The sequence below is a fragment of the Panicum hallii genome, chromosome 4 (assembly GCF_002211085.1).
Source record: "Panicum hallii strain FIL2 chromosome 4, PHallii_v3.1, whole genome shotgun sequence".
NCBI lineage: Eukaryota > Viridiplantae > Streptophyta > Magnoliopsida > Poales > Poaceae > Panicum > Panicum hallii.
In genome coordinates this window covers 8099835-8170171 of record NC_038045.1, presented here as the reverse complement: position 1 = coordinate 8170171, position 70337 = coordinate 8099835, and the positions used below count along the sequence as shown (strand labels likewise).

At 45.5% G+C, this 70337-nt stretch overlaps 4 protein-coding genes across 7 annotated transcripts; 1 reads left to right on the top strand and 3 right to left on the bottom strand.

The window, feature by feature from the left end:
• Positions 1–21443: 21443 nt before the first annotated feature.
• On the bottom strand, positions 21444–24455 carry LOC112890771 (homeobox protein ATH1-like). Its single transcript, XM_025957628.1, has 5 exons — positions 24229–24455; positions 22791–23703; positions 22206–22576; positions 21926–21986; positions 21444–21751 (listed from the first exon to the last, which is right to left on the bottom strand). The coding sequence occupies exons 2-5, from the start codon at positions 23646–23648 to the stop codon at positions 21641–21643; spliced, it is 1401 nt and encodes a 466-aa protein (XP_025813413.1). The 5' UTR covers positions 23649–23703; positions 24229–24455; the 3' UTR covers positions 21444–21640.
• An 8317-nt stretch (positions 24456–32772) lies between these two features.
• On the top strand, positions 32773–37634 carry LOC112889452 (T-complex protein 1 subunit epsilon-like). Its single transcript, XM_025956104.1, has 9 exons — positions 32773–33069; positions 33529–33847; positions 34417–34765; positions 35048–35180; positions 35262–35314; positions 35836–35938; positions 36365–36531; positions 36609–36722; positions 37043–37634. Exons 1-9 carry the CDS (start codon positions 32871–32873, stop codon positions 37211–37213), a joined length of 1608 nt encoding a protein of 535 aa, XP_025811889.1. The 5' UTR covers positions 32773–32870; the 3' UTR covers positions 37214–37634.
• Positions 37635–37716: 82 nt separating this feature from the next.
• Positions 37717–42666, bottom strand: LOC112889453 (pre-mRNA-splicing factor SLU7-like). Of its 4 annotated transcripts, XM_025956108.1 has the most exons (12): positions 42534–42666; positions 41784–41947; positions 41584–41696; positions 40939–41349; positions 40403–40538; positions 39983–40282; positions 39643–39859; positions 39014–39117; positions 38830–38898; positions 38597–38681; positions 38304–38341; positions 37717–37976 (listed from the first exon to the last, which is right to left on the bottom strand). In XM_025956108.1, exons 1-10 carry the CDS (start codon positions 42547–42549, stop codon positions 38604–38606), a joined length of 1608 nt encoding a protein of 535 aa, XP_025811893.1. In that variant the 5' UTR covers positions 42550–42666; the 3' UTR covers positions 37717–37976; positions 38304–38341; positions 38597–38603. The 4 variants fall into 4 exon arrangements, 3 of the variants coding, with proteins under 3 accessions (XP_025811893.1, XP_025811892.1, XP_025811890.1); XR_003228104.1 differs by having other exon boundaries at positions 37717–38341; positions 38481–38681; XM_025956107.1 differs by having other exon boundaries at positions 37717–38341.
• Positions 42667–43454: 788 nt separating this feature from the next.
• Positions 43455–54617, bottom strand: LOC112888634 (cell division cycle and apoptosis regulator protein 1). The gene is made up of 23 exons (XM_025954901.1): positions 54413–54617; positions 54127–54278; positions 53879–54010; positions 52410–52706; positions 52297–52317; positions 52151–52212; positions 51129–51884; positions 50981–51026; positions 50438–50530; positions 50284–50339; positions 50053–50161; positions 49478–49692; positions 49329–49392; positions 48062–48235; positions 47931–47961; positions 46890–47845; positions 46697–46771; positions 46426–46500; positions 45156–45617; positions 44499–44732; positions 44151–44192; positions 43996–44058; positions 43455–43802 (listed from the first exon to the last, which is right to left on the bottom strand). The coding sequence occupies exons 2-23, from the start codon at positions 54199–54201 to the stop codon at positions 43713–43715; spliced, it is 4128 nt and encodes a 1375-aa protein (XP_025810686.1). The 5' UTR covers positions 54202–54278; positions 54413–54617; the 3' UTR covers positions 43455–43712.
• Positions 54618–70337: the final 15720 nt, after the last annotated feature.

Below are 70337 nucleotides of genomic sequence, written 5' to 3'. Positions count from 1 at the left end.
AGCAGCTACTCTGTACAAAGAATAGCGGAAAATAGTTAGCAGCTGACTTGCTAACAAATTATTATTGAATTGGGTGGCCCAGCTGCTCTGTGGGGTCACTGTATCTGTATGGCTCTTCATGGGCCTCGCACATTTTTCCAGAAAGGAGAAAAGGCATCCATTTCCAAAGGCAACACAAGAATGCCATGGCATGGAATGCCTCTGGTGGTTCTCGGTCACTAACTGAACTGTCAATGAGTTCAGGTTCTATACAACATGCTATTATGCCAGATTGTTGCTTGGGTTATTAGATGAGAACCACACCTTCTTATCCGTCGTCTACCTTTTGCAGCTACGTACCCAATAGGCAAGACAAACTTTTTCCATGTGAAGATGATTTTAAAAGTTGATTTTTCATAAAATGCGCTCGTCAAAACATTAACATTATATTATTTTGCACACACGATGTGTGTTATATGAAGTTTTTGTTTATAAACGTCGACTTGGAAGAAGATTGGCACACCCCACATCTATCCCCTGGTGTAAGAAAGTTTGTTGGCACTGCGGCTGCATGCATGCAGTGTCCGTGGACAATGGAACGTTCCCCTTCCAGTCTTCCACACGTACAAAAGTCAACCGCCAACTGCCTGGCTGTGCCACAACAGAAGTCAAAGAAGCACACTAACAAAGGATGCAAGATATGGTCTGACACAAAATGGAGATTTTAGGTGTGGTTTAGATAGATGCATGGGAGTATTGCTTGATTTCACAGTCCTCCAGCTGTCTTGCAGAGAAGTAAAGCATATTTGGTCGACCTTTGGGTAGAGTGTTTTGATGGATTTTGGGTGGTGGAGTTAGAGCCGGAAGACAATTCTCAACGTTGGAGAATGGATTTTGGGCGGGAAGGAGGAGTGGACTCAAAGATGAAACAAATTAGGGTTTATTTTGTAATCGCCGACACGTCATCATCGGAAGCTCGTGCGGCACATTTGGCACCTAGCTAGGATGGACTTCTTTGAGCAGTTTGGGAATCTAAATATGTATTTTGAGAGTTTAGAGACTTGGTTAATATGGCGGTACAAGTTTAGGGATCCATGGTGCATTTTACTCTAAAATTTATTAAAGAAATTTTACTCTTAACAGCCGGTGTCTGAACTATTTTGAAAAGGAGATGTCGGCATGAACTTGAGAGCACGTACCATGCTTGAAAAGGAGATGCAGTCATATAGGGCCCTTGGACCTTGGCCTGCCCGTCTACGCGTTTCCATTTGTATTCGAGTTCAAGGTTGTTCTCTAGAGAGGCATGAGCATAGATATATGACCCATGAAAGGCGTGGTTGGTTACCGGTAGCAACAGATTGTGGATGGACAATGAGGCAATATGGTGTTGCCGGCCACGGTGATGGAGGATTTCCGGTGGGTCGGTGGAGGAAGTAGAGGTATCTCAAAGATGATTTGGTGGTAGGTGGTAAAGATTGACTGGAAACATAGGAGCAAGACGGTGCAGGAGTAAACATGCAACTTCAAATGTGATGCGGGTCTCACCAAAAAGAGAGAACCTCACCAGAAGATGAAGGAGAATAAGGAAGGAATTGAGTCATGCAAGATTAGTAAGGTTAAGGTTGGCTAAGAGGGTGTGTGATGTCATAGGTAATGATTCTCCTACAGTCGAGAACGTGTGCGTACCATAGTGGTGGGGAAACAATTGTGCAACATGCAGGTTAGGAGTTCAACTCCCCGTTCTCAAAAAAAAAAGCCACTCGTTCTGGTACTTTCGGAGAAATACGTGGTCCACTGTCGGTTGCAGCGTGATATCTTCTATCTTTCCGCCTATGCCTCGGGACGTCTTACCCCGAAGAGTCTAGTTTTTCTATTCTCCTCCAATCCAAGGTACTGGAATTGAAAATGCCTTCATAAGATCAGCAAGCAGCAGCATCGCTTAATTGATACACTTTTGGCTGCTTCTCCGGATCCCTGCTAGAAGAAAGTTAGGAAACAAAATGATACCGCGCACACATTGTTGGCACATACTACTAATTCAGACAATAGAACATTAACTTTCTTGTGGCAACATTTCGATCCCCTTTTATTTTCAGATAAAAGAAACATCGTCGATACCAGCTCCACATGAAGCTGAAAGAGTTTGACAGCACTTGACGACGAACGCTGCCAAGCTTATTCCACACGTTCCACACCTGCTGCTCTCGCATCGCATCACATGCATGATTTCTCAAGGGGACGAAGGTTCAGGCTTGGGATCGGCGGAGGGAACCCCAGGCTTCGGCTCCGCGAGGGGCTCCTCCGGCTCAGCGGCCAGGCCACTCCCACTGGTGCTGGCCTCGCAGTCATCGTCTAGCTCCCGTTGGAACCTCCAGATTGTGTCGGAAAGCTCTGCTGCCCTTGCTAGCAGGACTGAAGCATTGTCCTCCCCGTCAGGGGCAGCCTGCACGTACGTACAACAACAGAGATGGAGAGTGAAATGCTGCTTCAGTGATAGATGCTTAATTGCAGGATAGTATGTAGCAGGTGTTTTTCTGAATGTTCAGTTAGCAGAAAAGTATATTTATATCTTTGGGTTGTATCCTGTGAGGAAGTAATTGAATGAGGCCTAACAACAAAACAGTAGCAGCAATGGGGAAAGCACACGATTCACCTGTGTCTCTTCCGCCTGTTCGTTGGATTCTTGGTGCTGCTGCAACCACTCATTCATCTTCTGCATCAGGGACCGGAACTGCTTGGACAAAAACAAACATAAACATAAGCACGCAACATGCACTCTCATATGTATTTTTGGCTTAGTGTTGCTTTTAGTACTACCTCTGTTCTTAAATATATAATGTTTATGACAAGTTAGTTAGTTCAAGAACGAACTGATTTCGTTATCCTAAACACCATATACTCGAGGACATTGGGACTACTGTATATTCGGAATTAAGAAAAAACAGAAAAGGAAAAGGTCCCGTGGATGTGGCAAGGTCCATGCCTCCCTGGTTTGGAATTGGACCAGAACATACCCATCACTAGCCATTGCATCATAAAAATAGAAAGAAAAATTGTAAAAAGCACCATGTATGTCATTTGGATTTTGAGACCTCCACCCTCGTAAGATGCTCTGTTCCAAATGCTCATCCCTATTCGGTTTTGTTATAAAAACACCCCTACATAAGCACTAAGCTAATTCCGCCATTTTTTTTGTTGCAATATAGAGTCGTTGATGTACTCTTTAGCAAAGTTAGATACTCCTAGTTAGTACAAACTCAACATTTTTTGAACTTACATCAAAAGAATCGCCTATAGAATGCTTAGACATGTTCATACCTCTTTTTTGCTATATGCAAAATTTATTCATACCAATATGATGAAAAAGCACAATTCAAACATTGAAACAAATTTGACTCAGATAGCACAGCTTATAGTGGCTCCATGTTGGCAAAAATGAGTGGAATTGGCCGAGAACATGCCTATTGGGGTGGTTTTTGAAAAAAGAATCGATTGGGAGATGGGCATTTGAAAAACAATCTTAGGTTGGAGTTTCAAAATCTAAGTAGTATATGTGCTGCTTATTGTATTTTTTTGTAAAAACAATTATCCCAATGAATAGCATGCCTTGGTTGCTATAAAGCTTAGTTATACATACATTCATCAATGAAATACGATATGTGGTCGCTACCTTTTGACTTCATGGTTAAACTAGGATGGCCGCTGTGAAACAAAAAATTACTACAAGGGTCAAATAAAATTAGATCTATGCATATATAATGCAGGATCTGAGCATGATGGGTGGATGGATGGACAATCCCCTCCCAGACTCCTCCCCTTTTAATCCATTTCTGTTAGATGGAGGCCAACAGTGGATTTTACTGTTTTGGGCTATAGAACCAACTACAACGATGAGGTTACCATCTTAACACAACTCAATTTTTCTCAGATCCGGAGCCAGCCACATCATAGCGGAGCAGTCCCAAACACCCCCTTAGTGAAAGAAAACCCAATTCGGAAGGCATGAGCATGTTACATATGGATGTGTTGGATTTCCATCCAAGAAACTGCACCAATATGAGCTTAACATGAGTCAGTTCTTCTCCGATCTGGCCGTAGTTATAACATAGAGAATTTAGCCAAAGGGAATCCAATTTAAAAGGCATGAACATGGTACAGATGCCCATCAAAGAAATCACACCAGCAAACATGATATAAGAAAAACAGAAAATAGCCACCAAAGATGCTTGGTTTAAATGTAAACAAATATACCAAAATTCAATGCAAAGAGAACTCGGACGTAAACACTTGAGCAGTATGGAAGAGAGAGATATGGGAAAAACCTGTTCAGTTATTATATCAAAGTCATGGAGGGCCTTGAGCCACCGCCTCTCTTCCTCGTTGAGTATCGGGTCCACCTTGTTCTTTCCTTTCTCCATTTCACTTGGTAGAAAAACAAATAAGCAACTTGGTGCTTATGAGATCAAAGAAGAACCAAACATGCTCTATATAAACAAGTGATTGGGACAACCTTTTTATGTAGTAACCACAAAGTCACACGAGACACGACCAACACCTGACTTTCAGACAAACGGACGTGAGCTGTGATCCTTATCTCTTTCTCCGGTTTGTTGGTTTCAGTTACAGCAGCGAATCCCGCTAAAGTATGTTAGAGAATAGATGACATCATTGTAGCTATAAGCAGCAATCATTGTATTTATTGTCTTTTGGACGTGAGTATACACGCATACCAGTTTTCTTAAAAACTAGAGATTATGCTAATATGGACAAAAACAATTACACTAGGAGATAACATTTACATTGAAGATCCTACAAGAACAACTAGTTGCTATAAAATTCTTGAGGTAATGAGTATGCTAATAAACTTCATGATCTTCCTTCACAAAGGTTCGATATCTTGCAACCACAACATAATCGATGATCGAGGGTATATGATGTAGACTTTTAGTGATCTTCATTGTTAGTGACATTGTTCATACCTTAGTGACATTGTTCATAAAACCAGCTCAGCAAGAAACCCCTCTTCAAGATATGTACAAATAAAGTGCAATAAAATTGTGTAGAGATAGAAAGTAGAGAGTATAAACTTTAGATCTCTAATGAACATGGTAATCTCTCTGATCTGACCCAAACTAAAGAGGGATCTTGATATGTAATTGATACTCTAATACTCTTTTCAATTGCACTATTGTTACATCCTATTTGATGTGTCCTTATCTCCATATGTTGCATTTTCATGTTGTTGATGCACACATTTTATCTACATATGTTACATGTTCATGTGTTCTAACTATATTCTCAGAGCAAGGTTAGATGCAAAAATAGTGATTCATCTACTATTGTATGAATATTGGTATAGTATGTGTCGGTGTTTAACCGGCTACCCACCAAGGGATATGCCCAAGGTGGTAAGTTTTGGGTGAGGAGACGCTGAGATCAGGAACTCGATGGTGCAAGGAACACAAAGCTTAGACAGGTTCGGGCCGCTAGGTGCGTAATACCCTACGTCCTGTATGGTGGTTTCTATTGCCTTAGATGTAGAATGATCTAGAGATCGTGTTTTGAGAGGGGTCCCTGTCCTCCCTTATATATCCGAGAGGCCAGGGTTACAAGGATACTAACCAACACCAGCGAAGGAATCGTACCAGAACATATCTCGAGTAGATTCCCTCTGTATCGGTTAGCTCTATCTCCTATTTAAACGGGATAAATAAGAGATAAATGAGATAAATAAGAGATAAGACGGACTTAATCACTTAAACCTCTTTAAACTACGTTATGTACACAGTCCCGTGGCCCCGGGTCTGACAAGCCCCCGAGCTCTTCGTAGCTGAGTACTGCAGGCTTATCGAGTACTTTCGAAATAGTTTTCGACTTCTTTCAAAGCTTCATCTTGAAGTCCTTCTTCGAGTACTTACTTGGCTGCATCGAAGTTATGAGGTGCTCATGCCCCGAATTTTGTTTCTGATATGGTGTGCGATTGAAAAATCGCACTCCATATGGAGTAGTCCCCGAGCCTTACGTTGAATCGGAGAATCAGGCTGAGGGTCGCATTAGTCTGAAATCCTCCTTACCTTTCAAATAAATTTGAAAAATAAGTAGTCGATGCCACGTACCCCGCAGCCCCCGAGCCTTGAATCCAAATCCTTCAAAATTGGAGACAAGGATCCAAAAACCGTGGCATGCAGGCTAGAAATGTTGACATGGTAAATTATCAATGTGATGGTACAAATGATGGAAGTTAGATCACGAATTCGAAAAACCCCTTTTCTCAGTCCAATTGACCCTGAAAAAATGATTAATCGAATATTTAATCCAAACAGTCCACTAAATGACCCCTCATCTTTGGAATATTCCCAAAAATGACTCTTGACCTTCGCAACAGTAGAACTTTACCCCAACCGCTGGTTATTTAACCCCACGGTAACTGCCAAGTAAAGACTGTGCTTCCAATTTGCAATTTGCCAAGAGCCTTAAAAAATCCCCAAATTGAGCCGTGCGCCCGCCGCCATCCTCCCGGCGAAATCCTCCCACCCAGATCTCCCCGCCCCTCTCCCTGCAGCCCCCGAGCATCTCGTGGCGAGCGGATCCGGAGATGGCGCCCAAGAGATCAGAACTCGAAGGGAAAAAGAAGGAGGCGCAGCCGTCGACCGGGGAATGGACATACAGTAAGTGCTCCCTCAATGATCTTAATAGGCTAGTTTCCGAGGGGTTGCTGCAAGACAAGAATCTTGTCAACTGGCACCCCTCTTTCCGTGAACCTTTCCCCATGGAAAATATTGACGAAATCATCATATTTCACCATTTTGCCGAACGGGGATTGGACCTCCCCTCTTGTTCTTTCTTCCGCGGCCTTCTGTATTACTACGGGCTTGAGCTCCATCACCTCAACCCGAATTCCATCTGCCATATTTTGATTTTTATCCATTTCTGCGAAGCTTTCCTCGGAATCGAACCCCACTGGGATCTTTTCCGCTTCCTCTTCCACGTCAAACCACAGCCCACCTTGAAAAACCTTTCCGTTGCAGGGGGCGCTGGCATCCAACTGCGTCAGCAGGCCGGCGACAAATATCTATCATACAAATTCTCCTCCAACCTTTCCGGGTGGAAAAATCACTGGTTCTATATCGAGAACCATGCCCCCAACTCCCAGCAAAATCAAACAAGCCACCTGTAGTGAGGCCGGAGTGGAATCTTGAACTTTCCAGGGGAGACATGGATCAAGTCGAGGAACTATTGGACATCATAGAGGCATATAAGATGACGGGAGTAACCGGTGCATCCGTCATGTTCTCATTTTTCAAACGTCGAGTCCAACCCATCCAACTGCACCACAAGCTCGGATTCGAGTACGCGGGGACTGAAGATCCTTCTCGCATGTGCGCAGAGGAACTACCAGACAAAGCCGCACTCCTCCGAGTCCAGCGGATGCTATTAGACATGGACGCCGTGCCTTACATCCCAGGATTGTTTTGCGCATGAAATCCGCCCAAACCGGTAAGTATTCGACTACTTTTTGTTGAAGACAAACTCTGTTCTGCTGCTGCTAATTGAAAACCTTCTGCAGGGACACACAGAACTATACCGCAGCTACCCGCCGCAACCTGACATCCCCCGGCCGGACCACCTCCTCCCCAGCGCCGCTGTCGAAGCAAAGAGGGCTCGCATAGCCCAGGCTCTGCATAGCAGCGACTCCACGGAGGACGAGGGCCCCCAGGTGGAGAAGGAAGCTGAAGGAGAGGTGAGACGGAACAGCTCCCCTGGACCAGCCATGGAGTTGACCGGAGCTCTGCCCTTGGTGCCGCAGGGTCGTCGGGTAGTGCGCAAGCGAAAGGCGCAGGAAATCGAATCTTCCGGGTACTAAATTGCTGCTTTGTTGTATAGCTGTATGTTGATATTGTGACGTGATGACAGTATCCACTTGTAGTCCTTCCACCTCTTCCTCCAGGGCCGAGCCTGAAGAGGAGGGAGCGGCTCCTTCGGCCACCGCAGCCGTCATCGTCGCCGTGGCGGGGACCGCGCCACTGGCTGGTGAAACCCCGCCGCCAGCAACGGAAACGCCACGACAGGCCTTGCTGGTGAAAAGGGCCATCAAAAAGAAGTCTACACTGTAAGTTTGCATCTGGTTGCACAATAAACATTCTACTTTTTCGACTTGTATGATGACTGACTCGACTTCATTAGGGCTGCAAGCGCCGCGGACCTCCGGCTGAAGTCGGCCACGACTATCCCAGCCCCCGGGTCATCGACCCGAGAAGAGTCTACAAGTGCGGGGCCAGTCACGGCAGCTCCAGCCCCCGAGCCGTCAGCCCCCGAAGGGTCGACACCCGCGGAGCCAGCCCCCGAGACGGACGCGACGCTGCCCGACTTGCCACCTCCGAGCTCCAACAAGTCGAAACCGGAGCTGGTGGCGGGAAACAAGTCGAGGCCCCTGATGCCGCTCCTACAGATGGCACAGGTAAGCATCTGACCGCCCACGGCTAACTGCCGAGACCCAGGCGCAATATTCTGAAAAACATTTGCACTTGCAGGTGCCCAGCAGACACCACCTGAAGAAGCTACCGGGACATCAAAGGGTCCCAGAGAAATGCTGAAGGCCGGGCCCGGATACAAGAACATCATCAACACCGACCTGGTGGATGACCCGAAGTTGACAGCCGAGAACATAAGGGGCTTCAGGAAAGCTTACAAGGAACTGTATGACTTTACCATGGTAAGTCCTGAGTACTCGTCTGCTTGTATGCGTTGTCGAATAGTTTTGACTCGATCTCCTCTTTTATGCAGGATGTGATCACTGACTCCCAGAAGAAATCAGAAAAACTATGGGAAATTGTGAGTGATCACCAAGAACTCGCTGCTCTGGAAAAGCGCGTCGACGACGAGAAGATAAAGAACTTGTATCTCGAGAAAGCCAACTCCGAGCTCCAACAGCAACTCGAGGAATAGAAGAAGGCGCTCGAGGCATAAAAGAACGCGCACCAGGAGCAGCTCAAAGAGCAAAAGAAAGCGCACCAAGGTAAGCCATTGCTCCCCTCGAGTACTTGCACTTATCAATTCATCCTGGATTCTGAAAAACTTTTCACCAGAGAACTTAGGAGAATCTTAATGTGTAAAGAAGAGCTACTTATTGATATGAAGAACCTGCTCTATCGCCGTACAGATGACATCGAGAGGCTGCAGAAGGTGCTCAGCGATACTGAACAACAGTTCGCCGACTGCCTTCAACAAGTCAAGACGCTAGGCAAAAAGGACGAGCAGCGACAGAAAGAGCTGGAGGACCTCAGGAGGGCTGCCCAGGAGCTGGTGGACATGGTGGGTCCACCAGAAGAAGTCGAAGCAAGCCAGCAACCCTTGCTGGAGCGGCTTCGCGAAGCCCCGAAGAAGATGCTCAAATTCCTATTAGAAGCTCCCGTCGCGTGTGTCAGCAACGCCCTGGCAATTGTGAAGTCTTTTTTGCCGGACGCGCGACTAGAGATATTTGCTCAGGGCATGGCTGCGGATTGCACCGAGGATCAATTCGACAAATACCTCCAGGAAGCCCAACCTGTATCAGAACAAGTAGTATGAAGTGTACTGCAGGATTAGAGTGTAAAGAACAAGTATTTACTTCCTTGTATATATAATTTCTTTGATGTCTCCACTTATGTGCCTCGGCTAAATTGGCATCCAGGCTTAAAGGCTAAGTAGTAGACACTACCCCAGGTGCAGCGACCCTGAAGGTAGCCATAGCTCCAAGTAGGAACTCATCTAACAAGTTAGCCACAACCCGATCGAGTGGGTCTAAACTGTTAGGAAAGAACGTGAGCATCATCGCGAGATTGCCGTGCTTAAGGTAGAAAAACAAAACTACCCCGAGTGCATCGACTCTGGATGTAGTCGAGGTCGCTCCTCATATGAGCGCGCTCCACAAATTAGGTAGGAACCGGATAAGTGGACCAAATTCGTTGGGAGCAAACGCGGGCATCACCGCGGGTCTGCCGTGTGTAAGGCAAAAAATGAAATTACCCTGAGTGCAACAACTCAGGATGTAGTCGAGGTAGCTCTTCATGCGAGCCCATCCAACAAAACTGGGTACAAACCAGTTGAACGTATCGATTTTGTTGGGATAAATGCAGTAGTGAGCGACCATTCAAGGCCGTGGCGGAAGCCGATTTGTAGAAGGTAGGAACTGAGCTGAGGCTTCCGTCAAAACATGAAGTCGATAAGGTATAAACGTGGCCGTAGCCTCCGTAAAATTCATGATAAGAAGTCGATTTATATAAACGTTGCACGTGGCTGTAGCCTCCGTATGTTCGCGAAGAGATTTACAACCCGAATCTTGTGGCATAGGGCCTCCAAATTGATTCGAGGAAAAAGATCGCCTAGGCGCTTGGAGATTCAGCTATCCCCGAATATCTTCTCATGAGTAGAACTTGCGCAGGTTCTGGATGTTCCACGAGTTCGGGACATCTTGACTCTCAGGATATTGTAGTTGAAACGACCCTGATCTTGTAACCTGCTTGACGACGAACGGACCCTCCCACCTTGGATTGAGCTTGTGTAGGCTGGACTCATCTTGGATGCGACGTAGGACCAAGTCGCCTATGTTGAACGACCGCTCCTTCACATTGCGATCGTGGTACCACCGAATCCCCTGCAGGTATCGAGCAGTTTGAACAAGAGCGGTGCAGCGAGCCTCCTCAACAGAATCGAGCTCTAATTGCCTCGCCTCGTCTGCCTCGCCTTCCTTATACATTTCAACCCTTGGGGATTTCCACATGATGTCGGCTGGCAAGATAGCTTCAGATCCGTACATGAGAAAAAACGGAGTTTGCCCTGTGGCTTTGGACGACTGAGTCCGAAGCCCCCAAACGACATGTGGCAGCTCGTGTATCCATTTGCCTCCCTTCTTGCTATTTTTATCGTAGAGTCTCTTCTTGAGGCCATCAATTATCATACCGTTCGCCCTTTCGACTTGTCCATTGGCCCTTGGGTGTGCAACGGAGATATATTTAACCTCGATGCATGCATTTTCATAGAACTCCCAGAACTGGTTGGCCGTAAAATTTGATCCCAAGTCTGTGATGATGGTATTCGGGAAGCCGAAGCGATGCAAGATATCAGAGATGAAATCAACAACCCGATCTGGTGTAAGCTTGGCTATCGGCTTATACTCGATACACTTGGTAAACTTGTCGATAGCCAACAACACATGGGTGAAACCGCCTAGCGCCGTTGTGAAGGGCCCAATCATATCAAGGCTCCAACAAGCAAAGGGCCAGGATGGCAGTATGGTGGTGAGGCTGTGGGCTGGAACATGAGACTGCTTGCTGAAGAATTGACAGTTTTGGCACCAGCGCATGAGATCCTCCGCATCGAATATTGCAGTGGGCCACCAAAAACCGGCCCTGTATGCTTTTCCCACCAGCGTTCTTGAAGCTACGTGGTTGCCGCAGACACCCTCGTGGATCTCCCGCAGTATGTCATAGCCATCTTTCTTTGTGACGCACTTCATGAGAACACCTGAACGGGCACCACGCCGGTAGAGCTTGTTGTCGACTAAGACAAAACCTTTGCTTATGCGCATGACGCGTGGCGCCTCTACGCTCCTAGCGTCAATTCCCGCTGGTAGCTTTTGATCTCGGATGAAGTCGATAAAAGTCTCTCGCCAGTCCTCCCCCAGCACCATAACCTCTCGATCGGGTTGTTGGGGACCCGCATCGATGGTTACCTGCGGAGAAAACTTAATGGATGGCTGATTGAGCTCCTGGACAAAGACTCCCGATGGAACCTGAGCACGAGTTGACCCCAGCTTGGACAAAGTATCTGCACCAATATTGTGCTCCCGTAGCACATGATGAACCTCCAAGCCAGAAAATTTGTTTTCCAACTTGCGCACTTCCTGCACATAGGCGTCCATCGTCTCCTTGTTGCAGTCCCACTCTTTATTGACTTGTTGAACAACAAGAAGAGAATCACCATAGACAAGTAGTCATTTGATCCCTAGTGATATCGCCAAACGAAGCCCGTGAAGCAATGCTTCATACTCAGCTTCATTGTTGGATACCTCCCACAGGATCTGAAGGACATACTTCAATTGTTCACCTCATGGAGAAATAAACAGAACTCCGGCGCCGCCGCCATCGAGCTTGAGGGACCCATCAAAGTATATGGTCCAGTGCTCTGGCTTGTCTACTAGAGTTGAGACTTGATTCTCCCTCCATTCAGCCATGAAATCGACTAGAGCTTGAGACTTGTTTAAAGTGCGTGGCTTGAAGTCGATTGACAAAGCCCCCAGTTCCACTGCCCACTTTGATATACGTCCCGTGGCATCTTGATTATGAAGAATATCCGCTAGCGGAAAATCCGTAATCACAGTGATCTTGTACTCGTCGAAATAATGGCGCAGCTTTCTTGATGTGATTAGAATTGCATATAAAAGCTTTTGAACGGCGGGGTATCGTACCTTGGATTCGGAGAGTACCTCGCTGACGAAGTAGACAGGCCTCTGCACTCCAAATGCATGGCCTTCCTCGCCTCACCCGACTACAATGGCACTGCTGACAACATGAGTTGTTGCCGCGATGTAAAGTAGTAGATCTTCCCCCGGCAATGGTGCTGTAAGGATCGGAGGAGACTGAAGGTGATGTTTCAGATCTTGCAGAGCCCGCTCGGCCTCCTCCGTCCATTGGAATTTATCTTGGAGTTTCAGGAGCTTGAAGAAGGGTAGTCCTCTCTCCCCGAGTCGGGAGATGAACCTGTTCAGGGCTGCCATACAATCTGTTAGCTTCTGCACATCCTTGATTGTGGCCGAAGCCCCCATATCAGTAATGGCCGAAATCTTTATAGGGTTGGCTTCAATGCCTCGATTGCTGACGATGAACCCAAGCAATTTCCCTGAAGGTACTCCAAAAACGCACTTGGTTGGGTTGAGCTTTCACCGAAATCTGCGCAGACTGCTGAACGTTTCTTCCAAATCTGCGATCAAGTCATTGGAATCCCTGGTCTTGATGACCACGTCATCCACATAGGCCTCAACGTTCCGATGCAGCTGATCCGCGAAGCACATCTGGATCGCACGCTAATATGTTGCTCCTACTTTTTTCAACCCGAAGGACATGGTTTTGTAGACATATGTCCCGTACAGGGTGATGAACGCTGTCTTGATTTGGTCCTCCTCCTTGAGCGCAATCTGATGATATCCTAAATAACAATCAAGGAAACAAAGAAGGACACAACCAGCCGTCGAGTCGACAACTTGGTCAATGTACGGGAGCCCAAAGTGATCTTTGGGACAGTGCTTGTTGAGATCAGTGTAGTCAACACATATTCTCCATTCGTTATTCTTTTTTCTTACAAGAACGGGATTAGCTACCCACTCTGGATGGATTACTTCTTTAATAAATCCAGCCGCGAGAAGTTTAGCTATTTCCCGCTTAATCGCCTCACGCTTGTCGTGGGCAAACCTTCGTAGGCGTTGCTTTTTAGGCACCGCCTTTGGGTGTATATTCAGATATGCTCGATCAACTCCCTGGGCACCCCTGGCATATCCGCAGGTTTCCACGCGAATATGTCTCGGTTAGCTCGAAGGAAGCTGACGAGCGCGATTTCCTATTTTTCACCTAAGCCCGCGCCAATAACGGTGGTCTTAGATGGATCACCCTCCTGGAGCTAGATCATCTTGAGGGCCACGTCATCCATCGACTGGATGCTCGACTTGCTGGCCTTTCTCGAAGGAATCTCCAGCCCGGACTGAGAGAGCTGCTTCGCGGCCGCGAGTACTTCTCCCGAAGCATCTGGCACACGAGTAGTCGAAGCGTACTGGATCGCGTCCTGATTGCAGTCATACGACTTCTTCAAGTCGCCCCGGAGAGTGAGTACTCCACTGAGTCCTGGCATCTTGAGAAGCAGATAAATATAATGTGGCACTGCCATAAACTTGGCGAGTGCCGGACGACCCAATATTGCATGGTAAGAAGATTCGAAGTTAGCCACTTCGAATTTGATGAATTCAGTGCGGTAGTTCTCCCTCGTGCCAAAGGTGACTGGGAGAACTATCGTACCAAGTGGGTGCGCCGCGTTACCTGGGATGATGCCGTAGAAGGGGGACTTGCTCGGAACCAGCATGTCCTTGAAGTCCAGGCCCATCTTCCTCAGAGTGCTGGCGAAGATGAGGTTAAGACCGCTCCCACCATCGATGAGCACCTTGGTGAGCCTGACCTCTGCCACCACAGGAGCCAGAACCAGGGGGAACTTGCCGGGCTCCGAAAAGCTCGTCCACTGGTCGTCACGGGAGAACGAGATGGGGACCTCCGACCAACGGTGTGGTTGTGGTACCGCCGGCTCGACGGACATGATCTCCCGAAGAAGCAGCTTCTGGTCCCGCCTGGAGCCAAAATCCCCATCACCTCCGAAGATGACGTTGATGGTCTTCGAAGCGTCCTGGAACTTCGGGTTGCGCCCTTGGTCCTCTTGGTCATCATCCTCGGGTTCTTTGTCCGTAGGCTTCTTATTCTTCTCACCACCACCGGAGTTGCTGAACGTCCTCCGGAGATGGTAGCAGTCGATGGCCGCATGGTTGGCACCTAGATGCCATGGGCACTTCTTCTGCAGAAGCTTCTCAAACTCTTCCTGCGTCATCGACTTCTTGCCCCGCGAGGGATGATCCACAGCCGCGATGAGATCATCTGGCTTGCGTTTTCGGGGTGGAACCGAATACTCCTGCTAGCCTTTGTTGTTGCGGTTGTCGTTTGGGCGCCTCATATTGCTATCTTGGCATCGCGGGAACCGCTCCCACATCTTCTCCTCCTGCTCGGATCAATCGTGCATCATATCATGAAGGCCCGCAACAGTCTTCGGCCTGTTCCGCCCAAAATCCCTGTAGATGCCTGGGTCGGTGATGCCATTGTAGAAGCAGTCGATGATGTCGTCCTCCGAGATGTTCGCGATGGTGGTGCGGACGATGAAGAAGCGACGTGTGTAGGACCGCAGGAGCTCGTTATGTTCCTGTTTACACTGAGCAAGATCGTGACGAGTACCTGCGCGAGCAATCGCTCCCTGGAAGTTGTCGATGAAGACCCTCTTGAGCCATTCCCAGGAGTCGATGGAGTTATTGCTTAGGCTCTCCAGCCACGTGAGCGGCGCAGGGTCCAAAGCCATCGGGAAGTAGACGACCTTGGTGATGTTCGAGCCTCCTGCGACCTCAATGGCCATGGAGTAGCAACGTAGCCACTGCTGAGGAGCCTACTTGCCATCGTACTTGGTGATACCGATCGGCTTGAAGCCCTCAGGGTACTTGTAGCTGCTGAAACATGCAGAGAAAGCTGGGAATCGGTCGCTACAGTCAGTACCTTCGGTTTTGACTTCTTCGCGGACCTTGCGCTTGGAGGAGATCACGGACCGCGTGTTGCGGCCTTTATTGATGTGCTGGCGCAGGTCTTCTGGAGGAGGCCGATGGTTGACCTGTCGCGGGTTACCCCCTGGAGGTGGCTGCTGCCTCCCGCCACGGGCCTGGCTCCCGCGAGCGTTGTCATTGTTGAGGCTGAGCTGTGGTTGAGGACGTCCGCCAGCCGTTCGGCTGTGACCCTGGCTGCGGCTCTCACCTACGCGCTCATCCCTGATGGTGGACGCCGGGTTATGCTGATCCAGCTGGATCCAGGCCCTCTGCCGTAAAGAAGTGCTTGTCGCACATTCGGGTCATTACTGCACTCGAGGATGGCCGTAACCCTGGCGATGTTGGCCACCGGAGTCCTGAAGCCTCGTTCGCTTACGGCGGCGAACTCAAGGTCAAGCTCATGATGCATAGATCGCCTGCGCTCGTTGACCCTTCGCCGCCGGATTGTGCGGGCCCTGTTCCTGGCCCTCCGCGCCTCACGATCGGCGTCGTTCTCATCGCTGGCGTTGGTTGTGACCTCGTCGTCGGAGACCACTTCAAATTCAACGATGGGAAGATCCCCATCGTCCTCGCCTTCTTTCGCCATTAGCACCTGGCGGGAGGCGAGCTCATCGGAGCTCGTGTCGACTAGTTCTGTCGACTCCTCCGCCACGGTAGCCAACGGCCTACCCTCCTGGAAAGGCAGAGGCTCGAGATGGGCCACAAGTCGAGCCTCGGCCTCGAGTAGATCGGAGAGATTCATCCCTCTCCAATGTACGAAGCGCCCCTCGGGTGTGGAGGTGATCATCATATCACTGGCGCCAAAACTACCCGAGGCCCCCCGACATGCTGTGGCTTCGGGTCCTCCAAGTTGGAGTAGGGAATCCAGGTCCTCCTCTAATGCAGAGAAAGACTCGGAGAAGTTGGCCCCCTGAAGATCAGTGGCCAAGTTGCGTGAACCGAGTTGAGATTAGTTACGCGAATCCTTAGATTGGAACGAATCCAACACAAGGGAAGTTGCCACAACGCTGGATGAAGTCGAGCCTGGAGCAGACTCCACCTCGATCTTTGTTGCGGAAGCATGGGTCGACAAGTCGTCGAGCCCGTCAACGAACTTGTCGAGGTCGCTGTGGGGACCCGCAGCGGAAGTCTTTGGCTTCATGTAGACAAGGAATCGATGGAAGTTGCCTGCACCGTCTGCGATGCAGACCCACGAGCCAAAAACAAATGTCGTGCCCTGAGAGTGAACTGACCTAGAGAATTGGAAAGTTGCCATCAAGCTCGCCGGTGGATCTTCGACGCGCTCCCCTACCTGGCGCGCCAGCTGTCAGTGTTTAACCGGCTGCCCACCGAGGGATATGCCCAAGGTAGTAAGTTTTGGGTGAGGAGACGCCGAGATCAGGAACTCGAAGGTGCAAGGAATACAAAGTTTAGATAGGTTCGGGCCGCTAGGTGCGTAATACCCTACGTCCTATATGGTTGTTTGTATTGCCTTAAGTGTAGAATGATACAGAGATCGTGTTTTGAGAGGGGTCTCTGTCCTCCCTTATATATCCGAGAGACCAGGGTTTTAAGATACTAACCAACACCAGCGAAGGAATCGTACCAGAACATATCTCGAGTAGATTCCCTCTGCATCGGTTAGCTCTATCTCCTACTTAAACGGGATAAATAAGAGATAAGACGGACTTATCTCTTAAACCTCTTTAAACTACGTTACGTACACAGTCCCGTGGCCCCGGGTCTGACAGTATGTGTTAAATTGAGGTTGATTACCTTATCCCCATGATAAAAGAGAGAATAAAGGTCAATCGACTAGGTAACTACTATAATAGTGTTATAATAGTGTTAGTTCCACTTAAGCACACCAATTATGAATCGCAAGCGTTCAGATCAATTGTAGCTTTTTTCCTCAAAGTATTCCTCCAAGATTTTATCAATCCATGAAACAAGTGGCTTGTGATTCAGCTATACACTAATTCTACTAACTTGAACCAATCAACTATAGAGGATTGAATGAAAACAAAACCTTAAGCTATAGGTCAAAGTCTATCGATTTCAAATATATATGGATGGAACGGTTCATCCAATGATCTAGGATAACTTGCATGAGCTTTCACCACGCAAACAGAACTGATCTTAAAGGTACCAAAACATTGTGCATAGCTCGACTCCTCCCCCCCCCCCCCCCCCCCGCATATTATCACTACACGAGGGTAATCAACCGCCTCAAAACATGCACACAGTGATGATATAGGAAAAACAACACTCAAAGATCATTGCAATCCTATAGATAACGCTGGCCAACCATATTGAAGCATTCATCAACATAAGTCTATGTTAATATGATCTTAAATACGGATGCAACAATTACGTATCAAGATCCCCGTTTAATCTTAGGAACTTTATCCCCATGATCTTACTCATCTTGAGGCACAAGAGGAGTATGAAGACTTTGGAGAATCAACATGCCGAAGATGAAGACGATTGGACGGAAAAACACTGCAAGCCGATTGGCAGCGCCTTGCAGTCTCCTTCGACATGCAGCTTTGTGATCCGATGCCTTATCTGTTCCTGACATTGTGGCGACGGTGGAATGGTTAAATCTAGATATATTCGTGAAACACTAACTACTTCTTCATGTGGTCTCGTAACGGTATTTATATAGCTCTTTAGATCAGTGCAAAGGTGAATGTATGACGTGGAAACCCTTGTAATTACGTGGACTTCGTCGTGCAGGAAGGGGAACTCATTTGGAGGCTAAAAAGGGCTGGGCCAGTGTTCACTAGGCCTAAGCCTTTTTGGCTCCTCTACTTCTCAACTTTCTCGTGCAAGCATTCCTCGATGCCCTTGGTCTAGTTGTCTTTCAAGCTCATATAAATATCCTCTAATTATATCGTATTTCCTGCAAATATGCAACATCAGTCACAATACAACACATACGCGAATATGAGGTTATATTAGCTACTGCATGTGGCGCGACAGCCTTGTCATGCCGCGCCACGCGGTCAGGCGTGACCCTAGTCACGCCGTGCAAATAAAAGTTGAGACGTGTTATTTTAAAATATTATAAAAAAGGTTTAAAAAATCTGCAACGGGGGTGGTGGACGGTACCCCGTGGTGGACAGTACCCCCTAGGCTCTTCTTACGACAATTCTATTTGTCACGCGAGCGGATATGCGACGCGCTATCGTAGAAGCACTAGGCGGCTCCTCCACTGAGGTGCATGCTTTATTATCTTTTAACTTTAAAATGCCCAGTTACATTAAGGGGCCCATATTAGATGCAGAAGGAAAAATATGGGTTATATATATGCGAAAAATATTACAGTTTGCAGCCTGGTTATTAAAATAAATTTTTATTTTACCGTGACGTTTCTTATATAACTAGATATGTAAATCTAGATCACTGAGTGAATCATGTGGAGCACGACACGCTAAAGACTGGGAGTTCTTATTTGCTCCAGTGCAGGTCCTGCATTCGAGGTTCGGGGCATGCCAGTCAATTTGATTTGCACATGACAAGGGAGAAAAAATTAATCAGTAAATAACAAGAAACTTATTGGCTGGATTTGCGAATAGTTCCATGAAATTGGCATTGGCCATCACGTCTGATACGCGAGCGAGGTCATCAGCCACGAAGCCGAATCATGAACTGCAGCTAGAATTTAAAGCAGATCTATCTGCAAAGAGACACATCTAGCTCATCGAAATCAATTTATCGTCGTTATTAATCGGATCGGACCTAACCGAGACAGCGCTAACGGTCGAGGAGATAGATCATGCGAGACTTGTAGATGAATCTAATCACGCCCAAGTTTACTTTGAACTCATGCGTGCGATCGGCCGAGCAGGCGATTAGATGTCTCATGTTACAGCAAATCGAATCAAACTGATAAGATTTAACTTAATTACATTACCCAAAAGATCGGACCTAACCGAGACAGTTTGAGATAACAGAACTAAGCTAAATGAATCTGCCGATAAAGTTATTTGAAATAGGGCAGAAGATATGCAAGATTACGGTAAATAATGATGAACATACATGCAATCGGCTACTGAGATGCTTTGAGAGTACTTATGAAACAAGAGCCGATAGATTTATGAACAACGTAGGATAACCTGTGAAATCTATTAACTATGTAGCCTTACAAATAGATAACAGAGATCGATAACTGGTGAACTCGATTGAAACAAACAAGAGATTGAAACAATAGCAGCCTTGCTTGAAATAGAAGAGATCAGATAACTGGTGCCACGTAGGACGAAGGATGAAATTGAGCTGGATGGAGAAGTTTGAGAACTAAAATGGTCATTTTAAAAGTTTAGAGACGAAGTTAAGTTTTAGCTAAAAATTTGAGGATGAAATTAACTATTCCATATATTTATCTGCCTCTCTTTGGATTTTCTCTTCGGTTCCGCCACCGGGAGGGAGAGAAGACGACTGGCACGAGGAAAAGCTAGGGTCGAGGCATAAGAAGCTAGGGTCGTCACCTTCCCTCTTACTTACACAGACCTGGCCATGACGACCTATGGTGTACAACGTTGGTGGATGGTGTGTACGTGAGACTGAGAGAGAGAATAAAATGGTTGCAAAGGATCGTGCGATCGTAACGTAGTTACTAGTTGCAGATGGATTCAAACCAGTTTATTTTTTGCCGCTCTTTTGGAGCCCGGAATTAAAGGGAAGGAAGGAGTAGACATGTAATTGTTTTCACAGATCATATCAAGCCGTGCATATGATTAGATGATTCCGCATAAATTGCAGACATGTAACAGTTTTGACAAATTATATGAAAAGCACACGAGTATGTCATGAAGATCAGATCAAGTCTACTTAGTTGATGTCTCTCTTTCTTGCTCATCCTAGTTTAGTTGAGGAGATACAGCCATAGGTTACAATGCAGCTCGGTTGATACGTGTAGGAGCAAACTAGGAAACGAAACCTGAAACTGAACGGAGCAACATGAGAAATGCTCCGGCAAGAATGCTCTGAACAGGGGCGGAGGAAGGGGGGACGATTGATATGTGCAGGAACATAGGTAACATAAAACTCTAACAGCAGTAGCAACTGCAGACAGGGATGTTTAGAGGGACAGAACAAAGGGCTCGGCGCCACTGAAGTAGATCAAAGAACTAGGGCACATGATGTCGTTAGCTGAGCCTAGCTTGCGAGAGAATATCAAATTGAGCGTCTCAGCATGATTGCCTTTTGTATGACGACACCGAAACGCGCAATGCAGCAAAAGATTCTGTGCTCCGGGTGTAGCTAGGGTTGGTAATGGATCATGGTGCTAGTCCTCTCTTCAAAATCCAATTTAGCCCTTAAATAATTTAGCTCAAAATTAAATAAGATTAGCCCGATCCATTTAGAGTCTGACCCTTAGATTATCTAGGTTAAAATTAAAGGCCCTTTACCACCCCTGGGTGTAGCCACCGTTGGTTGCTAGTTACCATGAGAATCATCCAAACCAACTGCTCAAACCAACTGCTCATTGGCTGAAACAAACAGCCCATCGAGATAGGGCCTAGCCTCGTAGGAAACCATCTACCAGTTCATTTTGTACACCCAGGTCTCCAGCTTGGATGCACAAGCCAAAGCAGGCGCCAAACTTTTCATGTGCAGCCGATGAAATCCGTGAACAACAACTTGGGCTGCATGACTGCAACATGGAGCAGTGGAATGCACAAAGATCCAATCAGCAACAGCGGCATGCTTGTACTTGCGGGCACTTTCAAAGCCTGCCCAAGCCTTTCACTGTTACCGGCAATCATGTGGTGGTGGAGTAACTGTAATGCCGTTCCATCACCAGAACATCGATCGACTGAAATATGACCGCAGGCATAACAGCGAATGGTTGCTTGACTTTTCATGTTGCAAATGTTGCAAATGACTGAATCCTGAATACCAATCATTTGAACTTTCAAACCTATTTGCAAATGACTCGATGCGTTCAAGAAAGTCTAGTTCTCCCATCTGACCAGTGATGATAAGTGCAAACTAAACCGGCGATCTGGCAATCTGGCATTACCTGCATGAGATTCAGACTTCACTTTCTGGCATTCAGAACCGATCCAACAACTGCAATTTGCAGGTAGAAAAAGAACTCGAGGATAGGATGTGGCAAAAAGTGTCTACAATACAACCTGCATACTGGCAATTTTATACATACGCCAGGAAGGTTGTAAGGTTATGCAAATACAGATAACAGGGTGGCATCAATGGTCGTACAAAAGCTCCCAGAGCATTGCTGAGAGTTTACAGAAACTCCATCGTGGACGTGGACACCCAGCTCAGCTGCTCTGATGTTCAGGCAGCCACGCCCTCGCCTCCTCCGGAGGCCTTCTTGAGATCCTCGTACATCTCCTCTATCATCGGCTTCCACAATCTCACACGGGCGTTGATGAACCAGTTTGAGACCTGACAGCGCCAAATGCAGAAAACCCAGTACAATCAGATGACACCCATCTTCTTGTTTTTTTTTTGAAAGAAGACATCCATCTTCTTGTTAAAGTTGCTGAGATCAGTTAATGATCTGAATCCTGAAACTGTACACAATCAGATGGTATGCATGCTGAAAGCAAGAAACTGCACCTGGCTCCTGCTCAGGCCGCTCCTCGCCGCCAGCATCTCCTTCTCGTTGTCCTTGGGGTACCTGAATGAGACACTGGATTGCATCAAGCCCAGGTGGGTTACTTGCAATTTTGAGTCGTGCCAAGTGTTCGAGTTGAAGATGAAGAGAGGCTAGAGATGCCGCTGTATTCTAGCGGCAAGAGCAATTTTTGGCATTGCCTGACGCGATGTCAGAAGCAGAGCGGGAGGCTCCTGCTTGTTTCAGAGCGGAAACGTTGGCATTCTCTGACGCTGAACTTACGGGCGGAGGAAGTTCTCGAACATCCAGGCCTTGAGCACGGCGACGGACTTCTCCGGCAGGCCGCGCTGCGGCCGCCACGACTGCTGGTCGCCGCGCCTGAGCTGCCGCAGCGCCCAGTGCTTCTGGATGAAGGCCGACTCCCAGCTCCGCTCCCTGTCGGCCAGCGTCAGCGACGACGGCGGCGGCGGCGGCTCACGTCTTCGCGAGGCCGCCGCGATCTCGCCCGTGATCCGCGCCCGGAGCCTCCGGTGCGTCGCGGACACCGCGCGGTGCGCGAACGGCGCCAGGAGGGCGCCGCCGCCGACCATGCCGCCGTACTTGGACGCCGCGCTCTGGATCTCGTCCACGCACTGGTTGCACCGTTGGTCCAGCTGCGCCAAAGTTGTTGGCACCATTAAAATGTTACTAACAGCTTTGTCATGTCTCAAGCATCGTTTGGTTTGCATGGATTTTAAAACAAAGTTTGGCATGAAACAATTTAGTTTTCCCATGGGGAATCGAGAGAAATTCCAACGTTGCAAATGGTTCTTGATGCAAACAAAGGTCAAAAGCATTTAAAAAAGAGAGTTTGGAGTTTGAACTCACCAGCTGTAACAGCTTCTGGAGATCGTTCTTCACCTTCTGGTGCGCGTGCTCTTCCGAACCGAGAAACGCGGACGCGTTGGATGACGTCGTCTTGGAAGAGCTCGATATTGGCAGCGGGCAGCTCGTCTCGCCGCCGCCGCCGGCCGAGCCGGGGAACCCTGCCACGTCTTGCAGCAGGCAGACGACAAACTCATCCAGCGTCTGCTGCGTAACGTGCGCGTACCCCGACCACCGCGGCAGGACATGAGAGAAGTGCAGGGGCCCAGGACGCGCCATGTCTCCGCCGCCGCAAGGAGTCTGGAACACACTGCCGGCGGCGCTGCTGCTCGCGTGGGTCAAGCCGGAGCAGCTCACCTCAGAGGACTGGTCCGGCAGGCTGACGTTCACGCCACCGGCTGGCAACGACTCGGGGCGTAGCCTGAGCGACAGCTCGCTCGCCGCCGCGGCGAACGGGTCCCGGAAGCCATCGCCGGAGAACCACGTGGGGCCGTAGTACGGCTCGTGGATCCAGCTGCCCTCCGTCTCCTCGGCAAGCTTGGCCACCTTGGGCGCGTGAGCAACGGTGACATCCGAGGGCGACGGGCCGTAGCCGCCGTAGGCGACGCCGCGCATCTCCTCCGGCGACACGCTCTGCGTGGCAGCGGCGCGGATCAGCTGCAGCTGGCCGGCGAGCATCGAACCGCCGTCCATCAAGAAGCTCGCGGCGACATCCGCCGGTTCGCCGAACCCGAAGCTGCCATCATGGAAGACCTGTGTGTCGGCGCCGACCACGCTGCCGGCGCCGCCGCTGACGAAGCAGCCGCTCATCATGGCGTCGACTCCAAGTCCGAGCTGCTGATAAGACGCGTTGCCGGTCATCTTCCAGGCTCAGGATTCAGGAAGGTGTCAAACGTTGTACCGAATTAAAAAGGACCTGAAAGCAGCAGTGCGAGTGGAATAAATGAATAAACGGTGGCGACATGAACACTGCTCAGAACAAGGTTAGCAGATTTGCTCCAACCACAAAAAAGAATGCAAAGGTAACCTGGCAATCTGTCATGGACATTGCAACAGAGATGCACATGAGAGACTAAACTAGGCCATAGGAGGACTTCTCCCAGAAAATAAACTATACCATAGGAGTGAGAAAAAAGTTATCCTATTAGGTAGGCTTGTGTCTTGAAGTACTCGTTTAAAGAACACAGTAAAACAGGATGTTGGTCAACACTAAGGAATGTGAGCCTCGATTTTCAAATGGGAAAAAGCTAGAGGTATTAGATACAGTGGTGATTCTCACAAGAAACTTAATGCCAGTATGCCACGAACGAAGAAAACTGAAGAACATCCAGAATCCAGAATCCAGATACATCAGTAGTGTTGTTGCCATGTCGGGCTAAGCATAGAAGGCTTCTTGGAAGCAAAGCAAGTTTGGAGAGGCTCAAAGAGTGAGGACCCAAACCTTATCAAATCAAGGGGAGGAACACTGACAGCCTACTGAAACGCCAACCACCACTGCGTTGCCCCTCTCTCCTTGTAGTGGTAGCCTCTCATCCCAGGAAGCAGCAACCTGAAAGATCAAAGGCCGGCACAGGTATATAGACAGAGAGAGCAAGAACACAAAAGGACCAAGCTTCTGAAGCACACTCTCACAAGATACGCTGAACACTCTCAAGCTGGCCTGGCTACTAAAACGGAAAGGGGAGCGTTTCCTAATAAAACGGCTGCAAGGAGAATGCCAGAACAAGGATAGCGCGCGCGCGCGCGGGCGTGGGTAGGCGTGGTCTGTGGTGGGCGACCCTGACCCTGAACCTGAAGTGATTCTTAACAGCTCCAGCCCCAAGCCGGGAGGCAGCAGGGAAACAAGCCGGCCAGGGAGAGGTTTTATCAGGCAGGTGGCCGGGCCGGCGCCATGATCAAAGCACTGGGAGAAAGAGAGAGGACGAAATCATGCACATCTCAGCAGCAACAAGCCAATGCTAGCCCACTTGGAAAGGAAGCCGGCCGCTGGCCCCCGATCCCTGACCATGCATGATCAGAGGCAGATTTGGGGGCTCGACCTCGCCACAAGCCTCCAAGCCAGCATGGGTCCTACGGCTTACTAGTAGCGAATGCCATGGCGCGCCCGGGAAACTGAAAGTGGGCGATGCCCATACGCGGCTACAATCCCCGCCTCTCGCGCAGCTAGCGGCTGCAAAGCAAAAGAAGACAGGGATCTATCCTTTGGACCATGTAGCATGGTATGGCATGGCATGGCCAATGTTGCTTGGGAGAAGGAAGGGTGTGAAAGGGTATATTAGAATAGAATGGGAGATGCTGGCTGCTTTATGGGACTTATCACCTCATGATTGCCTTCCCTTGTAGGACAAAACATGAGCCACTCACAATAGATTATTGTTAATCTCTCCAACCCAAAGCATGCAGCACGATGCACACTGCGTTTTTTATATATATATATATATAAATATACATACATATATGTATATCATATCATGCATGACCTCATGCTTATTAGGTCTCGCTAACAAACAGCACCAATCATGGTTGCGTTCCGATCCCAAATCCCAGGCCACTGTCAGGATGTGGACGGACGTGTAGATCTACAGTTGTGGCAAGCAAACAAGGGCTCTTTCGGGACAAGCTAAGGGAGGCCACTTGCTGTTGCCTACCGGGGCTACTGGGATGCAAGCTGCATAAGACCAGCTCGCTTTTCACTTGCCTCAGCGAACACAAGCGGGGCATGCACGCAAGGGCAGGGAGAGGCCAAGGCAAGTGCGTCCAAGGCAACTTTAATAAGGGCCTGGTTTTGATCGGCAGCATGCACATGCATGCACACATATGCCATATCAATCAGCAGCATGCAGTTTTCCTTTTTTTAAAAAAAATACAGCATGCACTTTTGATCTAGCACAGAAAAAAATGGTAGAAGTTGTTTCAGAAAAAGGGTGAAGTGCATCTTAGCTATCTATCTATTCTCACATTCTCATGTGGGTCTATAAACTCTCAAAGTGATCATCCAATTTTCTCTAACTTTTCAGGGTGGTTCATTCTAAGTGTGAATCTAGGTCTATAATTGGACCTCAAGTGAACTTTGGATTGAACCATGCACTAGAAACCTAAATGATTATCTTGAGAGTTCATAAACTCAAACTCAGTTAAGAATGCATTCTCCTCAAATGAAAACGAGCACAGCATATACGAGAGGGGAGAGGGGGAGTGTGTATGTGCATGCAGGTGCAGGCTTTTGAAGGACACCTCCTCCCCGTCCCTGTCTCCCACTCTTTATGTCAGCGGTGTGCATGCACTTATCTGCTTGGTTTTGCACACATCCCGCATCCACCTGCGGCCCTCTGTACGTGAAGATGATCGGGGCAGCCAAAAGATCTGGAATCTGTTTGCAGGCTGGCTGCTGCCGGTGGCAGGCTCATCTCTCTCTCTCTCTCTCTCCCCCTCTCTGCGCTCAACTCAGGCCTCAGGTCTCCGGGCAGCAGGAAGCTGGACATGCACCTTCAGACAAACGAGTAGTGCTCCTACTACGGCTGTCCGGCCCTCCAGCTCCACTGCCAAAGCCGGCAGCCACCTGAAGGAAATAGGTGGCAGGTGGTGGAATTTATGAGCGCTCCTGCACTAGCCTCCTGTAGTCCTGTAGTAGTAAACTGGTTCCAACGTCCAACAATCCAGCCAGTAAAGGCAAGGATGCCAACATGTCATTTGAGCGTCCCAAACCATATGCTAGATTGCTAGGTTCTAGATGCATGATGATGCGGTAGGATCTAAGATCATTGCAGCAGGATCTAAGATCTTTTTTTCTGGGTACGTAGCATCTTCAGGATTTATGATCCTGCGATGATTGTGCCGTTTGTGAACAGAATTCAACACTCAGTTCGTGGTGCATATATATGCCCCGATTGTTTCCAGCGAATTCATAATGCTGCTTTAATGTAACTTCTTTTTTGCTACTGTGCGTTATACAATTGTGTCGCCTACCTTGCCTCGTATTATTTTCAACATGTGCAACAATACCCAGTCATAGTGTAAAGACTCCCGCAAATATAGTAAAGACAAGACAGATCTGATAGGGCTTACAGTATTATCAAACAAGACAATGATTAAGAAAAACATAAACAAACTTGACACATTGAAAACCCTGCTCTGCACCTCCTAATGGCTACACTCACCCAATAGCTGTCATACTGATAACTACAATCACTACCGAAGAGCGCCTCCCGGTAATTTACATAATGTAACTTCAATATATACTTCACAGTGTATGTTCCAGTAACAATGGTGGGTGTAAAATAATGTTTCAATCAAATACAAATGGCAGCTTTCATATAATATAAATACGTACATGTCTGGGAGCAAACAGCTAGTTAGAAAAGAAATTAAGCCTACATGTATACTAATTTCCTCATCTGAACTTTTGGAATGAAGTGCATAAAATAAAAGGCAGGAGAAATGGGTAATGGGTTCCTTGCTCTGGAACAGTGGCAATGTTTTTTTTTTTGGAAAAGAAGAACAGTGGAAATGTTGCAGCATTGGGGAGGTGTGGACAGATTTAGGTCAGCAAAATCTAGTGGGTAGATATCTGACAACTATTAATGGGTCCAGGAAGCAACAAAGAGTACCCAGGTTTTTACACAGTGGTTTCCTTAAGTTCAACTCATACATGCACTACTCCAACCCCACCTACATGTTATGAGCTATAAATGTAAATGGTTATTGCATATGGTTTTTAGATAGTTTGTTTCGTTCACTGCATTGTGAAGCTCATACTTCTGTAGGCACTTGTCTCGCATTTTCTAGGTTTGCGATAGTCATGGTTTGCTAATTTGCTTCACTAAAATAAGTGTGGCATGCCACAATTGCCTAAGTTACCATGTGGCTATGGATGGACCAAATAGCACTGTAATGAAGACCAAACAGTTTGTGCAACTAATGATTACTTTCATGTTATTAATTTTATTTTTATTGTCAATTTTAAGACATTTTCACGATCTAATGGCATTTTCATGATAACTTCCACAAACTATTAACATTTATAGGGCAACTTTGCAAAATGTAGTCGCACAAACTCAACGTGCACATTTACCTAGCTTTATTTTAATTATACGAAGCTGCTCTTTGCAACTAGCGCTACATACAAATAAAAGGAAATCAATTAAATTCCAGGTAGCTTTAATTTGTCAGCAAATGGAATTCATAATCCGAACATAAGTAGTCATTTGGCCCAGTGTTATACACGCACCAGGTGCTTAATCTTTTAGTTCGAGGAATTAGTAAAGTGTCAACATCTGATGCATCAAATCTACAGCTCCGGTCGTCCAAGTTTGATTTCTTTTTCTTTTTCTTTTTTTTTTTTGAATAGAGGTCCAAGTTTGATTTCAGTGGCAAGGTTCCTGTAATGCACATTTGACTTTGGATGGGTATGGTGTCTGTGTATGGGTGTATTTTTCTAAACTGCTTTTCTTAATGAAAGATATGCCCTCTTCTACGTGTTTGAGGAGAAAAAAAACATATCTATATATATGCCTTACGTGAAATAGCATCAAAAAAGATTCTTAGCGGTTTGAAATTTCTAGCAACTTAACCAGGTATAGAACCTGAGATTTATCTGCCTAGACTCAGGATGGCAACGGGGCTACTGGGGGCGGCGCCTCAATACTAGCGGGGATGGGGGAGTTTTTCCCGCGGAAAGGCTGGAGCCGGCCCCGAAATGGAGTGAACCCTCGAATATAGAATTTGCCCCGCGGGGACCCATGGGACCTGAAAACCAAAAAAAAAAGCGAAGGAACCAGGCCAATACGGTCCAATCCAATCCTAATCATTCATTCACTCCTTGTCTCCTCTCATCCTTTTCCTCTCCTCCTTAGCTCCTCCGCAGCCCATTGCACCCCAGCTGCCGCCGCCGCCGCATCTGCTGGGTGCTCGCTCGGGCACTCGCCCCCCCCCCCCTTGCATCTACGGGTGCTCGCTCGCCGCCGCCACTGCTACATCTGCTGGGTGCCCACTTGGGCACTTGCCGCGTGCCGCCGCCACATCTGCCGGGTGCCCGCTCGGGCGCTCGCCGCCGCCGCCGCCGCTGGCCGCCGCTACTTCGGGAGCAGGGGACACTCCGAGCGACCGAGCCTCCAACCGACATCGAGTACCCGTTGCCACTGTTCCAACTCCGCCAGCGCTGCTCCAGAGCTCGATCGTCCGACACCATACCTCATCCTTAGGTTCTCTTCCTGCTCCTCGCCCGGCCGTCCTCGCCATTCTCCTCCGCCTCTTAGTCCTCCGCATAGTCCATCGGGGATAGAAGATCCGCGAGGAATGGGGTCGGAGGGAATTTTTGCCCCGTTAAGGATTTCGGGGCGGGGGCGGGAAATAAGATTCGGGGATCAGATCGGGGACGGGGATAGCTCCCTCGGGCCCGCCCCGCCCCGTTGCCACCCTGAGCCCGGACGGCGACCAATCCTACTTGCAATATCAGTTGCAGATACCCAAATACTAGTAGCAGCAGCAGTGGACTTCTTTACCCAAAAAAAGCAGTGGACTTTAGGGAATGATGAGGCTCCTGTAAGATTGATTAGGCATGGAGGCTATAATCATTGGCATGTCACTGTGCCAAGATGGGTGAAAGGAGGAACTTTGAAGCCGATGATATGAGCTCCAAAATCAAGGAACTCCGTTCTCCCTTTTCTCCTTGGGAAGAGAGCAGCAGTGGAGACTAGAGAGAGACATGGGTCCTGCCCTCTCTGCTGCTGCAGGTCTGCAGCAGCAGCAGCCGGTAGTGTTCGTTCGGGCCCGCCCTCCCCATTCCGCTTCTTCTCTCTCTAGCATCACTCCGTCCTCAAACAGACAGGCTCACCGGCAGCATGCCGCCGGCCAAACTGATGGTAAAAGTTGCATTTTATCTATGGTGTTATCTGAAATTGCTACAGTTTGATATGGACTTTGATCTAACAAGTTCCAAACTGTAACATGTGTGTAAATATTTGTTTGCGAGGCGAATATGGCTGGAAGAACTCGAGAGAAGTTGCATGTTGTAAATGGGGGAAGGAACACTATTCAGAAACAGTTGTTGTTAGATGACTATTCAGGAATAGTACTGGTGGCTGGTGTGTGCATGGACATGGATGGCATTGGGATGCAGCACATGGAGGTAATCCACTGCAAGAAGGCGAATTACCTGTTTGCCAGCAGCCTACGGGTCCTAGGCTGCTCCCTCGCTTCCGTGCAGAGATTTGAAGGACTTGGGGCTCCGTGCCGCATTATTGCTTCATGTTCATCAGCCACTGTAAATTCTCGCTGTAAATTTGGTGCCTGGACAGTAATTCTACTGCCGATCAGTCACTATGTTTTGAGAATGACGTCTTCATAATTCAACTTTGACCGAGGCCACGCTGGCACATTTGATTACGGTGGTTCCGGAGGGCTAAATTCTATCACATTAAAGAGAATTTTATCATAGAAGTATTAAATAAAGTCTAATTGTAAAACTAATTGCAGAATTTCTAGACTAATTCGCAAGACAAATTTAGTGAGCTATATTAATCCATAATTAGCGGATGGTTATTATAACATCACTGTAGCAAATCATAAATTAATTAGGCTTATTAAATTCATCTCACACTCATCCGTGCAAAATATTTTATAAACAAATTTTATTTAATATTTCTAAATGGTAAGATTCTCTTTGATTTGACAGGGCTAAACTTTAGCTCTCGGGAACCAAACCGGATATAAGTGTACTTGTTATGAGAACTATATTGAACCCTTGAGCTAGCATAGTTCGAAAATTTTGTCAAAACATATAAGAGTTGAAAACAGCCTAGCTTATCTGTGAACTAACAAATAGAGATAATAACCCATGTCATTGAAGTGAAGTTTCCTTCGAAATTAGCACGACAAGATTATGTTCCAGTAAGACTTAGAAAAGGAATAACTAAGTTAATGTATGCTTGAGTCGCTAACCCGTGATTTCTGCACATACAATGTTTTACTGAACCTCACATCAAGAAATGTTCCGGTTTGGGTATTGTGTAACATTTAGATTGTAGATCCTCTCACAAAAAAAGATAGACTATATAACCCAAAATCATGTGCTAGAAAACTACAACCAACAACCAAGATAGATGGATTATCCAAAGCCATTGCTGTCTTGCTGAACATATTATTCATGGACCATGGTTCCATGTAGTTTAACCTAAATTGAAGTTCGAAGTGGCTAGTCAGTTGTGTCTAAATCACAGGGGAACCTAAGGTTTGGATTCAGTTTCATGCTTTGAAATCTCTAAGAGGAGAGCCTGACGAGGACATCTCTCCTTTACATATAATGTAAGAACCGATCAATAGAGTACGTGTGTGATATTTGGATCTTCAGGTACGTTCTAATCTTGTCAATTGTTTTTCAGAACTTACACTTAGTTCCATGCATGTTTTATTGATTAGAAACAATGGAGAGTACCAGCAAGGACTTTGGAGAAGGCCAAGGAGTCAAGGAGGAGGAGTTAGGACGTCCACACCAAGGAGGAGTACATGTCCAACTCGACTTCGACTCCACCTCGGATTTCAGAACCTGACTCCACCAAAATTGGCGCCCTGGCCATATATGGAGTCGGATTTGGACGAGTCGGATTTGGACGTTCTATATATGGTTGGAACCAGAATTTCATAGAGCTTCCAATGTCACCGGTTCCACCTCAAAATTCCTTCTGAGTCGACGAGAATCGTCGAAACAAGTGGGCGTCCATAATCTGTCAGGGTGCTGTGTCACCGTCTATTGGGCCGTTGGACCGTGTACCGTGTTGGAACCCATTAGGGTTGCGTCCAGGGGACTTGCACGCCCCTAACTCTTTTTTATTCAGTAGCCGTCGCCACATTAGGGTTTGGGTGCTTAAATTCAATCTGTCATCGAACAGTGTCGCCGTTCATCGGTTTGCGAGACCCATCTTGTAATCAAGTTTGTTTGATTGCATCTCCTGTTCTTGCTTGTATTCTTGATTGCGCTTGCAGGGATAAGCCTTCATGGCGGGATCATCCGTGTGACATGGGTGATAACCAACGGAGCAGTGGTGCAGTGATTGCGAGATTATGTTCGTTCGGAGTCTTAGTTCATCAACGTCGAGTTCTCCACCAATCAAATTTACCGTACCTCTCGGAATATCGGGACTCATCCTGCTATCAGAGCCACCCTAAACAATAAGCTAATAATGGTCAATGGATGGATCCCGACAAAATGCAGTGCCACGCAAGTGTCAAGACAGATTTTGACGGTACAAAATGGTGGGGATTACTCACTGTGGCCGTGACACAAATCCTTGCTTGTCCTTTTTCTGCTAGTGTCCGGTCGGCATTTATGGCCATGGTCACTGGTCATGAGTCAATTTCAACAATGAATCAGTCGCCTCTTTCTCTATAACAAAAAAAAAAAACAATATGCCATGGGCCGGAATCGAGCGGATCGGAGAAGAACGCAGGGGGTGCAAGTCTGAAAGAGCGGTGCTTACGAGGTCGCTGTAGCCTGTAGACTGCTTGCTTCCTCTCCATCGGCGGCGGCGACGATAGGATCAACCAATTCCGGGCAAATTTTCAACCTCGACGCCTCGGCAGCAGCTCCGGCTCGCAGCAGCCCAAATGCGAATAAAAACAGGAGGGCAAGCAAATCCTAACATGGAGGGGGAAAAGGGGGGGTCCAGGCGATCGCCGCCCCAGTTGATAGTACGCCACGCCGGAGGGTTTGACGGTTGCCTCCCGTCCGACGGCCGCCGCCGCCACCGGCCGGAGCGGCGGAAGACCGGATGCGGCCGCGGGGAGCGGCGGGAGGGTTTAACGGTTGCTGCTGACTTGGTGCCGCCTCGGGGATGGCCGCGGGTGGGCCGGTGCTGTTGGGCTGGGTGTAAATAGGCAGTGGGCTCGAGATGGCAAATGGGCCTGCCCTACCACTAGCAAGAAAGAGGGTTTTGGAGGACCCAAGGAAGAAGAAACGGAACCCTCGCCCCGCGCTGTCCAGAAACGCCGCCACACTCCGCGGCTCCCTCCCCCGTCCCCGCCCCCGCACTCCACCCCCCGCCGCCGCCGCCGTCCGATCCGAGCGCGCCCTCCGCGCGAGCGGCGGCCATGGCGCTCGCCTTCGACGAGTTCGGGCGCCCCTTCATCATCCTCAGGGAGCAGGAGAAGAAGACGCGCCTGCGCGGGCTCGACGCGCAGAAGGCCAACATCGCCGCGGGCAAGGCCGTCGCGCGGATCCTCCGCACCTCGCTCGGGCCAAAGGGCATGGACAAGATGCTCCAGTCCCCCGACGGCGACGTCACCATCAGTACGCATCTGCTCCGCTTCTTCGTTGTGAATGTGTGCTGGTCGTGGTGTGGGTTGGCTACCGGGATCTGGGAGCCCTTGCATCGTGTGCGTAGGTGAAGCGGTAGTGTTTCGAGGACTAGGGTTTTTTGAATGGCGGGGCCAGGTCTTGAGATCTAAATTTTTGCGCGACAGTTGCGCCTTTTGAGCTCCTGATTCTTTCAGTCGTGCGGCGAAGGAAATTGTTGATCTAGGAATTGGTAGTGAACTGTGCTCCTTTTGCTGCTGCAATGCTAAAGTGAGGTGCCCCTATTACCTTTTTTTTAGAATCGCATGGATCGTTTGGACGTGGTGTGTTTATTTGAAGGTCTAGTTTCATGCTCTGGAAGTTCGAGTTGCAGTTATACAATTAAGCCATCTTGCTGTTCATTGGTTCTTCTGTTACTCTGTTCACTGAAATTGCTGCCTTGTAAATTGCCAGCAAATGATGGCGCGACGATCCTGGAACAGATGGATGTTGACAACCAGATCGCGAAGCTGATGGTGGAGTTGTCCCGCAGTCAAGACTATGAAATCGGGGATGGTACCACTGGGGTAGTTGTCATGGCAGGGGCTCTCCTAGAGCAGGCTGAGAAACTTCTGGAACGTGGCATTCACCCAATAAGGGTCGCTGAAGGTTATGAGATGGCGTCAAGGATAGCTTTTGATCACCTTGAGCGCATCTCCCAAAAGTTTGAGTTCAGTGCAGACAATATAGAGCCCCTGGTTCAGACCTGCATGACGACACTGTCATCAAAGATGTAAGTCAGAAACTCAGAATGAATATGGGACATTCTGTTCAATCAGTCAACCTTATGAGACAAAACTTGTCTTAATTATGGCCATATTGGTATTGCTTAGTAGGCTCATCCAGTAATTTGTGCATCTGAATAGGTTCTCAGGGGAACCTGAATTTTAACTTGTTTCTGCTTGAAATAAAAAACTTTCGGCATCCAAAGATGTGACATAAAACCTTTTTTCTGGTGTCCTCTTTTATCTGTGTTGACCTACCAGAAATAGGATAATAGAACATTGGTTCCCACATCCTAGAATTCATTGATTCATATGCATAGTAACACATTCTGTAGGATATGTATTTTGCTCCCAATCCCTCAATTTTTATGGTCTATAATGAAAAAAAAAGGAACGCTTCTTTCTCCTTTTGTTTTACAACATTATCAATTCTGTAGTTCTGCTCCTCGTATGAAATTTCTCTAGATTGTTCATCTACCAGAAAATATACTGCTTTAGTCTTTAGAGCAATGTCCCTGTCTCTAGATTCAAAAACAGAACATAAGATCTGATGGTATCCATTCCTCTTATTCTACAGTGTTAACCGCTGCAAGCGGGCATTGGCAGAGATTGCTGTCAAAGCAGTCCTTGCAGTTGCTGATTTGGAGAGGAAAGATGTTAACTTGGATTTAATTAAAGTAGAAGGCAAGGTTGGTGGAAAGCTGGAGGACACGGAGCTCATATATGGAATTGTTGTCGACAAAGATATGAGTCACCCACAAATGCCAAAGAGAATTGAGGATGCTAAGATAGCCATCCTGACTTGCCCATTTGAGCCCCCGAAGCCTAAGACAAAGCATAAGGTTGACATTGACACTGTAGAGAAATTCCAGACCCTGCGCGAGCAAGAGCAGAAGTACTTTGATGAAATGGTTCAAAAGTGCAAGGTAAACATTAGACTATTTTGTAGTATGGATTATCCTTGGTTTTAATATCTGAATGTTAATATTTTGTGCATGCATATTTTTCATATCCTTCAATTATATAATTTATTTTGTTCCTTTGCTTAGTTTTCATTTCTTTCCCATGGTTTTGTTGTAAGTGTTATAATAAATTTTGAAATATTTCCTCTTGCAATTATCAATGTAGTTATTATGCATGTCTGAAGTATTTGTTTCATTTGGTGTGTTTGCTTTGCTCAGAAACTATTCACATATTATTTTCTGTAGGATGCTGGTGCGACCCTGGTTATTTGTCAATGGGGTTTTGACGATGAAGCCAATCATCTTTTGATGCATAGAAATCTGCCAGCTGTCAGATGGGTTGGTGGTGTTGAATTGGAATTGATTGCCATTGCTACAGGTCCACGTGCTCCTATATCTCACTCTTATGTGACTATGATGACTTGTGCCAACAGTACTAACATTTGAAAACTGACTGCAGGAGGCCGGATTGTTCCAAGATTCGAAGAGCTGAGTCCTGAAAAGCTCGGGAAGGTATCAATCATCTGCACATATTTTTATTTCAGTAATAAGGAATATCCATGGGTTAGGGATTCGGTGTTCAATTACACAATTTTAGTGCCCTTTGCACATGAACCTGGAAGTGGGTAAATCATATGTGGAGACAGGGACTGCATTGATATTTTCCTTCATAAAAGCAACTGTTTTACTGTTTCTGGCAGGAGGTATAATTAGCAATTTCATTAATTTGATGGTAAAGATATATTGTTTTATTGCTGAAATTTTAGGATATGTGCTGCCTTTAAGTGTTTTATGCAAGTTGTGAAGGGCATTTGATTTATCACTGGCCAATAAGTCGAATATTTATTAATCTTAATGTGGTCAACTATTATGGCACTCTTGGTAGCTTAGCTGTTTAGTTTAGCCTTGCTGTTATGAGTACACCATTTGAATGACCGGTTCACTTCTACAGTACGAAAAAACTCTGCAGCCATCTTTATTGTATTTCGAGTAGTTATATGTTAAATATTTTTTTCAATACTCTGCTTCAATAGGCTGGATTAGTCAGAGAGAAGTCATTTGGAACAACCAAGGACCGGATGCTTTACATTGAGCAGTGTGCCAATTCCAGAGCTGTTACTATTTTCATTCGTGGTGGTATGTTTTGATGTTCTTACCTCCTTTCATTCTTTTTCATATACCATTACATGTGTCTACCTCCTTCATAAGACATCAATATTTCATATGATTTGGGCACTCCACAGTTTGTACTGAATTAAGGGGGCATGATTATATCTTTTTCTCAGAGTGGATGCTATATAGTTATATCACTATTCTGATTGAACTGTCCTACCAAGGATTGTCTCAAATAACTGTTGTCTGTTGGTGCTAATCCTACATCAGGAATCCAGATTGTTTAAATTTGTGCTGTGAAACATATTATAGGCAATTCATTTGTTAGAGGACAACAAACCTTTCCAGTTCTTACTGAGATCATACACTCAACTCATTTCAGTAGTCACCTATGCTTGATGATATTTTCTATTTTTAGTTTCTGTGACAAAACTAACTGCTGCTGTACAGGAAACAAAATGATGGTTGAGGAGACCAAGCGCAGTCTTCATGATGCTCTTTGTGTGGCAAGGAATCTTATCCGCAATAACTCAATTGTGTATGGTGGAGGGTCAGCAGAGATATCTTGCTCAATTGCTGTTGAAACTGCTGCGGATCGACACCCTGGAGTTGAGCAGGTGTTTGTCGACTTTGGAGCTTGTAGTTGCAAAAATTATGCAATGATGTACCTTCTGACTGTTTCTCTGTTGTGCAGTATGCTATCAGGTCATTTGCTGATGCATTAGATGCTGTTCCACTAGCCTTAGCAGAAAATAGTGGTTTGCTGCCTATTGATACATTAACTGCGGTGAAAGCTCAACAAGTTAAGGTATTGGAGTTCCCTATCCCTTGGTCCTCCCATTCCGCTCCCCTAAAAGTCTATTGCTTAATTTTTAATAGCATCCGTGCTTCTTATCCTTGTTAGACAGATCATGCCCAGTTCATAGTTTGTGTAGTGCTAGTGATTAACGTTGGCTTCTTGTTCATCATTAAGGGGATGCACTTGTACAGTTGGATTGCCTAATGTTGTTGTTTTCAGCACTTGTGCAATCACAAGCTATGCTCTTTTTAGTGTTTATGGTATTCTCGCTGTGCATAGATATATTATTTGAAAATCGTAGTGATACGCTTGACTGAACACCTTTGCAGGAGAGCAACCCCCACTGCGGCATAGACTGCAATGACGTTGGCACAAACGACATGAAGGAGCAGAATGTCTTTGAGACTCTGATTGGCAAGCAGCAGCAGATCTTGCTTGCCACGCAGGTGGTGAAGATGATCCTCAAGATTGATGACGTGATCTCGCCGGCCGAGTACTGATGAAGGAAGCCTGAGAAGAAAGGACACCTGCGCTTGATGACAATCTATCAGTAGGCATCATTGCTGATGCTCTGACCTCCATTGTGCTTATTTTTGAAAGGTCTTGTTGGATACGAGAGGGCCATAAGTTGTGGGATGTCAAGACTAGGACATGCTTCATGTTGAGAATGTTGCCAGTATCTGGTCTGCCCCAGATGGGTTGTGAGGCGAGTCATTTTGTGCAGGGTGCAGGCGGATCCGAACTGCAAGTGCCACCGTCATAAGAACCATTCAACAAGCTGTACGGGTCATTTTCAATTTATGCTGATTTTCATCGAGCTTATCAATCTGTAAGAATTTATTGAGGTTATCAGAAACTGATGGTATGTTTTGGTAAATTTACCGGTTGTTGCAATTCCATCAATATTGTTATGTGACGATATTACAAGCGCCTCTTCACAGTACTGTGAAAATGCATACACAGGTTCTCCAGATGATGTGAATTCAGACAATGCATACACAGGTTCTTGCCATATTATCACTATTGTCTAGACAACAATCTGGGTTAATACACGCCATCAGCTGAAAGGAAGGGCACAATCAAGGGCTCCAGGTCCTTTCCTCCCAGCATGTATTTGTATGTTCAACATTACCAAGTATACATCGAGATTTCATTGGTTTGGGATACAGAGGCACACATGATTATTTTCTCAGTGATGGCGGCCACGGCCTGTCTCAAGATACGCGACGCCGAGCTTCTCAGTTTTTTCTTAAGCAGCGAGAGCTGATAAACACAATAGCAGAGGTTCCAAATTAGACTTCTACGTGCAGGAAACTTGGTTGCACAATCTGTGTCATGCCGCTGGTGCAGCCAAATGAGCAGGCACATCTTGTGCGCGTTGTTTTATATCTACATATGCTATACCTTTTTGAAATGCCCTGTCGTATAACCTCCTGACATTGCTAGCTTGGGGTTTTTCTCAACAAGCTTTATGATGTCATTAACTTATATGCTCATGAATCATAATTTCATCCAATTTAAGTGAGAAGGCAAATGTTGACGCAAAAAAAAAAATTACAATGACGTTGCAGGTCCAGGTAGGCTGCGTACCCCCAACAAATATCCAAGCGCTAGTCTTGCTGTCCCATCTGAAATGCAGAGAGAAACTATTATAATTCAAAACTGAAGAATGGGGTCAATTAGAGTAAATACCTAGTCTTTTCATGCTCAAAAGTATCATTAACATCATGTGCAAATTCCATAATGCAGCTCCATGCATAACAGTACCACGTCTCTAATTTCTAGTGACAGAAACTGGACAATCAGAGCTGACATGCAGATATTGCAATGCACAATCATGATAGGCAACAGCAACGCGCTTATTAGTTATAACATCCACAAACGTGTTGTTCAATGCAGAAAATCTTTCATTGGATCGTCATGGTGGATTTTCTTCATACGGTAGGCTTCCATGTCCTCCGCAGTGACCTACATAGGCAACTCGATCAGTAACTAAGGCACTTTGTATAGAGGACAGGGCAAGTGCAGAGGTGCTGTACTGTTATGTGACCAACTACAGGTGATGCAAAAAATGAGGGTTATGTGACCAACTACAGGTGATGCAAAAAATGAGTACCTCGTCGTTCCACTTGACATTATATTTTCTCTTCCTTTCATCCCTTTCCTCTCGCCTCCTTTCATCCTCCTACACATGAAATCATATTTGAGTTACAGATGAACGAATGATCGAAAAAAAAAACAACAGGCACTGAAATATCGAGTGGTACACAACTTTACAGTGACAAGGAAGTAATGCTTACCTTCTTTAAAGACTCAGCAAGCTTCTTTTTGTCAAGAACAAGATCATCAGGGACATCAGTTCCCCAAGTGGCAAGCCGTTTCTCTTCATGTTGTACAGGCTCCTCTGCATTATTGCAATTTTGCAGATGAATCACGCATAAACAAATATGTTAAGATATCCAACCGCTTAAATAAGTAGAGATAATCTCACTACAAATAGTTGGATTGCTATCATCAAACTGGAATAAAAGCACTATGATCAACAGTATGATCAACAATTGTGATATTAATCTGTATTCTGTTAGCAGGAAGTTGGAACAAGTTCCCAAAGAAGGTACATCAAGCAACACGAGATTCCTGAATATCCAAATTCAATGTTTGGTGAAAACAATTAACAATAAAATTCAATATTTGTTTAAACGTTTCCATCTTCCCATGTTAGTTTAATCATATTGCTGATGTGTATGAAAGTGTTCTCCAAGGATCCCAGTACACCAAAGAAAGATAAAGGAGGAAAAAACAAATAAACAAGGCACACAAATGTCTACTGTGAGAAATCTGATAGTTAGATCTTCGAATGGACCAACAATAAGAAAAAGAACCCCATAAAGGCATGTTACCCTCCCAGAAAAATACAACGAAGTCATACCTTCTGCAGCCTCCTTGCGGGCCATGTTTGCTTTCATCAAATCTGCTGAAGCTTCAGCAGCCTCAATTCCAGCCAAACCTGTGCAGTAACTATTCTTAATAGTCTGCTTGCAGCATTTATAGCCCCACTGATGATCCTTCCACCATGAACCCCAGACACTCGTGTGGTTATTGATGTAGACATCTTCTTCATACTTGCTCTTAGGAACAGATGTATCCTGCAGATAAACAGTATATAATGACAACGAATAACCTAAACAATTTCCACACATACATTAGAGAATATGGCCCAAGAGTCCTTCAAAAAATGGTCCAAGATGATTACATATGGAAAAACAAACCTTCCCTTTAATTATACGTCCAGTCCGATCATATTCAATCTCTCTCTCGCTTTGTCCAAGAAGAAGCTCCCGGGGTAGTGGTTCTTCAGAAGCAGCATTCCCATACTTTTCCATAATTTTCTCCTTGGTTTCAGACTTCAGTTTCTCTTTCTTAATCTTGAAACTCTTGTACAGTAATTCAGCCTGGGATGGTGCTGCCTGCATGTGGATGTCCTGACCCTTTTCAAAAGCTTCCCAAGCATGAAGATTGAGTTGCTTAAACTCCAGAGCTTGTCCACTAAGCCTATTTTGGTTGTCTCCCTGCATTACAGTAAATCATGGCAACAACATTAAATATAAATCTGAGTGAGCAAATGATATGGCAAGTTAAGGATTGGTTTGGTGCAGAGCATTCATTGACCCATATTATGCAATACTTACCACATAGAATTTTTCATTGGGGTCCATATCTGGCAAAGGATCTTCACGCATTGAACGAGTCTTTGGATCATAATATGCAGAATTTACATCGAGGTTTAGAAGGTATTTGGCTGTGTCTTCTCTGATACGCAAGTTCCTGGATGGAATATTTACAGCATAAGCACCAAAATAGCATTTACACAACTTATGTACTTGACTTTTACTAAAATATGTATGTCAGGTCAGAAATATCACCCCCTTCTTTTGAGATTCCTGAAAGTTATAATTGGTGATAGGAAAAGTATAGCAGGTTTAGTTTAAATTTAAGCTAGATCCTACAAACTTCTGGAGCAGTCCTCTAATTCAAACAGGGTGAAGGAATAACAACAGAAGTGACAAGAAGATGAGAGTATACTATCGAAGTGACAAGAAGATGAGAGTAAACTATCCCATATAACATTATAACATCACTTTGATTTCTTAGATTACCGAATCTTTTGCATTTACAGATATCCTAGTGATATGCAAGCTCCCTTTTCTCCTTCGAGCATATTTACCTCACAGTTCCGGTGCTTCCACCACCTGTTGTACGCACACGCTTCTCCACCTTAGCAAAGTCCATTTGATTGCTCTCATCAACTTTAGCCTCATCTATCTTCAGGCCATCCTCTGTATCCTCATCACTGCCCACATCAATGTCATCCTGGTTACCATTCTTTTCTTCAAGTTTTTTGAGCTGCTGTTCTTTTAGGTATTTTTTTCGTGCCTCTTCTCTGGCTTCATACTCCGCAATAACACGGGTGTAGGTTGATGGATCGTAACCATTCCACCGGTCACGTTTGCCATCATAATCTAGTTCAAATGACTCCACCTTTTCATCAGGAGCTATTTGCATATTAGTCCACTTTGCTCCCACAGTTCGAGGCCGTTCCATGCATGATTTCTTATCATGAGTCATGGCCCCGCAGCTACAGCAACAGAATGGATACAAGGTTACAAAAATATTTTAAGGAAAGTAAGTGTGGCCAAAAAAGAAGATAAAACCACAATGGAACTTATAAACTTTACGGGTCCAAAACCCAGTTGGGGTAGATTATGATATCGAGTGACTAAAGAGGATGTTTTCTCCTAAAAAAGGCTAAATATTGCACAAATACAAATAAATTGTGTGTGAATAGAGGGCACCAGCAGATTTAACTTACTTTTCGCAAGCACCTTTTCTGTATTTATTGGCGTGGAATATTTTTGCACCCCTATCGTACCATGCCTTGGTGTAGTTTGGATCCGATTTCCATTTCCGTTGATGTTTCAAACTCTGAACAAGTGAGAAAAAAAAAGTGAGAAACTTCTAAATCCTACTCCACAGCAGAAGATAAACAAACAACCAAGTTGAGAAACTTACAGGCTTCTCTGAATTAAGATACCATGGGGCAGAGGACATATACTGTGGGATGTGAGGATTAATCTCCTTTCCATCTTCATCCACCTCTGCAGGAGCAAGACCGGCTTTCCGTGCTTCCTCCAATTCAAGTTGCTTCCTGTGATCCTCTCGTGACTTGAAAGAGACTGCAGAAAATGTACATAAATTCTTAGAGAATCCCTTTGTACCGCACAGGATATGTTTTCTAGTTATTGCGCAATGTGATTCCTCCATATTGGTAACACGAACCAAAGATTTAACATCGATTTGGCAACAAACGCCACCTTGATTTCACGGGGAAAAGGAAACATCATTCCATCTTTTGGTACATTCTGTTTCGGGGTTCACATTTGAGCCTTTAATCAACAAAATGCAGGTACCAGAGCGAACCAACGCCACGAGCATTAATCGAAATCTCTTAAAATTCCACGCGAAGTACCCGCCTCCTCTAAACACCGCGACCCCAAACCGAAGCCCACCCGCGAACCCCTCGATCGACGGAGCCTCTTACGACGCAATGCGCTACCCGCCACTCGACCGACTGATCGAGCCAATGAAGAGGACCAGGAACCACATGAAACGAGCACGTCGACAAGAGGAGCGACGACAACCTCCGCCGCTTTCCTCGGCGCCGCAGAGCCCGGTGCCGGCCCGAGCAGCCGCCACGGGACGGCGGGGCGGACGAGAGGGCGTAGGGAAGGGAGGGTTCCAGGGCGGACACCGAGTGCTCACCTGAGGCGGTCGCCATTGCTCCGCTCCACGCTCCTTCGCCTCGTCGCCGGCCGCCACTTCCCTTTTTCTCCTCACCCCCCTTCCTTCATGTCGTGGAAGCTGCTAGAAGAAGGTCGTGGGCCCTCCGCTGTCAGATAACTCCTGCGCCGTTGGATCGTTACGTTCTCGCCTCTGGGAGCAGCACGGTCCGATGCGACTGGCGGGTGGGGTCACCTGCCGCTGTCGGCCTTCCGTGATCTCACCGTTCATTGGCTCGCTTTGGAGGCTGCAATTTCTCATCGGTCATCACCACTGGCTGGTGTTTGACGTTGCTCGCGATTTAAAGTTTTATTTGGCACCTTTTAGTGCAGCAAAAAAATAAGCTCAAAGATTTTCTCAAAATAAAAATAAGCTCGAAGATCAGATGTGATGGCGACGTCACTAGCATTGACATGCCCCTCACACCTCGCAACGAAATACGAATGCTACTTACATTGTTGGTACAATCACAATACAAGGAAAACTAAACAGCAAGTTACAGGAGTCGGAGTCCCCAGAGAGAGCGCAACGGGCTTCTCCGAATGGTCACTTGCGGATACCGGCTCAAGTAGATGTTCACAACATTGCGAAATTTTGGTACGATTTCAAACACCGCCAATCCGCATCTAAATCTTTTAGTTCCAACATGGGATGCTATGATAAAACAACCTTTCCTCTCTTTTCTTCTTTTATTAGAAAATAGAGCGCGAGGCGAATTCAGAATGCCTAACCTACCGAAGACAGTAGACAAACAGGCTCGTGAAACCACCGCAACGATTTGCTAGGAGAATGGTCAAAACCTCAGGAAAAGGGTTCCCTGTCCCGCAGAATCAGAGGCCGTCGAAACTCGAAATAACTTCTAGTGAAATGTGAACATAGCTAAAACGATCAAAAGCAAGATCATGGCACCAATAAGCATTATTTCAAAGTTTTTTTTTCCCTCGGGTGCAAGCATTCATGAACTGCAATTTTCCTTGATGCAGCACAACAGGGTTGCCCAGTTTATGATATGACAAAAAAAAGAGCAAAGAAAAAAAAAACATCCAACCAGAAAAGAAAAACTGCTCCTCTGCAAACAGGTAGCCAATCCCTTTATAACTAATCCAAGGAGTCCATCATAGTTGACTTGAACATGCTAACAGGGGTCAAGGCAACTCCAGATCACAGGTCAACTATCTTCACAAGCTTTGGATAGAGTATGCGATTGTCCCTTGCAGAATTGCTCTCAATAAGAGCAATTTGAACCAAGTCCTGCAGACAGCAGACAGCGAGCTATCGTTAGAAAGCCACGACAAATTGAGAATACCAACGCCAACAAATAGAATATCCTAAATGCTTCTCCCGAGGAAGCTACATTCAACTGCCAAAAGAATTGTTGTGTTCAACAATGGTAAACAGTTTATAAGGCTGGGAGGGGGTTCTAAATAACAGAATTGTATCTGACCTTCACATCCTTGCTCGATAAAAACTTCCCCAAGTTGTGAAGAATACATCTTAAATCATCCACCTGAAGTTGTGAAATAACGATGGTGGCTGTAACCACTGGAATCAAAATAGCTGAATTGAATTTGAAATAATAATGCAGGGTTTGTATGTTACCTTGAGATATCCTGCTCTGTTTTGGTCGAAGTACCTAAAGGCCTATAAGATGGAGAGAGAAAACAATAATGACAACATAATCTGGGCCAAACTAATTATATTGTCTCTTCAGCATATTGCGAAGTTTTTTCTTTTTTACTTAATTCGTTTATTCTGGATGTAACTAACAGAGTTAAGAATAGGGGCAAATGGAGTCTTCAAATTCAAAAAGTAGGGGTAAAAACACAAACGGAGCAAAAACGAGGGTAAAATTATAATTGGAGTTCAAAGTAGGGCCAAGAACGCAGTAATCCCTTATATTATTGTATGTTTTATACTAACTCTTAGCATCAGGGGAAAAAACATTACCTGCAATAGTTCCTTATCAACCACCTCATCTTTTGCTGGCTTCACCTCCTTACTAACTACCTTCTCTCCACCTTCCACCGAGTCTCCTTTCTCTGCCATAGACTGCTTTTCCTCCACTGAAGCAGCTTTGTCGTGGATATTAGCGACATTTTCCAATTCAGGCTCCTTCGTAATTTTGTTATTTCCACCATCTTCTGCAGCTACTTCTGGCTTAGCCTCTCTGTCATCCTCATTCTGTCACAAGACAATGAGGTGCCACACAGACACAGATTAGAAATAGTTAGTTCCATGCACTAGCTTTATATACCTCTTGCATAAAGTTGAAACTCAACATACAAAAAAATACAATATCGTTTTGTTTCTGAAGCTAAAATATACTACTTTGTAAGACCTTAACTATAACCAAGATGTAAGATTTGTAAAATGGCAGCCTCAAGCACTAGAGGGACTTGAAGTATGGTAATAGCCCACTTGATATTGACAGTGTTAGTGCTTGCCATTAGCCATTTAAGCCCAGGATTTGATTGGAATCACATGGTAAAGCATCATATGCTAAGGAAACAAACAGTGATAAATGACATGTCAGTTCAGAATCATGAAGAGCTGACTCAACGTATTTTGCAAAAAAAAATGATGAGAAAGAAAATATAATAATACCAGTTCTGCAGTGGGTTCTTCAGCATGAGCATCATCCATGTCCTCATCATCTTCATATATTTCTATTTCTTCAGGATCTTCCTCGTACTCAGGATCTTCCTCATCCATCTTTGTACCAGCTTCAGCTTCATTGAGGGCAGCTTCTGAATGTTCAGTGTTCATCTTTTCCCCACCCTCTTTTGCTGGTTCATCAAGGTTAGCGATCGGATGATCAGTGCCTAATTTTACCTGACCCTCTTTTGACTGTTCATCATGGACGCTTGCTGAATGATCTGTGCTCATCTTTTCTTCACCCTCTTTTGTCATTTTAACATCCCCCCCTGGATTACCAGCACTTTCAGTTATGGTCTCATGAGCTGTCTTGGGTCGCTTCTCTGAGGATTTCTTCTCTTCTTTCTTTAGATCTTCCTCTCTTTGGCGTTTACGTTGATTCCTCTTCAAAACATAACGCTTGGACAGTTTCTGTGAAGAAAAAACAGACCAAATGTTGAAACATATCGATGTGCCAAAAGGCTAAAAACATAGGGGTTGGTCATGGTTACAATGACAGCATTTAGCGTGGATGGGTACACCTACTTTCATGCTTTCATGGTATAGCATGGTATGTAACCCTAAGTTTATCGATATTACAGCCTCTAATAGTTTACATTAGAAAATTTCAAACTTCCACTAGAAACAAAATGCACCATCACTAAATGCCAAGTCAAGGTTGACCATGAGAGCCACACAGTGAAAAAAATCCAGTGTACCCAGGCATTTGAGAACTAAAAATTTAGCCAAGTTGGACTCTCCACACCTGATCCAGATTTTGAGTTATATTTGGCAATTCCGAGTTATATGCTTATTTCTGGGTCCAACTAACAGTAGAGTGAGTTGCTGTCTTGAAAAGAGCAGCTTGAGTCTCACTTGTAGTCGCAAAGTGAGATTAGTCAACAACTCATGAAAAAAGGAATGAGAGCAGCCCTGATACTTAGTTATTGAATACTAGGCAGCAGCTATAGTAAGGAAGAATATATCGTAGGTGACATCATGATTGGAGCAAAGCATATATCAATGCAGATTTAGGGTGCTCAAAGCATCCCAGAATTGATAATGATAAATCACCAAAAGATGTTAATGGAAACATTTGTATAAATTTTAGCACCAGGGCCTTCTTACATTATACTACGGTACAATAAGTCTCAGAAGAGGTGTCATCAGATGAATTAAAAAGGAGAGAATTATTTGGTATTTATTTAAGCTAAATCATTTGCAGAGCTGAAGAATGTACCTCAAGAAAAGACAGGATAACACAACCCATTCTGTGTTGAAGCATTTCACTGAATGACTCAGCAAACAAAGAAAGCTGAGAAGGAATAGAAAGAACAGATCAGATTACATATGCATGAGCATGAGCTCAAACACAAAAATCTAAAAAGAGATTCTATGCTGCAATATGCTCCCATGTACCAACTAGGTAGCAGCAAAAGATATAAAGGTTCACATGTTAGTCTCTGTTGAAATACTAACAAGCATCAATCAAATAATTACAGAATACAGACCTCAAACACTGACTCCTCTATATCCTTGGCAGTATAATCTAGGAGGCCGTCCAACGAAAGGGATGTCGAACGGAGCTGAAAAACAGAAAGCTTGGAATGATAAACATCTCCTGGGCAATTCATATTTCATATGAGCATGTTTGAATAGAAGAAATATATGGAACAAAAAGGAAATTATGTATGTTATCCATACTTTAGATTCTTTACTCCTTTTTGCCTGAAGAATGAATCCTGGATATTTCGGAGGTTCATCAGACTTCTTCTTTTCTTTCAAGTCATTTAGTGGCTTTAGCTTTGGATCCACCTTGATGTCTCTATTCTTCTTCTCTTTATCATCCTTTGTCTTCTCTTTCTTTCCATCCTTTTTCATATCTTTTTGTTCCACAGCTTCCTTGTGATTAGCCTTATCACCATTTGGACTTCTGCCATCAGTCAATGTGTGCTCCTTTTCCTCTGGTTTCTCTTCTTCCTTCTGATCCTTCTGACTTGAGACATCTTCAGCAGAAGTTTTGGACCCTTCTTGCAGCTTAGTCTGAGAAGTTCCAGCATCGGTTGAACTCTCAACATTTTTCTCTGGCTGAACTTCTGCTTCTTTCTTACTCGTTTCGGCAGGGGTAGCAGGAGCAGTCAACTGAGACCCTGAAGCAGAAACTTTTCTTTTAACAACCCTTCGAATTATTCTCTTCTTACTGGTTTTCTTTGCTTCAGGCTGCTGATTGCTGCCAGCTCCCTCCTGTTCTTTTCCAGCATCCTCACTGTTTTGTTGACTCTGCCCCCCTTCTGCAGTTTTGCTTGCAGATTCTGCTGCAACATTCTTGCCCTCAGTAGAAGATTTATCAGCTGAAGCTGAAGCTGAAGCTCCAGCGGTTGGTTTTTTCCGAACAACTTTCATAACCTTTTTTATTACTTTCTTTTTTATGGGCTTTTTATCCCCAGCCGCATGGTCAATGGAGGAGCCCTCTGTAGTTTTTGCTTCAACATCCCCACCCATCTTCTCAGTGGGTTCCTCAACTTTATCAACCTTACCTTCCACATCCGTACCTTTCTGATCCATATCAGCATCAACTTTATCATTTTTCATATCACTGGATCCAACATCACCTTCTTTTAAAAGGTCACCATCTATACTTTTACCCTTGTTCAGTTCCCCTGAAATTGTTAACAGATTGTCTTACATTTTGCTCTCAAAGACATGTAAAAGAATTCAGTGAAATTCAAAATGAATCTTCCAAACCTTGCTTCTGCTCTTTTGATTCACCAGGGCTCTGAAACAAGGCAACAAAGGATACAATACTTTTAGTAAGAACTCCAGAGAAAGAACAAAATATATTCACACAATTAAAGGACAATAATAGGACAAAGTACCTTTTCCTTTTTCATAGTGAGCTGCTCCCTTTCTGCCTTTGATTTTCTATATGCAATCCAGTTATTCTTCCATATATCAACTGAAGGCAGGCATTCCGACAGATTAGGCACAAACAGTACAGTAATTTCTTTATGACTAAAGAGTCCATCTTTGTCGATTCTATTGTAATGGACCTGCACGTTTATTTATGTGATCAGCTAATATATTCCATCAAGCATGTAGTGAGAAGTACATGGACTACACCAGATACAAAGTACAATATCCTGGCCAGTTGTAACGCACAAGTTACAAATCATACTAAAATATGAACGGCTTTGTTTCGGATGAACTCTCGAGGATGTTCATATCAGGTATAAACAGAAAGCAAAACTGTTTGAGAGTACTACTTCCGTCACAAAAAAACAAGTCATTGTAGGATTCAAAATTTGTCCCAGAAAACAAGTCATTTTACCTATTTAGAAAGTGCATGTGCATGCAATAATCAATTAGTGCCAAATATGGGTAATAAATAGGGGCAAACATGGTCATTTTACCTCCTTGTTAATCCGTCATAGAATTTCTAGAATGACTTGTATTTTGGGACAGAGGGAGTATGTATTAACTAATAATACCTTCATCTTAAATATATCGCATTTAGGACAAGCTAATTAGTTCTAAAAATTAAACAATTTTGATTGTCCTAAACATCATATATTTAAGAACGGAGAGTAGAAAAGTGCAAGTTAGTTGAAATGAATCAACATACTAAATTTTATGCATGATTTGACTTGGTATCACTTGGTAAGTCGAATATACCAGTGCAAAATGAAATAAAAATCCAATGATACCACTTTCCCATTATTAAATCTATATACACTGCTGCTCGAAAAATAAATCTATATACGCTGTCTGATCGTTGTTCAAAACTTACAAAGTTTGAACCTTGATATACATCTGCGCCTTATATATATGACATAGGGAGTATAATGTAGATAATTGTATTGAGTATTGACAAGTTACAGCAATGGTATTCTGGATCCAGAATATGATGCAGTGAAAATATCGTTCTGGGTTTGAGATTGTAATTGAACTGGCAACATTATACGAGGCAGCAATAACATAAATAGGCATGTTTATCTTACTAAACAAAGGAACATTCATTTCTCAATTTGAAAGAGACAGGCAAGGTGAAAGAGTAGCAGGTGGTAGAAGCATATCTTCCTTGAAAAGATAGCATGCACTACATACAAGTTTCTTGAAAGTGCTAAGAAATAACTTCACATGTACCTCGACAAAACGATTCCAGTGGGTGCAATTAGAAAGATCAACTTGAACCAGTTCCTTAACACATCTGTCCAAGTTAGATAAATACCAAGTCAGATAAATATCAGTACAACTGTAAGTTGTTCATCATACCTTGTCTGATAATGGCATACCTGATGGCAGTTCGAATCAAGCAAGAACAGTCAACTGATGGATCACCACCATCTATTGCTGCATTCCAAGGGCCCCCAATTGCAAAAAGAGAGCGATCCTTCTTGAACACAGCAAATTTTAAGAGATTGTTCAAGTGCAAAACTCGTTCCTCAGTATTTCTCAATGAAGTTATTTCAGCAAAGGCACCTTTGCTCATGCCACTCATCAATAGTACCTACACACAGTCACATGTATAAGCAGCGCCGCAGCAGGATAGTAACATGGAAATCATTGCTATCACAAACTGCAAAATTTGCTATTCCACATGATGCCTATCGTCAAAAGTGAGATAAGCACAAGTCAAGCATATCAACACCCAAAAAAGGGAATGGCATTTTAAGGTCATGGGTAATATAAGCCAGCACGCAAAATTATGCACCATGTATTTGCATGTGATAACAGATAGTTCTCAGTTTTTAAAAATATCGATAGTAATACAGCAGTTTATCTGCTAATCACATGAGCTACAACTTGCAACATGTACAGCTTAACAAAATTCATATATTGAAACAAACATAGAATTGTAGGTGGAAACCTTTGCATTCCAAATGGTGACTGGAGTATCGGAGCTTGATGTTTTCTCAGAAGAGATCATTGCTCCTTCATCAGCACAATCATCAGCATCATGGATATCATGCTCCAGACTGTTTTCCAGCAATTGCAACATAGTGGGAATTACATGATTTTGGAAACATGAGAACTTCAAGAAGGAAAGCATCTATAACAGTATGTGTGCATAATAATGCATTCCCAATAAAAGGCATACCTTACTGGTGTATGGAGAGAAAGATTTAAGTTTTCTTTAGCCCAGTTCAAGACAATCTGCACACCAGTAAGTGACAAATTAGAGAGGAGAGAGAATTCTGAATTCCACACTGAATATTGATCAGCAGCAGGAGGTCACGCACAGAATGCCAGACCTTAGAAAATTCTGGATTAATTGCAAGTCTGGGATATCGTTTTGTCAAGGACAGATAATCCCTCTCATCATCCACAAAGCGAAATGGAAGCACCTAGCAATAACATCACAGTTAGCATTAAGTTCATAACAGGGAGCAAACTACAATAACCCCTGCAACAGGTGTAATGACTATAAAAAGGGAACAGAGAACAAAGAAAGCAAGACAATTATTCATGGTTGCTGGTCATGTATTCTTGTGCGATCAATGATCAAGGCATGGCCCGAATGCTCTTCAAACTCATTTAAGTCGTGAGTTTCCATATACAAGAAAAATACAGCAAAGATCTTGTACCAGGAAGGGAGGAGCCTACTGGAAAGGCAAAAGAAAGGATAGGTGACGATGGATGCAAGGACCCAAGGAGCCAAGGAGCAACAAAGAATCAGCTTAGATGGACAAGAACCAGGGGACCTTAAGATTGGAATGCATCAAGGAGGCTAGGGAAGAACTAAAAATGTCAAGTGATTTCTGCAATAACACTGACAAACACAGCTGTCTATTTACCTTGCAAATATATTCTCTCTTTATTTCTTTAACAGGTGAACGATGCCTTCAGGACAACAAATAAAAATGTTAGTTTAAAAAGCTGCACCAAAGACGAAGCAGCAACCTATTGCATCCACAAAGCTGCAGAAGAAACATGGAAGTCCACCTATGCACAGCTTCACGTCGAGGGGAAACTCGCCGAACAGGCTTCTCAGATCTAACAGAAGAAGAACGTCGTCGATCACCAGGTACTCTAGGTGGAGTGTGCTCCCGCCTTGGATCAGCTCCGTGCTTTCTATCCCGTTCTCTCTCCTTCTCCCGCCGCTCACGTAGTCGTTCTCTTTCACGTTCGCGTTCCCTTTCTCTTTCACGTTCGCGTTCCCGTTCTCTATCACGTTCTCTTAGTAGTCTTTCACGGTCCCTTTCCCTTTCACGCTCTCTTTCTCTTTCACGATCTCGCAAGTCTCGTAACTCACGTTCCCGCTCCCATTCAAGCTCCTTCTCTCTTTCCAGCATTAGGTCCCTTCTGCGCTCTTCATCTCTTATATCCAGTTCGCGGCGATAACCAATGCGATCAACTCTACGTTCATCAACCATGGAGATGCCTGGATGTACGCGGGGTAAGATGCTATCTCGGTAATCAGGATCTGAAGATGGGTGGAGCAGGCCTTTCCCCGAGGAATAATCACGTCCAGGAGGCAGACCTGCCCCATATCCAGTACTTGATGATCCTTGTCCGTAGAGGCTGTCAATGTTTGTCCTTGGAGCTCCTTCCAACAATGAAGCTGCCTGCTGTCTTCCGTATGGAGCAGTCCCAAGAATGGACATGTTGCGACTCTCAGCTTCGACTCTTCCATATGCACCAATTTCCTGGGATGCTTGATGGATTGGAGCGGACCTTCCTGCAAAGTAATCGGCTTGTCTGCCAGAAATGCATACTATACTCAGTGCATGGGCTATGTTCTGTTGCAGTGATAAACACACAATTGATTGCTACTGATTTAGTTTTCCAACAATATCAATTAGAAGTACCAAAAACAACTAATGGGAACAGGGGCTATGCCAGAGATTATTTAACAAACACATGGTCATTCATTGATGCACTATCATGTTCGTGCACGTGGGTGAAAGTCTATAAATCAACAACATTCTATATTCATTTCATAGAACCCAACTGCGATAGTATACCTTGTATCAGATCCAGGCTGCAGCTGGCCTTTCAGGAGCTGCTGGTGGCGCATAGATGAACCCTAGAAAATTAACAGGATATAATGAACAACATGTTACCACAAAGAACAAAATAGTGTTCTATAAGTAGGGAGATAAAACTCTACCTGCTCCATATGGTCATGAACCTGAGATAAAATAGAAGAAGGGTTACAACAATGCTCTGGTTATTTACAATCTAGAGGGGGGAAGGCAAAAAGAACAATAGAGAGAGAGATACCTGGTGACCAGCAGGCATATGATCAGGATACCTTCTATCCAAATCACTGAGACCATCTCTCCTACCAAGATTAGCTGAGTGTTCACCATACATCCTTCTCTCTAGTGGATAATCAGTGCCATACTGTTCTAGCTTCTGTGCATATCCACGCACAGCCATATAGTCATCATTTGGTCTTGCCAGGCTAGACCCCACAGGTGCAGACGAGAACTTAGATGACTCAGAGAGCGAAGTTGGACGAGTTGGCAAGCTAGGAAGAGTTGAAGAAGCTGGACCTTTTCCACCAAGTCCACCAACCTATTGAAAAGAATGAGAATGTTTAATTGATATATTCACCAACAAAATTCTGGGAACTACATGAAATGATTTTTAACCGTATGAGTGACTGAAACAGCTCGATCAGGTGATCCAGCAGGGATTGACATAATAACAAGGTGACTGGAGTGACTAAACAGGGGGCTAAACAAAAACACAGTTAAATAATTCAGAAATAACAAAAGTGTACATCAATAGTAAATCCCTTCATAGCCCATTCTTCATGCTACAAACATGTGATCCCAACCTGCAGTACACTTTTGATCCCAACATCAAGTCCCACCAGTTCTGCTTCTAAATTGTCAGGGAGCAAAACAAGTAAAAAAAAAAGATAATAATAGAGGATAGTTAAGCTTTTTTGCAGTTGAAAACTAGAACTTAAGACTCCCGAGCAAGACCTAAAATAAGCTCTCAATGAAGAAACACATCTTCATAGCTTAGCATGTTCTGGAACAGGGGAACCTACAAATGACTACATCTCTGAAATGAGAACAATGACACTGTAGGTCAACCAATTTCACTTCTGTTCACTGATTCTCCAGACATTATCGATCACTGGAAATGGCAGGCAGTTGCTTTGCCTAATTCCTAAAAGTAGACGATCTTTTACACCTAACTTCCAAAAAAAAATACATTGACTGTCTTATTCATGTGTTCTAAATTGCCATTTTTGCCGATAGGACAAAGCATATATAAGAAATATAAACAGAGCATTTCCAATTCAGAATAGGAACAAGGATAGGCAAACCCCAATAGAAATTCAGCCAGAAATACTTCACAAATATTTACTTAACCTGGAAGTAATACTAACCCATCCAAACCAGTCTTCAACACTGGTCAAATTTAGAGTTTGTGTATCATAAACGTCCATACTGATCCACCGAATATTCTAATTCAAGAAAGCATGTGACTTCGTGGTGCTTTGACCCTCGCTACATTCCAAAGTATCGAACTAACAGCTAATAACTTTTATTATTTTCCTTTAATCAAGGTTCCTCACTGACACACGCAGCATAAACAACAAGTCGCAAAAAGAAGTAACACGCCAATCGCATTAATTTGAAAGAAATAACACTACCAATTTAATAAATCGCATATAGTCTTCAATTTTAGAAAAAGGAATAATGGAACAGATTTCAGTTACAGTTAACCACCTGTTGTGCGCCATAAACTGAAGCGTACGGCCCGCCATACTGCGCAGCAGCCCCCTGTCCAGCTCGGGCACCGAACCGACCACCATCGGCGCCACCCACCGCTGCCGGTGCTGTAAATCCAGTGCTACCAGGCTGCAATGGAGCAAAAGCCCAACCGAAAAGGCGGGAACACAAATGATAATCTGTAAGGAAACTGCATCGAACAACAAACAGAAGCAAACATAGATGGATTCTTCACTGAGCCTTACAATTTGGCCATACGGCTGCTGCCCGCCATACGGCGGCTGCTGGCCGTAGTGACTGGGCCCTTTCGAAGGGAACATGGCGGACGCGCCCGCCTAGGGGCTCCTACCCGGGCACAATACCCGGCCGAAACACTCCGCGCCCACGAACCAAGCGCCTGCGGGATGAGAAGAAGCAAAGCCTACATGTCTCAGCACCAACGAAGAACGAGGCTGGAACGAATCCAATCCAATCCAGCCACCGGAACTAACAGATTCGATCCGCTGCCCACGAACACGGTCTAGGGTTTACCTTCGGGATGTAGGATGAAGAAGCCTGATGGCGTCGGATGGGGGCGAGTCCCCCGTGCGCCGCGTCGTCGGGCTAGAGCGGGCTCCGCGGCCGTAGGCGAGGGCCGCTCCGGCGGAAGAGCGGCGAGGGTCGGCGGCGGCGGTGAGGGCGGGCGAGGGTTTGGGCTAGGGGTTCGGCGAGCGAGCGATAGGGGGTGCGCCTGTACGACTAGGAGGCTCCGCTTTATTTTTGCTCGATGTTTTACAAAAGCCACGTGGTTGTATTTTCTATCATTCCTAGCCGTTGGATTGGGTATACTCCGTGCCCCGCAGCCACGATCCACACCGTTGGTTCCTTAATGCTCGAGGCTGGTGTCGCTAGCTACCACGTCCGCTTTACTTTTACTCATTTTCTTTCATCCTCCGTCGGAGGCCGCTGCAGTGTCTGACCGCCACCAGGCAGGCCATCGTGCCGGAGATCGGGCTGCCGGAGATGGTAGGAGATCGCACATCGTACGTGTGAAATGTGCCGAGAAGAGGAACTAGCCAACTAGGACTCAAGAATGGTATTGTTTTAATTTTTAAAGTTGCAGTACGAATTTATTTAGAAGATGACACGCCAAATTGCAAGCAACCAAATCCTGAATACAACCTGAAAGCTTACCCCAATAAAAAGAGTACGAAGCAGATACGTAATTTAAGAAAGAAGAAAATACATATGGTGGTCGAATCATGCAAAAGTCATTATGGCAACATGTCCATGCGTATTCTTAGCCACCGGTAAGAGAACAAGGAGACAGCACAAAGAAGAAAATACATATGGTGTTAGCGGCATGGTTGTTGTCACACCCTAAAATATTTAATTTTAGGATGTGACTATCTTTTACAATATGTTCATCTATCAATAGGATTTTCCGAGAATTTTAAAGGTTTTCTAGCAATTATTCTATTTATCCTAGAGCTAGATCTTTTTATTTATTTATTTGGAAAGCTCTAAAATTCTTTTTCATTAGTCCCAAATATTCTATTTGGATTCCTCATGTCCTAAATTTACCTCCCGATTTTCCTTGGAAAATTTTGGGATTCTTCCGGATATATTTTTCTTGGTTTGAAATATTTATCTGGACTTTTCCAGATTTATTTTGAACTTAAAAATATGTTCTGGAAAATATTTCTATTTTGATTTTCATCGCAGTCGGACCGAGCCGTATCTTTGTTGTATAGCCTTTTAACCTTGTCCTCTCTGAATCTTTAAAATGTCCCATCAAGCTCCCAATCCTCTAACCATTTTTCCCGATCAAGTCATGCTCGAAAACGACGCCTCGTGGCTCGTCTTCAGTGTTTTTCCGACGATGTTCGATCACCATCAGATCCAGCGACTCGGCCTGATTTCTCTCTTTTATAATTCATGTTCTCGAACGAATCGTTCATGTTCAACCAGCGCTGTCAGCTCGTTTTCCTGTTCAGCCTTCACCTGAGCTCGCGCTCGCAGCGCCGCCGCTGCTTGCGAGATCGTGCGCCCATGATAGAAGTCTCGAGCGCTGAGACCGCGCGACCCTCCTGCTCGCAAGGCCGAGCGCCTGAACCGTTGCGCCCCTGCGACCTCCTTCTGCATCGCCCCCGAGTTCCTGCAGATAGTCGCTCCTTTCCCCTGATCCTTCTCTACAACATCATGGCCCCACCTGTCATTTCCTTTTCCCCTTTTCGCCCCAACCCGTTTCGTTTTCTGTTGAGGCCCAACCCGTGCACGCGGAAAACTCGGACTCCTCGCACACAGCACCCCTCTAAAGGGCGAGCCAAAACCCTCGGGCCGCAGCACGATCTCCTGCTCGCAATCTGTTTCCTATGCAGCGCTGTTGCCCTAGCACCTGCTGCCCCACGCATCCTCCTCCTCCGCTCGTCTCTGCGCAGCCGCCGCATGCCCCTGCAGTGCGCCTTCCTCCTCACGTTCCTGCATTGCCCGGCGCCCTCACCTGCCTGCATTCCCCCTCGTGCGCAGCCCCTGCGTTCTCCCCCGCGCAGCAGAGCACCAGCGCTGCCCAGCCCAGGCCGCCCCTGCACAGCCGCCGCCATGCATCTCCTATGCGCCCAGCACCGCAGGAACAAAGCAGCCGCGTCGCCCCTGCTCCTGTGCGCCGCCCTACCCTTGAGCCGCGCCCCCTGTAGGCCGCCCGCCCCGGCCCCCCTGCGCTGCCCTTCCCCTTGCCTTCCTCCTGCTGCTGCCGCCCAGGACAGAACGAACAGGAGCAGAACCGCTTGGAACAGAACAGACCCGCGAAATTCGATCTCTACGATGCGTCCCCGTGGTAAGTTAGGTATGGAATTGAATCCCCTCGTCGTCCTCTTTCTTTTCCCCCACTTCCCGCGACCTCTCGTGCCCTAAATCGCCGGCAATTTGAGCTACAGTACCCGCTGGTCACCATGGGAGGCTGTTTCAAGCTTTTTTGCAGATTGGTCCCTGGAAGATCCTGTAATTATCGTGTAATTTTCTGTGTCTGCGAAAATTGCAGAAAACCCCTAGATCTTTTCCATCTTTTCAATCCAGCCCCACCATGAAAATTTTCAGATCTAACCCTAATCTTTTCCTATTTTGCAAGCATTATTTTCTGTGTCTTGCAATTCTTTGCTGCTAGCCCCTGTAGTCTATAGTTATTTGCGTATAGGTCCTCGCAGCCCTGTTTTATATTTTATGCGTAGTTTCCGCGTTTTAGATCCGTTTCGATCCGTTCTTTTTGCGTTAGTCTTCTAAAACCCTAAGCTATCGTTTAGTAGCGTTGTTGTGCCGTAATTCCTGTTTTTAAAATTAAATATCAATTTAATTTGAATAATATCCTCTCATCTAGTTTTCCGAAAGAAAATCCAATTAAGTCTTTCCTCCGGTTTTCATAATTAATGTTAATTTGATTAATATCAACTCAAATGTGTTTGTAATTTAATTTGTTTAGTTCAATTCGAATCATAAGTTATGCGTTTAGATGTTCTCACAAGTTTTCTTTTCTAATTAATTATTTAATTAGTGTAATTTATACATAGAGAATTGTATATAAAATTTGACTAAGTTCTACTTCGTCTTTATAAATGCAAATATAATATGAGTTAATTATAATTAGGGATATTCTCTTTTGAATATCTTTTACATTAGTTTTCTGGATTAAAATAAATGAAAGCCTATCGTTCTTTTATTCTTTTATAATATAAATCTCCCGATAGCTGTATCTTTTCAACCCTAGCTCCGTTTTCCGCGTTCCTTTCGCCCTCGTGACCGTAGCATCGAGCTTATCCTTTAGTTCGCTCTTTTAAAGCTTTCCTTTTGTTTGTTGTATTTGTTCTTAGTTGTTCTTGTTTGTTTGCTTGCTTGTATGCTTCGGTCGGATGCTTGTGCGACGTTAGAAGAAGCGCGACCCAAGAGCTTTGAAGATATAGAGTTTCAAGAACAAGAGTTGAAGACTCTGAGCAGCTATTCTCTAAAAGAAAGACAAGTGTTTCCTTGATCATGCTTTTGTCCTAATAATCACAATAAATACAACATTTTCTTTATATGCATGCATGTGTCCTAATTTTGATGGATCCTAATTAAGGATATGCCTAGTCTTTATGATAATTCTTTGTCAACCTGGGTTTTATCTTTATTATTGGGTAGCTATTGCTTAGTCGCTATAACTGGTTTCGGTTTGGGAATAATTTATAATCATGATGACAACAATGATGATGTTACACCTGTTTTATCCATGTTCATGCTCTTTGTATTGTTAATCACAAGATTATATGTTTAATCGGAACATGGAGAACCACCCAGGAAAACAGTGCAACCACAATACTATATGGCTCTAGTCTTGGCTAATTAATTAGAGACTCTAGCTTATGATAATCTTACCGAAAGGGCAAGAGGGGTTGCATCGTCGGGGTATAGCTCGGTCCTCTTGAGGGTATGATATGGTCCTGGGTAAGGCGTCTGCCTCATTAGGGAGAGTTATGACCGCTTTGACTTGAAACCTCAGCGGACTATCATAAGTTAGGGAATCTTTGTAAAGGCCTCGTAGTGAATCTCTTGCCACTCACCTCGGAAGTGTTTAAGAGGCTAGCTACCTCGGGCAAATCGGGAGACACGAATTGTGGGTAAAGTGTACAACCTCTGCAGAGTGGAAAACTGATATATCAGCCGTGCTCACGGTTAAGAGCGGCTTGGACCCTCACATGATAATTGAACTTGAAGATGAATTAAATCGTGGACCATGTTTATGGTTATGGTTATCGTGGACCATATATATGGTTGTGGTTATGCTTATGCTGTATCTCTTCTCTCTCTTTTAATGTGGGTTTTTGGTATGAACTTATACCATAGTAATCAGGTGCTAATAAAATTTGACCAATTAAAATTGCTTATCGCAGTAAGCCAGTCAGCCTTTCCTTGATTTTGGCCTTCATGTCATATAATTTCCAACACTTGCTGAGTACCAACCATAAGTGTACTCACGCTTGTTATAATTGCTGCTCAGAGGAGAAAGTGATCTGAAGTCTTTTGAAGATGATGCTGAGTTCTAGGCCTGCGGAACCCCCGGTCGATTGCCTGTGAAGTGTGGAGCCTTCGTTTCCAGGATAAGCTGTATAACTCTGATAATCTTTATAGTCTTTTAATTCTCTTTTCGTGAGACTGTTGCTGATTATTCACTGATGAAGTCACTATATGTATGGAACTTGATCCTGGCATACATATAGTTATGCATTCGGTTTTGTCTTTAAAAACCGGGTGTGACAGTTGTTGATCAGAAAAATGGATTTTGCTAGTCTTTTGTAATGTGTGTTTGGATATCGGGTATGGTTCTTCTCTTATAAAACCTACTTAAAAATTTGACGGTTGACTTGTGAATGATCTTATATATGTGAAGATATAATAATCTATCTTTAGGTGTTGGTTTGTGTTGGGCTTCGTCGCCTCCGAAGAGCACGATCGGAGGTTATGCACGAGGATGGCGAGTGGAGAAGTCATGATAGTGACCTCCCACTTATTATATTCCACGAAGGTTTGTCTCCACTCGTAGGGATCGAAGGCCTTCAAAAGACCTAGACGAGGCGAGTCGCGGTAGTCGTGACCTTCGATCCTGCACCGAAGGCACTCCAACGCTAAAAAGAAGCCCGGTCTGGGTACGAAGACCTCCGATGCGAAGGTGATCAAGCTTCGGGGTTGGGGATGATGCTGCTGCAACGAGACCAAAAGATGATGACTCCTGAAGACAAGAGGCAAGACCAAGGTCAGCGGCAGGCGATTGAACAAGTAAAATGTGCAAAGGCTACCTTCGGTCCCACGAGGGAAGCGTGTTCCGGTGAAAGTAGGCAATTTGTACACTCCATGTATGTGAAATGACCTAGAGGACGGAATATCCTACGAATATTCCATGCAGTTGAGGGCATTTCAGGAATCATGCAACGGAGGTGAGGGGTATAAATACCCCCACCTTTTACTGTAACATGGATGATTTTTTAAGATTTTGAGAGTGCATGTAAGGTTATCCCATAGGATCATAACACTATTTTCACTTTTCTGTTTGGGGGAACATTCTTCTATCTGGGGAAACATTCTTCAGATCCCAATAGAGGCGCCCACCGTGTTCTCAGCTCGACAGAAAAAAACCTATGATGGCACCACCAAAGACGAAGTTTGTGAACTCCGGGACAAACACTCAGCCTGAGCCACACAGCACCAAGCACTAGCCACCCAAATGAGGAAACCTACCCCTGGTACAAGGCCAAACCCCCGGAGTCAAGAACTAAGACCCTCGAAAACACCACCGAACAGGAACCAGTAGTAGAGCTCACACTGGCGGAGGTCCTAGCACAACTCAAAGCTGTGGAGAAAGCAAAGGGCAAAATTAGTGCTCAAGTAGTGGCCAAGAGAAAAGAAGCTCAATATGCCAAGCGCAAGCTAGCAGAGATGCAAGCAGAGCTCGATGACCTTTGAAGAGCTCAAGAAGAGTTCGAACAAGAAGAGGAAATACCTTCCGATAACCAAACCACCAACAAGTATATAGAAAACCATAGCCCTCACCATGAAGGATACCATCATCATGAAGATCGTTTCCAAAGAAAAACCCACCAACCATCACCCTCACCACAAAGCATTCGATCCTAGTTCACCAATGTCGGTGACACTACAGCGAGTCCCATGGCTGCAAGGCTACAAGCCCGTCCAACTTCCAAAATACAATGGCTATGTAGACCCAACCCAATTCCTCATGACATATGAAGTCACAACTGCATCTGCTGGAGGGGATGATCCCATCATGGCTAAGTCATTTATCATGGCCTGCGAATATCCAGTCGCTACCTGGTACTCCTACATGCCTCCTACATGCCACCAGGGTCCATCACGAGGTGGAGTAATCTCAAAAATAAGGTCAGACAAGATTTTCAGGGGTTTAGGAGGGATGACTCATCCGCGGTCGATAACTTCCAATGCCTCCAGTAGGACAAAGAACCCATCTATGACTACTTCCAGAGGTTTGTCCAGAAGAAGGCACAGACCCCAAGCTTTCCAGAGCGCATGGCAATCAAAAAATGCATTGAAGGATTACTGCCAGGGCCACTAGCATCTCACTTGTCAAGAGAACCTCCGAGAAACCTTCGAGAGTTATATGCAGAGATGGAAAAGTATGCAAGATCCGACACAAATCACAAGAAGAGGGTATAAATGAGGAAAATGATGAGGCGGAACTCTCAACCAGGATGGCATAACCCAAACCACCACAACCCTCGACCACAATACCCACAATACATCCTCCCAGTCCAACCTCAATAGGAGGGTGAGTCCCAAAGCATCCAGCCTTTCATCACTCCACCACCAATCCAGCAAAATACAACATTCGATCAACCCTCGCATTGAGGAGGGCGATCCAATATAGCTAGAGGAAAAGGCCGAGGCTAGGGCTGCAGCTGAGGACCTCTGCATTAGAACAGTAACTTCCATGGAAGAGACTCAGACCATACAACCAATTACTGCCCAGAAAAGAAAAAAAACTGGAGAGAATGGAAGCTGAAAAAAATGGTGAGAAAACAGTAAACCACACTACATGGGCACCACTACCCCCATTCCAAACCTTCGCTCCCAACCCAAGCTTCAGCTACCAGCCATATCCGTTCCATTGGCAGAACCCCATTCAATCCACAGGCTTAGCACCTTCGCAAGCTGCCAGCCACGCACCAACCCAAACACCCAAAGAAGATCTACCCCCACCCCCGCCAAAGCTTGCTCCCAAAGAAGAAAAGCTAAATACCCAAAACGCTTTGCCTTCCTTCGGCATGATAATGCCTATAGTCGGAGGATCCTCGCTAGAGTTTGAGAACAAAAGGCAGAGGTGTGACTACTTCAGACAAGTCCACAACATCCTAGTGGAGGGTCCAGTGGTAAAAACTCAATGGTCTCACATGCCAATAACCTTCTCCGAGCAAGACATCAATCTCAGCAACTATCCACACTCAGATGCCATGGTTATAGAGGCAAATATCCAAGGATGGAGAATTGGAAAAATCCTTGTGGACACCGGCAGTTCTGCTAATGTCATCTTTTCTAGCACCTTCGACTAGATGAACATTGATAGAAATCTCCTACAGCCAGCATAAATTCAGCTAATAGGCTTCGGAGGTAAAAGAGTCAACGTCCTGGGAAAAAATCCCTCTTCCAGTATCCTTCTTGGATCTAACTAACCCAAGGACAGAAAACATCACCTTCGATGTAGTGGAGATGAACTACCCTTATCTCACCATTTTTGGGTGAGGATTCCTAAACAAGTTTGAAGCAGTCATACACCAGCTATACCTTTGCATGAAGATCCCTGCAGCCAAAGGAATTATCACAGTCCACGGCAACCAGCAACTGGCCAGAGATACAGAGAGGGGCGTCGCCCCAGGTCAAAGAAACATGCATCACATTGAAGCAAACACTCAACCTCCGCCATTCTCAGAGCCCAAAAGAGACAAGGAGAAAGCAAATTTTGAGGACAACTGCTAAACAAAAAAGGTCCTCCTTGACAAGCATATGCCCGAAAAGATGGTGACAATAAGTGCAACCCTCGGGGAAGCAGACGAGAAAGAACTCCTCGAATTCTTGTGAAAGAACAAAGATGTGTTCGCATGGTCCGCCAGTGACATTCGCAGTGTCAGTAGGGATCTCATCGAACATAGGCTCGACATTGACCCTTCAATCAAGCCCAAAAAGCAAAAACTACGGAAGATGTTCGATGACAAGGTCGCAGCAGTTAAAGCAGAGGTTCAGAGGCTGCTAGATGCCAACATAATTAGAGATGTCAAGTACCCAACAAAGCTGGCAAACATTGTGCCGGTCAAGAAGAAAATGGGAAGTGGCGTATGTGCATTGATTTCACTGACCTAAACAAGGCATGCTCGTAGGATGACTTCCCGCTCCCAAGAACCGATAGAGTGGTCGACGATGCGGCCAACAGCCAGCTCATGTCACTCTTGGACTGCTTCTCCGGATATCATTAGATCTGGATGAGAAAGGAAGATGATCAAAAAATAAGCTTCATTACCCCCTTTGGCACATATTGCTTCGTCGGAATGCCTGAAGGTCTCAAAAACGCTGGACAGTTATTCTCCAGAATGTCCTCAAAGGTTCTAGGCCCCAACTGAGAAGAAACGTACTGGCTTATGTGGATGACATTGTTGTAACTAGCAGTAAAAGGCAAAATCATGTAGCAGATCTGGCAGAAACCTTCGTTAACCTCCAAGCTGCGAACCTCAGCTTAAACCTAGAAAAGTGCATTTTTGGAGTGCACAAAGGGAAAGTTCTAGGATGCCTTGTCTCCACCAAAGGCATCGAAGCCAACCCAGAAAAGATAAAAGCACTGGCCAGCATGGAAGAGCCACAATCTATCAGAGATGTGCAGCAGCTTACATGAAGAATAGCAGCTCTAAATAGATTCATCCCTCGTTCCGCGGATCGAAGCTTGTCATTCTTCAAAGTCCTTTGCAACGCTAGCAAGTTTGATTGGGGAGAAGAACAAAGGGAGGCCTTCAATTCCCTCAAAGACTATCTCACCAAAATGACCAAGATAACAACACCAGATCCAAAAGACACACTCTTACTATACATTTCAGCTTCACACTCAGCAGTCAGTGCAGCCTTGGTGTTGGAAAAAGAGATCGAAGGATCTCTCGGACAAGTGCCAGTATACTTTGTTTTGGAGGCACTCTCGGGCTCCAAACTCCTCTACTCGAAGCTCGAAAAAATTGCATATGCTGTCATCATGTCATCAAGGAAGCTTCACCATTACTTTGAATCTCACAGAATTGTGGTAGTCACCAATCAACCACTACATGATCTCTTCAACAACAAAGAAGCTTCGAGCGGAATAAGCAAATGGGCTTCGGAGCTCTCAGAGTACTATGTTGATTTTGAAAGAAGAAGCGCAATCAAGTCTCAAGTCCTTGCAAATTTCATCGCAGATTGGACATCACCAGCCTACACAGCAGAAGCACCTATAGAGCCCTCGGTCATATACCGCGACAGAGCTTGGTGCAAAGATGGTGTAGGGGTCTCAGCCATTATCGAGTCACCTTCGGGGGTCAAGTTGAGGTATGTAGTTGTTATCGCCATAATTTGACTGGGCCAAAGAATGGGCTGAGAGCACCATGGGCTGAAGGAAAGCATGGTAACAGTCTGCAAATTGGCTTCTGTGCGAACGTGTCAAGGGCCAGGATGGCCGTATATCTAAGGATAGTTTAAATATAGTAAGTTAGAGATTGTATCGTAATCAGCTAGGGTTAGTTAGAAAAGATCAAGTCTCCGAACTATAAATATATATCGTGAGATTCAATAAAAAGAAATCAATCATTCACAACAAACTCTCGGCGCATCGCCACCCCTTCCCCAAGGGCTTTTTCCAGGTAATCGACATGCTGCTCCAATCATGTTCCGCATGGTCGGAGCAGCGTTGCTTTTATCTGTTTATCCTTGTGTTTCTCGTACTGAAGCATTTTTGATGGCGAGTAACACTAGTTATCTTAAACGATTATGATGCTGCATTGGTTTTGAATAGTAAATCCATATTCTGCTTGCTGTTCGTAATTGTTTAGCTACTCTTGTATGTGATCTCAGGTGCAAGGGCAGCGCCTTGTTCTGTTATTGTTTAGTAGATCTAATCTGTTATGGTAGTTCTTTGTGTTACAAGAAATTGGTTTAATATCCGTATGATTAGGCCCTTCAAACGGGTTGAATGTTCCGGCTGCATGTTTGGTGCCTTACGGTAACCTAACGAGGGATTGTTCCGGGAATCGACTTGTTAGTTGGTTTTTAGGCCTCTCTTTGGGTTAGCGTATTGTTATCTTTCATGTTCGTTAGGCTTAACCACGTGTAGGATGTTCCGGTCATACGGTGAAAGCTTTTACCGTCGCAGATTGGATTAGCTTGGCAGTTACCGAGTATGCTTTTATCTTTCTATTGGATTTGTACAAAACATTCACATGTAAAGTAGATCCGATCTGTTAAATGTGGCAATCGGCTTCTTGTAGCCGATTCTGAAAGGTACCCGAAGGTCCGATCTAGTACAATGATTCCGTCGGCTTCTTTAGCTGATCTCGGGGTCGTTGTAAGAGCCGATCATGGCTCGGACTAATGTTTGATATGGCTGTGCATGCAGAAAATAGCTGACGAATAACTTCTACACCTTCCTGATCAGATATAGGTCAGGTGGCACGCCTAGTACTTCACCAAGCCAGGGCGTGTGCCGGACTTCTGGGCCGTTGACCGAGGGATCGGGACCCACCAGCAGTCCCGAAAGCCTCCCGGCTCCTCGTGTTGCCTGTCGTTGCTCGCCGGTGGGTTTCGACCGACAACACATTCTAGCACACCTCATCGACTACTTCATCGACTTCACCGATTACATCGACTACTGCGTCGACTACATCGACTACTCCAGTAACTACTTCGACTGCATCGACTACAATCGACTGCATCATCTTCTTCGGCTTCATCGACTTTCGTTGTCAAGATGCCGGATGAGAACCCGATTACTTTTGAGGAGTTGTCCGATGAGCACAAGCAGAGGTATAATGAAATAAAAGCTGCTTTTGAAGCCGATCTCATCGGCTCGTTTGAAAGAACTCGTCACCACGGCATCAGATGGAAGGGATTTTCATCTGAAGGGGCACTCGACGAGGTGGATCTGTCTACTCCTACGGAAGAACGTACGTGAGCTCTCCGCCAGGAGGTCAACTACATGGTGGCTCACTCATTACATCGAGCGCGTTGCGGTGCGCGTGGTGCAGGAAATTATGAAACACCAATACTCTCCAACAGGACCTGCTTTAGGGAGTCACAGAGGGGAGTTGCCTTCTTAAGCCAGACCGCCAGTGCCTTACGTATTTGCCGCCCCAGAGCAACAGAATTCTCCAGCATATGTCATATACAAGGTGGGAGGTGACCCTGCTGATCACCAATTCTTCAGTGAACCACCCAAAGAGGTACCGCGTGGATATGTTTGTGCGTATATACCAGATGGAGCCACCACGCGTCTGGGCCCCCCATTGTTGACAACTACTCGAACTCAGACAACAAGTACTCATTGATGAAAGGTACCCAATGACGAAAAGTACTCGTCGACTAGTACTACACCTTCAAAACGGACTCTGGGAGAACTCGACGGCGAGGGATCCACCGCGTGTCGAGGGGCCCCCCTTGTCGACAACCACTTGGACTCAGATGACAAGCCTAGAGTCCTTTTCGAGTAGTCACCTAATGTACTGGAAGGGCTTAGAGCCCTCTGAACTACTCGAATACAATTCCTGCCTTGTGGCCTTCACGCAGGAACTACCTTTTTAGGAAGACAAAGGTATTGCGGATTGCATTACTCTGGCAGAATCCACTCTTCGGCGTATCAACCCCAGAGAGCTAGAAGATTTCGACTACTCCGCTCAACTTCAGCTCGCGTCACAACATCAACGCGCTGCAGCGACGACCTCGACTACTCGGCTCGCGCCGCAGTTACGACTACTTCGACAAATCCGCAACGCCAACGATTATTTCAACTACTCATCTCGACTAGAAACTAGTTGGGGACGAGTCTTAAACTACTCGGTGACTAGCTCCACACGGATAACAACAACTAGTCGGAATCAGCTTCGTTGACAAATCGCCCACGAATCAAAGATACGCTTCGTCGCCTGCTTTTTGCGCAACGCACACACTCCATCGGCAAACTTGAAAACCCCAAGCCATGTCCAGTTTGGTCTGAGGCGGTTCAACCCAGGACCCTCTCCGCATCTGAAGAGGATTTGGATCATCTACTACCACTCAGAGAAGGAGAAGCCACTGCGCGTCTGGGGGCTACTGTTTCCGACAACAACTCGGATTCCGCTGCTCATATGACACCTATAATAAGTAACCTCTGGGGTCTGTTAACGGGATCAGATTGGTCGGGCCGGTTTGAGCATCGGAAGGGCATGACACCCTCCAAGTTTCTCAAATCAAGACCACCACGATCCATTACCACACCCTCCCTTTTCAAGAAGGCAGAACCCTCCCTCCTTCTGACAACGAAGACGAGGGCCGGGTGGTGCGGAGTGCCAAACACTTCGCCCCAATTGAGAAGTGTTCATGATTCATGCCGGCGAGAACTGTGAAGGCTTAGAGCAGGTCCAGCTAGACGACTACGACAACTACCTCCTTAATCCACTCGATGAACACGTGGACGTAACAATGGGTGTGGACTTCCCAGACAACATCAAGATAGAAGATGCAAATGACATCTAGAAGGAACGTCGTAAGTTCATCAACATGAAGCGCGCCGAATGCCGGCCCCACGCGGGTGAGATGAACCAGCGGGGGGGAGGCAACCTCTACGACTCCTCCACGGGCAACCTCCGCACTATCATCAACGCCGGCTGGGACGCCCGCTACGTCATCATATCTAGGCAGCTGGAGCTCGAAGATGTGGAAGCCTACAACCCCACCCATTATCAAATCCCTCTCGACTACCTGGAGACAACTCGAAAGTGCAAGCCAGAAGCTGGGGAACAATCCACCCGTAGAAAGAAGACTCTCCGTTCGAGGGAACGATTTGAGGAAGCCCTCCACGGGCGATGCCGTGGCACCCGAAGAGAAGGCATTCCGCGTTTGAATGTCAAACTCTCCAAAGGGCCCTAGGAGCTCCGCCACTCAACAAAGACCACGAGAAAGGTGACGGGACTACCCGAATAATGATTTATTCATAAATTAAGTACTTGATTCAAGAAGGTTTTCTAAGGGTCTTTTAGATGTTTCGTTTGTTTAAACCATTGTTTTGGGTCTATATCTCGAAACAAGGGGTTCTGTAAACCTAAAAGCACCCCTTTTTACCACTTAGTCAGGGTCGCCATTTATGTTTATTGTTCAGGTTAATCATGATTTCCTCGCTATATTACTCTAGGACGTGCCCAATGAATGTCCAGCCTAATTAGTGCTACCTTTTTCTAGCCGGTCTCTTGTCACCTATTCCTCATGTCACGAGCCCTTTTTTTACCAACGCTCGGGGGCTAAGGATAGGCTAGTGAGGATGGGCTCAGGAAAGAAGAAAATAATTCAATTTCTTCAAGGTCACAGCCGAGCCATGCGACTGCCAAAAGTGGTCGCCTCGTTTGACAATGACTAGTGGAACTCATTAATTAATTGAATAAAGCATCTACATGATCATCTATCAAAAACTTCCAGTAATACTCTGTTTACTGATTCCTGACTAGTGACGCATAGTTTACTGAAGGGGCCTCGCTCCCATACTTGCAGTAACACTCCGTTTACTAGTTGTCGACTAGTACTACATGCAAGTTTACTGAAGGGGCCTCGCTCTCATACTTTCAGTAACACTCCGTTTCCTAATTTACGACTATTACTACGTGCAAGTTTACTGAAAGAGCCTCGCTCCTATACTTAAAATAACACTCAGATTACTAGTTCTCGACTAGTATTCTATATTATTGAAGGGGTTTTGCTCACGTACTTTTAGTACTACTCCATTTACTAGTTCACGACTGGTATTACGTGCAAGTTTACTAAAGGGATCTTGCTCCTATACTTCCAGTAATGCTCAGATTACTAGTTCTCGACTAGTATTCTATGTTACTGAAGGGGCTTCGCTCCCATGCTTCCAGTACTACTCCATTTATTGGTTCACGACTGGTACTATGTGCAAGTTTACTAAAGGGGTCTTGCTCCCATACTTCCAGTAACGCTCAGATTACTAGTTCTCGACTAGTATTCTATGTTACTGAAGGGGGTTTCACTCCCATACTTCCAGTAACATTCCGTTTACTAGTTCTCGACTAGTACTACGCGTAGTTTACTAAAGAGGACTCGCTCCCATACTTCCAGTAACACTTAGATTACTAGTTCTCGACTAGTATTCTATGTTACTGAATGAGCCTTGTTCCCATAACACAGCGTTTACTAGTTCCCGACCAGTATTACACGCTGGCGACTACTTCGACTACTCGTCTCGCTTCATCGACAGTTCAAGATCCAGCGGCAACTTGGCCAATGCCTAGGCTCGGGGGCTGGTGCCACTGACTACTAGGCGTATCTCGTGTGACTCGCCTGGCTCCCATGCTCGGGGGCTGGGTGCGACAGGGCACACAGCGTGCTTTTGGCGGATCGTTTAAACTCTCACACTTGGAGGTTGGACGCTGCAAAACTACTCGGAAGATCCTAATTAAAGAGGCTTTTAAGGATTTATCTTGGGAAAATAATTGTTTAACCATTATTTCAGTAATTTTATTCCAAAATAGGGGGTTTTCAAAATTTTGACCCAGAGGTCTTATCTAGCCATTGATTCAGGGAGCAGGGTTTGATTTGAGTGGTAATTTAGAGCGCTTTTTGGAGAAGGTATTTGTTTAACCATTTTTTCAGGGAATTCATCCCTAAAAAGCGGTTTTCGAATTTCTCAACCAATTTGCCCATCTTAACCATCAAATCTTTACCGTCACATATTGCATGCCATGATTTGTTTGGATCCTTTATTCCAAACTTTGGGGATTTAGATTCAAGGCTCGGGGGCTGTGGGACACGTGTCATCAGTGACTTATTTTTTAAATATTTTGAAAGATAAGGACAGAAGAATCAATACTAAATTGACCCTCACCCTGATTCTACGAGTCAACCTAAGGCTCAGGGCTACTCCATATGGAGTGCGAGTTCAATCGCACCCCATATAAAAGAAGAGTTGACAGCTATTCGGGGTATGTGCACCTCACAGCCTCGATGCAGCTAAGGAAGTACTCGGAAGACACCTTCAAGATGGAGTTCGGGAGAACTTGAAGACGCCTTCAGAAGTACTCGGAAGCCTATAGTACTCGACTACGAAGAGCTCGGAAGCTTGTCAGACCCGGGCTCATGGGACTGTGCATATGGCGTACATCTTACAGGACTAGTCGGAACAGAAGAAAACTACCCGATAAGCACTAGGGTAGGACTCCTGAGCTCCTATCCGATTAGGATTTCCTTGTAACCCTGTCCCCCCAAACTATATAAGGGCGGGTAGGGACCCTCTCCAAACAGGATCACCCAGGATCACCCAAGATCACCCCAATCAACACCTAAGGAAATACAAACTACACATAGGACGTAGGGTATTACGCTCTCGGCGGCCCGAACGTGTCAAAACTTTGTGTTCCTTGCACCTTCAAGTTCTTAATCTTGGCGACACCCTACCTACAAACTCACCACCTCAGGGGTATACCTCAGTGGGCGTGGCGGTAAAACACCGACAGGCTCAAATGCATCACAGATCATGTTGAGAAAGAATCGGAGGCCCAAGATCCGGAAATGATACAATACCTGGAGGCAGTAAGGGCCATGGAGAAACACTTCAACGGTTTCACAGTTGAACATCTACAAAAGGCATTGAACGGTGAAGCAGACAAACTGGCGAAGGCAGCAGCCTGAAAATAACCACTGCCACTGGATGTTT

Excerpts from the sequence above, each read along its gene's own strand:
- LOC112890771 (XM_025957628.1), bottom strand. The coding sequence starts at position 23,648 with ATGACCGGCAACGCGTCTTATCAGCAGCTCGGACTTGGAGTCGACGCC. Across the intron at positions 21,987-22,205 it reads TTCGAGAACTTCCTCCGCCC|GTACCCCAAGGACAACGAGA; the intron begins GTAAGTTCAGCG and ends TGTCTCATTCAG. Across the intron at positions 21,752-21,925 it reads GCGGCCTGAGCAGGAGCCAG|GTCTCAAACTGGTTCATCAA; the intron begins GTGCAGTTTCTT and ends TGGCGCTGTCAG.
- LOC112889452 (XM_025956104.1), top strand. The coding sequence starts at position 32,871 with ATGGCGCTCGCCTTCGACGAGTTCGGGCGCCCCTTCATCATCCTCAGG. Across the intron at positions 33,848-34,416 it reads ACGACACTGTCATCAAAGAT|TGTTAACCGCTGCAAGCGGG; the intron begins GTAAGTCAGAAA and ends CTTATTCTACAG. Across the intron at positions 36,532-36,608 it reads GACACCCTGGAGTTGAGCAG|TATGCTATCAGGTCATTTGC; the intron begins GTGTTTGTCGAC and ends TCTGTTGTGCAG.
- LOC112889453 (XM_025956107.1), bottom strand. Across the intron at positions 41,350-41,583 it reads AGAAAAGGTGCTTGCGAAAA|CTGCGGGGCCATGACTCATG; the intron begins GTAAGTTAAATC and ends CTGTTGCTGTAG. Across the intron at positions 40,539-40,938 it reads GGAAGCACCGGAACTGTGAG|GAACTTGCGTATCAGAGAAG; the intron begins GTAAATATGCTC and ends TATTCCATCCAG.
- LOC112888634 (XM_025954901.1), bottom strand. The coding sequence starts at position 54,201 with ATGTTCCCTTCGAAAGGGCCCAGTCACTACGGCCAGCAGCCGCCGTAT. Across the intron at positions 54,011-54,126 it reads AGCAGCCGTATGGCCAAATT|CCTGGTAGCACTGGATTTAC; the intron begins GTAAGGCTCAGT and ends GCTCCATTGCAG. Across the intron at positions 52,707-53,878 it reads CAGTTTATGGCGCACAACAG|GTTGGTGGACTTGGTGGAAA; the intron begins GTGGTTAACTGT and ends TCTTTTCAATAG.